We start from the raw sequence: 72,089 nt of genomic DNA on the forward strand, positions 1-72,089 counted from the left end.
CAGTTCACACACTCCATACACACTCCCTGCAAGTGTCTCCCAGTCCACACACTCCATACACACTCCCTGAAAGTGTCTCCCAGTTCACACACTTGATACACACTCCCTGCAAGTGTCTCCCAGTTCACACACTCGATACACAATCCCTGCAAGTGTCTCCCAGTTCACACACTTGATACACACTCCCTGCAAAGTTCTCCCAGTTCACACACTCTGCGTTGTCACTTTAAAGGCGATTACAGCAGGTTGTCAAAGTGCCAGCACAAACACGCAGGGGGAGCTGCATTCTCCCCTCTTTCCTTTTGTTAATAGAAAAGAGAAACAGATGTTCAAGAGATTTGGTTGTCATTGCTGCGTCAAAACATCTACAGGGTCATCTGTTTAACCCCCCTATTATGTTTGGGGTCAATTTGACCCCATTCAGTGCTTGACATCTCTTAAATACCAGTTAACCTTTTTTTCATATTGATACTGTATGATTGTTAGAATTTTCTATTTTGGCCGGATTAAATTGTAAACACGCAATTTTCAGAAGTCCTGTACCAACTTATTTTGATCCTCTATAACTGTGTAAAATGTCAGAAAATATAGAACCATTTTTATTTTTATCTCAGATTTCTTTGTGGATGATTCTGTTGGCAATTTTCCATACAGGTGCCAAATTTCCTGTACCGTAGCCTCTAAAAAATCTCACCGATTATTCATATTGATGGATAAAAGGCTAGTGATTTGGCAGACAATAAGAAGGCGACACACAAAGTGTCAAAACTTTTCTTTTGCAATAATATTGCATTTATCAATTTAACTCCAAACATAAAAGCGGTCATAAACTCTTAACATAGCAGGAGGGTTAAGTATCTATTTCACTGTGGTATAGCTAGAATGATGAATTATTGCTCTGTGCTTCTTGTTATTTTTTATTGTTTTGAATGTTCAAAGTGTCAAAGAGCAAAGAGGAGCGGTCTGATAGTTTTATAGTTTTGGGTGATCTCCCATGACCTCCAGCAGATCACAGTTTTATAGTTTTGGGTGATCTCCTGTGACCCAGGATCACAGTTTTATCGTTTTGGGTGATCTCCCGTGACCTCCAGCAGATGAGTTTTATAGTTTTGGGTGAGCTCCTGTGACCCAGGATCACAGTTTTATAGTTTTGGGTGATCTCCCGTGACCTCCAGCAGATCACAGTTTCATAGTTTTGGGTGATCTCCTGTGACCTCCAGCACAGCAGACTATGATGAGCGTGTACCTGCCCAAAGGCACTGCCACGCCCTTCAAATTCTCCATCGCTGAGAATAGTTGTTTATGTTAGTCAATGCCTCTGAGAACAGACAGATTAACACAAAACAAAAATGTCCAGCAAATCCCACAGAATTTACATGAACATGGTTAAAATGCAGCAAATGACTATCGGTGTGATGGGTGTGTCAAATAATTTTCAGGGGTTCATGTTAGTTTACAGTTAATGAGGCAAACATTGTATTGCCATTTCTGCATAGATAGGAAATGTAAAAAGCAGCTTTATGACTGCAGTCATCTCTCTCTCTCTCTCTCTCTCTCTCTCTCTCTCTCTCTCTCTCTCTCTCTCTCTCTCTCTCTCTCTCTCTCTCTCTCTCTCTCTCTCTCTCTCTCTCTCTCTCTCTCTCTCTCTCTCTCTCTCTCCCCCCTTTACTTACTCTGTGCAGATTGATAACTTGCTTGTAAACCTCTCACTGCACTTTTTAATCTGGCAGAAGAACTGAACGTATAAAAAAGGCACTTTTAGGCTAATACTTTGGAAAGGGTTTAGACAGTCTGGGCACAGGACCATGTGGAAAGTGATCCTGTACTGGTGGTCAAAGTCTGTTCTCTTCCCTGGCCTGTTCTGCAATTCCATTGGAGAAGGCTATTGCATTCCGTTGCATAATATTAAAAGCCACTAACAAGTTTTATGGATTTTCTGAGCTTTGAAGCAAATTCCATGTATTGATCCCATGACAGTTTTACAGAACGTTTAAATCGAACATAACAGGACTAATCACACACAGTGTGGTTTACTATAGAGATGGACAGATTTTTACAATCACAAATACAGTTAATTTATTTAGTTTTCACTGAAATCCATCAAATATTTTTGAAAACAATGCAAGCCGACAGTAAATACTCTACTAGTAAACATTTAATGTGTTTCAGCCAGTATATTCTATTTTAAATGGTAAATCAGTAGAAGCAGAGAGAGGTATTGTGTTGCCTTTTGTCTGTTTCAAGGAATGGTATAATTTCTGCTATGGTCTGGCCACACACACCAGGACAAGCCATTTCACTTTGACAATAATAACAATAACAATAATTCTGCCTTAAAATGTTTATTAACACTATACAAGCAATAATATTCTGCTTGTTCTCATTAATCTTTGTAATACCCTGGTTGGTTTTCATGACCAAGATAGCTTTTACTGCTTTTGGAGTTTGGGGATCTGTGGGTTTAACTTCAGCTGGAGAAATGGTTGTGGGAGGGGAGGGTTGTCCTCCTCTGCTGTTCTACCTTTATCTCCTGACATTACCTTCACCACTTTTGGACCTCTGACGTCTCCTCTATATGGGATCATAAACCCAACAGGTGTTTGCACGCAATCACTGTCCTTAACACCTTGGTTAACTCAAGGTGTTCTGACCCTTTGCTTTCAAATTGGCTGGCAATACACATAGTTTTCAAAGAAACCCACCATTACACCTTTTGTAACTGCTGTCATTTTTAACGCCACTTTTCTTCAGCTCAGAGGGTGGCCCAATCCTTGCACCTCTTATTTACCAGGGCCTTTATTTATCCTCAGCAACCCCAGGGGCCAAAATGCTGTCCATCTGAGAAGGACTAATTTGAATTCACATGCATAAAACTTGTGACTAAGACTGCAACTCCACATTGTTGGACACCGATCACTAGCGACAGACCATTTTAAGAAGTAATCTACTTTGTTTATGCACATTGTGTTTGGCCTGTACTCAGGCTCTTGAAATGGAATTTGCATCACAGTAGTTTAGCGTTTAGACGTGCTTCCGTTGGGACTATTGTGTTATATAATAAATAAACAATTTGTGTAGTTCAGCTGTAATATTCTGAACATTGCTGAGCAATGAATATGAATATTAAAGTTATCTCAAAATGCAGCTGTCAGATTTGCCAGAAAGATTCAAATGTTTTTAAATATAATGTGAGGAGTCTGCACTAGGGACATAAATAAACTACATTAAGTCTGCCGATAAAGAATACCTGAAAAATTACATTTGTTTTAAGATATTGAAATAACAGACAAATAAATGTCCAATTACGTGGCTAAAGTAAAGCTAATTTCTAGGAAATTATTTTCCAAGAATCCTACCTTCTGCCACGGACATCAGTAACAGAGTCCTGTTCTCAGAACCTGTAATTAATTAACTTAGCAGACAGTGCACATTTAACGAACCATGGCAGATTAAGTGCCATGTGAAATGGTTATATGAAATACAGATCATAGCAAACCGTTGTGATGCATAACTGTGTGGCTGACCCAAGTCATCAACCCTAATAACCGGAGAACTTGAAAATCTCTCCGTATGAAAGATATTTAATTTTCCAGCAAACTTTGCAGTGTTAATCTTTCTGATTACTGTCATTTGACTTTGTAGAGAAATTATGCTTATTGTTTGTGTGTCCTACATTATTTGTCTTCAGAATGTTGGTAAAATTTGCACAGTGAGGGATGACAGTTGTGTATGATAAAGCCGAACATGAGCGCAGAGTGATGCATGCTAGTTAAGACTTGCATAAAATGATAAAAATGTTTTTTCCCCACATCATTTTTTAAACTGCTGTGTGGGTTTTACTTGCTCCAAAAACAACTTTCAGAACTACAGTGAATCACAGCACTGCCTTTTTAACCAAATTTAGTTTTATTCTGAAATGAACTGCCGTCATATTTGGAGCACTGTATCGGTACGCAGTCAAACCGAGCTTCCAGGAAAGTAGTTTGCAACAAATTGAGATATTGATGGTACTCTGTAATAATGCAAGTGGAAAATGCTACTAATGTATATCACAATGGTTACCATCATTATTGTTGTTGTTATCTCCCATACGAGACAACACAACCCAAGGGCGCAACATCCTCAACTTGCCATTACTCTTTGACATGATATTACAAAATCTGCAACAACTCACCAGACTCTGTGAATCTAAAACGTCAGTTCCTCAGTCCAAGAAATGGCTGAAGTCTCTTTCCTTCTAAGTTCGTTGCAAGTTCCATAATGTAAACCCGCTGAGAATTGTATGACAGCGACCAACGCAGAAACGCTGTGCAGAATTACAGGTACCTCTTGGTGATCGCGAACATTTCAGGGTCGAACTGCATGTGAAGGTAAAGCTCCTGTAACTGAGGCGAGACGTTGTTTAAGTCTGGCAGACCCAGCGCGAGTCTGAGCTTAGAGGCGGAGAATCGGGCTCCCGGTGCCGCAACAGATCAAATTTCTTGCAGCCGTGGCAGTCTCTATACCTCACTGCTGTTCCGCACTCACGCACGCAGGATATTTCACACCAGGCAGACATCCACCCAGTCCCCTTCTCTTGCCAAGCATGACACACTCTTAAACTTTATAGGCGCATCTGCATTTTACAACGTTTTATCTCCCGCGGAGGAGGAAATCTTGTGAAGTTTCATCTTTTGTGGTTAACGAAATCGCATTGCCCACGCAAGTCCACAAGCGCTGAAACTTTTGCGTTAGCCGATGTGATTATTTTGCCAACTTCTCCGTGAATAAACATTCTCCTTCCCAACTGTGATTATTTTCCAGCTAAACTAACAACATAACTTTATATGCTGTCATATAACATTTTTTTCAGAGCTTTTCTTCACAACGCTCACTAAGCTTACCTTGTAAGATGAACAGCAATGCGCTGAAAGTTCCAAAGATGTTGTTTTACTTTATCAAGAGGCTACTGTATTTGCGCTGTCCGGCCCAGTGTTTGAGCTTTTCATGCTGGCACTATATCGCTAACAGCTATCATCACTCTGTTATACATTTGTAAATCCTAACCTCTTGGCAGAGAAGAAAGAATAGCTCCAGCCCGCTTTGTACACATTGCGTGCGAACGGTTCAGACACGATGGCTCTCCGCACCCTTCGACGTCTCGTTTGATATTCCCCAAACGCGCGCGTACACACACAAGAGCAATGCGCACTCTAGCGGCCAGTCTGCTGTCAGGACCGACGGGAAATGACCCAACTCAGGCCTAAAACTTTTATCGCTTGAATAATCACGAATGATCCTGTTGTTATAAATATTATAATAAAAGCTTTTAACTGAAATATTAACTGTGAAAAGTTATTAATTTCATACAATCAGACTGATAGTTAAACAAGTACGCCGTTATACATACAGTGGGCTCCAGAACTGTCGGCACACTTATTAAAAATGGAGAAAAAGGTTATTCATAATAAACAACCAGGAATAATGAGGTATATTTTCTGTTCAAACATACGAAAACGATATACTTTTATTTCAATACATTTACTCTCATGTTTCAAAGTTTTTTATTTAGTAATTCATTTTCTTGTTATAAAAATTATTGGCACCTCTAAAAACGACTTTAAATTAGGGATGTGACAAATCATCAGATTTTGTAACCCATTTTTTAAACGGGTAACCGGCTAACCGATATTTCTTATGACCGCTAGAGGTCGTATCTTTTGTTGTTGTTGTTGTTGTTTAACTGAATTACTGAGAAATGTAATGCATTTTCAAACTTTATTTTGGACCATCTCAATAGTTAAATGTCAACGTTAGTAAATAAGCCTAATTGGCAAATTAAATATTTACATTTATATTGACATTGTGCAGTGTAACCTCACAGTTCCAGAAACCTGTAGTTTTATGTCCAGGTATGCTGGTCGATTGTGTGTCATTTTTTTAAATGCATTCCTTTTTTCATCCCTCTTCCCTATGGCTTCTGCCTGATAGACTAGATTGGCATGTAATCTGTAAATATAGTGCTGTTAACAACTTTGTTACAGACAGGGTTGTGCACTCAAAATTTAATTGTCAGGCAATATGTAGCTGCTATAATGTAACACTGGGTCTATTTTATTAAAACAAAGAAAGAAGCGGCCCCCCAGCTTCACAAATGAAATGGAGATATTATTAGAAGACGTGGCACTGAAAAAAGAAACATCGGTTTTCCAGTTTTAGGACTACGGTGTCCAAAAAAACAAAGAAAGAACTATGGTTAAACATCGCTCCAGCCCACAGAGAGTGGGAAATATTGGTTTATAAATATAATTTAAAAGGCAATTAGGCTACATGTTCAATGAAGTGCAACATGCATCCATCATAATGTACAATTTTATTATTTGCATGAAAACACTCCCATTAATGTGGTATTTTAGAAACATTATTAGCCAACTACAACTGTAGAGTTATTAGTGTACACATTGCTTAACAGATTGAGATGTAACTAAGAGCAACAGCTGATTTCAGAGGCTTGCGGTCGAAACAGTGGTGGCCACTAGCGGAGTGACCTGACCATGTCGATAAGGTATAGCTCAGAGTGGTCCAGGCCAACCCTACGAAAGCACAAGGTACAGAAGGTATACTTAGCTAAGAACGTTTTGAGAAACATGCTGAAACGTTAAGGTAGAGCTTAAGGTACAACTTACGAATGACGTCACGTTAAGAAGGCTTCGGGAAATGCAGCCCCGGTTTATTCCATTCAATCATTAATAAAGTGTAAATAATAATAAACTTAATGCATTATTAACTGTATTGACTGTATTATTTTTTAGTTTACAGTATTTTTGTGAAGATTAATCAGGAGTGGCAGTAATTCTGGGGCCCACTGTATATCAACATATAATTCACATTTCTGACAAAAGCATTTTGTCAATTAATAGGCCTATGTGAAACAACAGAAATGGTCCAGTTGTTTAAAGTTATGAGGAAAACTTGTTATGCCCGCCGGTTCCTGGATCCTTTTGTTTATGTGTTTCCCTGGTTCCCCTTCGTGTGGTGTACTGTATTCAATGTATTTCTGTGTTGTTGGCCGGATGTGGTTTGTGTTCCGTTTCCGTTCCTGGCTTTCCACCGCATGCAGTCATTTCACTCGTCTCTCATGTTCTGATCACAGTTTCACACGCTTACGTAACACCTTGTTATTCCATTAGCATTTTGTTCACACATGTAGATCACTCAGTCAGTACTGCCACATGTAGATCACTCAGTCAGTACTGCCACATGTAGATCACTCAGTCAGTACTGCCACATGTAGATCACTCAGTCAGTACTGCCACATGTAGATCACTCAGTCAGTACTGGCACATGTAGATCATTCAGTCAGTACTGGCACATGTAGATCATTCAGTCAGTACTGGCACATGTAGATCATTCAGTCAGTACTGCCACATGTAGATCACTCAGTCAGTACTGCCACATGTAGATCACTCAGTCAGTACTGGCACATGTAGATCATTCAGTCAGTACTGGCACATGTAGATCACTCAGTCAGTACTGGCACATGTAGATCATTCAGTCAGTACTGCCACATGTAGATCACTCAGTCAGTACTGCCACATGTAGATCACTCAGTCCCACTTCGTCAATCATTTGTTAGATGTCCTGCACCTGCCCTTGTCACTCGTTTTGTTGCCAGACTGTTGAAGTTCTTTCTTCCTGTCTGAGCCCTTGGTTATTTATCTGTTCCGTCAGGTCATGTCGGTCTGTCCTATTTGTTGTTTTTGCACCCAGCCCTGACCCCTGCCTGTCCCGTGGCTTCACTGCCAGTCTACCCTCCCCTGCCTGCCCTGAGGGTAACTTTGCCTCAGGGGTTCTGTGCTGCTGAACCGCCCACTGTCTGAACTGCACTGCTCTGCCGGTCTGCGGGTCTCGATCACCTGCTCCGTTTTCATGTATACCCTTAATAAACACCTCCGGAGAGGAGTGCTTCATTTACCCTTTGGCACTTTTCTTCACTGAAGCCAGTAGATCAGGGGTACTGTCTACTGGTTCTTGTGTGTTCCTGCACTTGACTCCTAAATTTAAGTTCTTGAAAGAGTCAACACACTTCATTTCAAGGTCTAAATTGGCTGCTGATTGAAAGGAAATCACACAAAAAAATCACCATAGGTACTTAATTTACTGTATCTGTAGATATTAAGCTCCAATCTCATTAAGCTGAATACAAAAATGTATTAATCATTTGAGGACAATATCTTGTTTGAAAGATATCTTGAAGGAAATTAAAGTTTAGCCATTGAAGTGAGAGGAATTAATTTAATATCTCATTTAATATCTACTTGACTCCCCTTCTCTCAGTCTAGTCTCTGCGGTCTACACAGACACACCTATGCACACATGTACTGTTCCACCCAAGCCTGAGGCATGCACACTGTGTTCTACTCAGCCCACTGACACACCTACGCTCATGCAGAGACTCACTCTCGCACGCACACACGCCCACCCTCAAACACACCCAAACACAATTCAAATGCTGTGAAAGTTCTATCAGCCTGATCTTGTAGAGACATCGTACTCGAATCGCACTTAAATCGCACATACTCCAGACTCAAACTCGTCCAAAACTGACTTAAGACTGACTCAAACTCGTCAATAATGACTTGTGAACAATTAGAGTGTGCCAAATGCCATTGTCAACAATGTCACTACCAATCATTATTTTTCAATGATTTATATGAAAAATAATCCCTGGTTAAGAACCCAATGTTGTTTTACGCGGCACACCGTGTGCTTTTCAGTTGCAACCATAGCAACACCCTACACTGTATTTCTTGCAGCATAGCTAGCGTTACAGTTCTGCATGTTGTGACCTTTGGGTTTAAAGATTTCAGGCTCATTGAGCCAAATAAAATGACTGAAACTTACAAAATTTGCAGCATTAAAATAAAAGATGCGGGAGCAACCACGTCAATTTTCATCACACATTTTAAAACTCATCCAGAAAGGTCAGTCAGTTTACTAGTACAGGAGCTGATGCCACCGCTCTTCACTTGCCTAATGCGGAAAGCTGTGCAAGCTAACTAGAGAAGCACGAGTGTAATGTACAATAACGTAAGAACAAAGTTTTTCAGGTCTCTTCCAGTCTCTTCCATTTTAATTGTCAACATCGATCACAGAAGCAGCTGCGTTTGCATGAGCAAAGGGTTACACTATTTAAAAAACCTTTGAGTATAAACTTAGCTGGATACATTGCATCCGGCGACGGTTCATCTTTCAGCAGGACAACGACCCTAAGCACACAGCCAAGATATCAAAGGAGTGGCTTCAGGACATCTCTGGAGAGATCTGAAAATGGCTGTGCAACGACGCTCTCCATCCAACCTGATGGAGCTTGAGAGGTGCTGCAAAGAGGAATGGGCAAAACTGCCCAAAGATAGGTGTGCCAAGCTTGTGGTATCATATTCAAAAAGACCTGAGGCTGTAATTGCTGCCAAAGGTGCATCAACAAAGTATTGAGCAAAGGCTGTGAATACTTATGTACATGTAATTTCTTAGTTTTTTATTTTTAATAAATTTGCTAAAATTTCAAAAAAACTTCTTTCATGTTGTCATTATGGGAGGCTGTGTGTAGAATTTTGAGGAAAAAAATGAATTTATTCCATTTGGAATAAGGCTGTAACATAACAAAATGTGGGAAAAGTGAAGTGCTGTGAATACTTTCCGGATGCACTGTATGCAAGCAAGACAGCGAGTCATTTTAGTAGGTGAAGTTATGTAATAGTGGCGTGGAAATTGATTGTTATTCCATTGTCATACAAATAAGAACTGTATGTACTTTAGGTTGTTTGTGATAGACGTGTGGCATTAAAAGCTGTAGAACCCGAACCCAGACCTGAGGTTTTGGCAAAGCCTTTCCCCATCCATCTTCAGAATGCTGGCTCATACGTGATTGTTCATTGATGTACGAATAAATTAATGAAATAACCAGTTTTTTGGGTGTGCCCCTGATAATACTGTTTCTTCGGTTGTCATGCACATGAGGTCATATACAAAATGTCATCTACACTTCTGGTTTCTATATCTTCAACTAGCATAGGAATTGTGATGAATTTCTAAAGCCATACTTTTGCTTATGCTGCACCATTCTGGAGACTTGAGCGGACTCTAGCTCAGAGACTTGAGACTTGACTTGCATTTGATGACTTGTGAACATGTCTGGTCATCCAGGACTTCCTGTTTTACTGGGGTATAAATATGACTTCCTGTTTCACTGGGGTATAAATATGACTTCCTGTTTCACTGGGGTATGAATATGATTTCCTGTTTCACTGGGGTATAAATATGAAGTGATAAAAGTGGCAGTTGCTGACCTGCTTACATGCATACTTACCTGCTTACATGCATGCAACTATACAGGAAAGCACGCTTCAGCTTTAACGTTTCAATCTTGCACACAAAACGCACTAAGACTACCAGAACACAATGCATTCTACCATAACAGTGACTAAAGGTATCACCCAACAAGATCACTTTGTCACTCATAACAGAGAGATGCATCGTTTTTCTTTCAAGTATCTTTTTTTGCATAAACCCGATAAAACCTTGAAAGAGTCAGCGCACCTTGTTTCCAAGGTCTATATTGGCTGCTGATTGAAAGGAAATCACACAAAAAACCCCTATGTACTTAATTTACAGTATCTGTAGATATTAAACTCAAATCTCATTAAGCTGAATACAAAAATGTATTAACAATCATTTGGTTATGTTGAAGGAAATTAAAGTTTAGTTTCGGAATTAATTTATTATCTGCAGTGTAATTGTACAAAACCAGGACTTGACTCCCCTTCTCTTAGTCTAGTCTCTGCGGTCTGCACCCAAACAATCTTATCAGCCTGATCTTGTAGAGATATCTGACATTTAGTTGAGGTAGAACTGTTCAAAGAAAGAAATCTTCAAGGAATACATTTTTTTTCTCAACCGTTGTGTCTATTATTGGCATCTATGGAAATTCTAAAACTAAATTTAATAATCACATATTTCCATTTATATTTAACTTCTTTTTTTCCACCAATACTCCCGCTGCCCTCTCATCCTCCTTCTCCTTCTCACACACCCTCCGGCCATCCGGCCGTGGAGGTGGCACTGGCTTGACGATCTCCCCCTCCTGGAAATTCACTGTGTTTCCCCTCATTGACCTATCCCTATGTAACATGGTTAGCTCAGCTAGTTCGCGAGTAAGCATGGATCGTGCAGTGAAAGCGAAGGCTGGTAGCAGGTTACCGTGACAACACTCCCCGATGACGTAACCCTCAAATTCAAAAGAACGTTGTTGCCCTTGGCTAGCGGCAAGTTCGTCTTTAGCTGACTGGTAACGCGTTCGTTCTACAAAAACTTGGTACAAGTGAGAGGCTGGGGTTCAAATCCCACCTCGGACTCAGGCAATTTCTCATCTGTTACACCTATCCACCTTTGAGTGCCACTCTGTCTCAATCACTCACCCTGTTAAACTTTATATTGTCGTTGTTGATCATCCTCCAGGTACCCTGGGAAGTTTCCTTGATGAGCTTGACTTAGCTCGTTCCCTGAGGATGGCACCCCGCTGATCGTCCTGGGAGATTTCAACATCCACCTGGAAGCCTCCCAGTCTGCTTCCTTCCTACCACTACTCCATTCTCCCGGCAGCACTCTCCTCTCTACATGTCTGATCACCCCTTCACATCCCCCTTGTCACCCTCCTTGCTTGCCCCTAGGGTCACCGCTTCTCTCCCTCCTCTTGAATCCTCCTCCGATCCATCCACTGACTCTGCATCCTCTGCCCTGCTTCCCTCTCTCTCCCCAGCACTTGACTCTCTCTGTCCTCTTGTCTCCAGGCCTGTTTGATCCTCCCCTCCCAGTCCATGGGTTTCTGACCTTCTGCGTTCCTCCAGGGCCAGCCTACGTGCAGCTGAGAGAAAGTGGGGGAAATCCAAGGACCCATCGGACTTCTGTTCAGACCAGTCTCTCCTGGCGGCGTTCTCTTCCGCTATCACCACCGTCAACTGTTGTCCTTTTTTCCCTCCCTCCTCAGCACACCTCCCCCACCTTCTCAGTCCTCCCTTGCTGCTGATGACCTTTCAGTGTTCTTCGACGAACATCCGCAGCACCTTCGCGACCACTCTGTGCCTGCCCCCTGTTGCTCCACTTTCTCTCCCCTCACAGACACTGATGTGTCTCAACTTCTGCTCTCCCACCACCCTACTACTTGTTCCCACGACCCTATCCCCTCAAACCTCCTTCAGGCAATCACACATGTCGTCCTCCCTCCTTTGTCACCTCCCTTGTGAACTCCTCCCTGTCTTCTGGATGGTTCCACTCATTCTTCAAGAGGGCCCACATCACTTCACTCCTGAAGAAACCCACTCTGGACCCCTCCAGTATAGAGAACTACCAGTATCTCTCCTTCTTTTTCTATCCAAATCAGTTGGAAGAGCTGCCTCTAACCAAAATGGGGGCGACATGGCTCAGGCAGTAAGAGCAGTCGTCTGGCAGTCGGAGGGTTGCCGGTTTGATCCCCCGCCCGGGCTGTGTCGAAGTGTCCCTGAGCAAGACCTAACCCCCAAATGTTCCTGACGAGCTGGTCAGTGCCTTGCATGGCAGCCAATCGCTGTCAGTGTGTGAGTGTATGTATGAATGGGTGAATGAGAAGCATCAATTGTACAGCGCTTTGGATAAAGGCGCTATATAAATGCCAACAATTTAACTCTTCCTCCTCTCACAGAATAACCTGCTGGACCCCCACTAGTCTGGCTTCAGACCTGGCCACTCGACAGACATCGCACTTCTCTCCATCAGTGAATCCCTTCAGGCTACACAAGCAGCCTCCCTCTCCTCCTGTCTCCTGTCCTGATCCTTCTTTATCTCTCTGCAGCCTTTGACATGGTCAACCACTCTATCTTTTATCTTTTATCTCTGCTCATGGCATGCCATACCACTATTTTCTCTCCTCCCCCCCATCTGACACACATGTCTCTACCCATATATCTGTCTGCCTGAGAGACACCCAGAGCTGGATGGACAACCACCATCTAAAGCTCAACCCAGGTAAGACGGAGATAATCTTCATCCTTGCTCTAACCTTTCCCTTCTCTGATTTTCCCAGTCATTAGGGGATACCACAGTGACCTCATCCCCCTGTGCAAGAAACCTTGGAGGGGTGATGGACAACAATCTGTCCTTCTCTGAGAACATTGCTGCAGTGACCCGGGCATGCAGGTTCTTCCTGTACAACATCTGGAGAATCCGTCCCTTCCTCACCACCTACTCCACTCAGCTGCTTGTTCAACCAATGGTCCTGCCCCGCCTGGACTACTGCAATTATCTGCTGGCTGGCCTTCCAGCATCCACCATCAGACCGCTACAACTGATCCAGAACACCCCAGCTCATCTGGTGTGTAACGTCCCCAGACATTCCCATGTCACCCCCCTGCTCAGTGACCTCCGCTGGCTGCCTGTTATGGCTCACATCAAATTAAAAATGTTGGTGCTTGCATACCCGGCAGTTAAGGGATCAGCCCCTGCATCCATCCATCCATCCATCCATTATCCTAACCCGCTTATCCTGAACAGGGTCGCAGGGGGGCTGGAGCCTATCTCAGCATACATTGGGTGAAAGGCAGAAATACACCCTGGACAGGTTGCCAGTCCATCGCAGGGCACACACACCATTCACTCACACACTCATACCCACGGGCAATTTAGACTCTCCAATCAGCCTAACCTGCATGTCTTTGGACTGTGGGAGGAAACCCGAGTACCCCTTGTTGAAGTTTGATCAAAATACATCCAAACATTAATCAGACCCTATACACCGGCCAGACCACTCCATTCCACTATTTGGGTATGACTGGCACCTCCCTCATCGCACCTACAGTTCTCAGTCACTGCTGTCTGTTCTGGCCCCACGGTGGTAGAATGACCTTCCTGTGGCTGTCAGAACAGCAGAGTCTTTGACCACTTTCAAGCGCAGACTGAAAACTCACCTCCCTACCTCACTGCTATGATTAGCCATGTGTACGCCTTCCCTTGTAAAAGCACTTATGTATAATTATTGTAGCATTTGGGGTATTCTATCTGCGAAACTTGCTATGCTAGCTGAAAGGTTGATGTACTCACAGTGAGTTGTCTTAGTGGATCTGTTTTATCTCTGAAGTGCGGTTTTCCCTCGTCTGTTTTGTTTATTTCCTCAGATCCACTTTACTACTTGTGTCATTTTCTCCAATGGTGGAGTTTTGTCACGTGCGTGCCCTTTTTCTCTTGTTTTTTCCTTTCTCTGAGTGTTCTCTGTGTGTTCGCTGTGTGTTCTCTGTGTGTTCACTGAGTGTTCTCTGTTCTCTGTGTTCTCTGTGTGTTCTCTGTGTGTTCACTGAGTGTTCTCTGTTCTCTGTGTTCTCTGTGTGTTCGCTGTGTGTTCACTGTGTGTTCGCTGTGTGTTCTCTGTGTGTTCTCTGTGTGTTCTCTGTGTGTTCACTGTGTGTTCTCTGAGTGTTCTCTGTTCTCTGTGTTCTCTGTGTGTTCGCTGTGTGTTCTCTGTGTGTTCGCTGTGTGTTCGCTGTGTCTTCTCTGTGTGTTCTCTGTGTGTTCTCTGTGTGTTCGCTGTGTGTTCTCTGTGTGTTCGCTGTGTGTTCTCTGTGTGTTCTCTGTGTGTTCACTGTGTGTTCGCTGTGTGTTCTCTGTGTGTTCTCTGTGTGTTCGCTGTGTGTTCGCTGTGTGTTCTCTGTGTGTTCGCTGTGTGTTCGCTGTGTCTTCTCTGTGTGTTCTCTGTGTGTTCGCTGTGTGTTCTCTGTGTGATCGCTGTGTGTTCTCTGTGTGTTCGCTGTGTGTTCGCTGTGTGTTCGCTGTGTGTTTGCTGTGTGTTCGCTGTGTCTTCTCTGTGTGTTCTCTGTGTGTTCGCTGTGTCTTCTCTGTGTGTTCTCTGTGTGTTCACTGTGTGTTCTCTGTGTGTTCGCTGTGTGTTCTCTGTGTGTTCTCTGTGTGTCCTCATGTTGTGTCTCCGCCCTTCATTTCAGCTTCCTTTCTGTCATTCATTCATTTAATCATCTCACCTGTTCCCCAGCTCCTACACCTGTTGGTCTTTTAGTTTTATTTGTGAGTGTATTTAAGCCTATGTGTGTCAGTTCTCTGTGCTAGGTCTTATTCTGTACCTGATTCTGTACCACATGTATTCCTGTCCCCTGTTCTAGCCTCTGCTTGCCCGTTCCCTGACCAGTGTGGTTTCTGTTTTTTGTATTACCTGTTTTCATCCCCTGCATTAGACTCCAGGTTTCTGGACTGCATTTTTTTGTACTGTTGCGCTGTACCCGGACTGCCTACCCGTCATTGGACTCTGCCGTCATTGGACTATTATAGCATGCAATTTGTCTGCACTTGGTTCTTCTGTCCTGCAAATCCTGACACGTTTCCTTTTATTCATGTTTTGTGAAAATAACAGAACATACTGACAAGAACAGAGAACAGGTCATGGAATGGTACCTACTGCTCACCATTTGCCTACAAACTAGAGAATAACTAGCACTGTCTAAACTGCTTTTCAGACGTCAAAACACCCGCAATAAGGTCGCAATATCTAAGTGGTCTAATTTACTAAACGGTGGCAATGAGACAAAATCGCTATTAGGATTAGGATTAGGATGTCATTTGCGGGGATTGGGTCACTGCGACTTTCCTGTTGCTGATGCTTACGTAAATTTATACGTCAATGTATACCTGCAGTAAAGGCGCTATATTATTATCAGCGTGGATATTATTTAAATTAGATAAATTAAGTATTCCGTCAGATTTACTAAAGCAGGCATTAATTGCGACTCCCGTTGAGTGAGAATTTTTACAATTCCTGAGAGCAGTTAGTTTTTTGGCGCATATAGCTCGCGCATGATGCCGGGAAAGGGTGCTGGTTGTAGGCTAAGCATATCCACGGCTGTATGGGATGGGGATGAACGAATGCATTAACACTTCAGGATTTCATTTTGTTTCACATCTGTTTTTACTATATCTTCTAATATAGGCCTACGTCGTCTAATATATATATATATATATATATATATATATATATATATATATATATATATATATATATATATATATATATATATAAGACGACGTAGGCCTATATTAGAAGATTAATTATATACGCTAATGAACTCGTAGTATGCATACATTTAAATTCAGAACTGCGTTTCTAAACTAACTTCTAGTTGACTTGAAAGGACGCAAGGCATCTATTCAAGTCAACTAGAAGTTCGTTTAGAAACGCAGTTCTGAATTTAAATGTATTTTAAATTAACTGTGAATACAGTTTTACATTCTCCCATTACAAGTTAATTCGTGCCTACACCTTCCGCACCCCGACGACTTTCTCATTTTGCAGGGATTTTTCCACCAGTTCTACCAGTGTTAATATTGTCCTTAGCTGGACCACCAAATGCATCTTTTCCCCCGTAACGTTTTTTCACACTGCCTTACATCTTTTATTTACATTTATAAACAACACTGTTTTAGTATAGGCCTACCTATAAGAATGAATTTTGTGTGCGAAGTCACTCCAAAGTTTTCACTCCCCGTCGCCGTCGTATTCCTACTGCAAAATGACGCGAAATAGGGCGTTTGATTTATTCTACTGCGTAAAGAAACACCTCCTATTGTGTGTACGGAATTTTGCAAAAATTTAGAAAATTTTCATTCTAATATGTCGACAATGCAGTACTTTCACCCCTGCCTTACGTGCGTGTCATCCTTTATTTTAAAAGAAAGAAATATGCATAGTAACATGAAAAGAACCGCCAGCGGGAAGTAACATGGGAGTCGCCTGCGTCTTTTAAAGTTCATTGGGTGGACCAGTTCGAAATAGATTTGCTCATCATGAATTATCCTCATGTCTGGTTTGTAAAGAATCTATTTCCCTGAATGTGTTATTGTGTAATTACTTTTGCTCCCCTAAAATGGGGGACTATGTATAAACAGACTGAATCTGTACAAGTGCCCACCACCTCCTCACTTAAAAATATGAAGGCCTAGCAAAAGATTCCTTAAGACTAGTTAAATAATGTTCGTTTTTACATTTCACATCGTAGAAAGGTCCATTGGAAATTACTCAGCCTCTACTGTTTGACCTTTCCCTCTGTCCCTCAGATGTTAGTTACACGAGGAGATTCATTTCAACAGGAAAACTGTCATTCAGTCTTTTATCCCCTCCTTCATGTGGACATTTTGGCCATTTCAAATGTTTCCACTAGGTGGTGATAGAAGAAAACCAAAGAAAAACACTTTTCTGAACACTCAAAATTTCAAGCTACACCGTTAGTTATTAACCCATACAATCAGGTTATTATTATTATTATTATTATTATTATTATTATTATTATTATTATTATTATTATTATGCCACCAAGTTGTAGTTGTGACCATAATTGTTAGAATGTTTTAAAATTGAAATCCATTGCACTACCACCACTATGTTTGATGATGTTCTTAATGTTAAGTATTTTCTGAATATCTGAGTTTTCAGTATCAGGCATAATGGGACCCCTGTTGTCCAATAATGTATACTTTTGACTCATCTGTCCAAAGAACATTATTCTTAGCCTCTCTTTTTATTGTGGAGTTATGAACACTGACCGGAGCCAGCAGAAGATCTGTTCAGCAGGCCAGCCACACCACTGTTATATTTTTGAGTGTCCTCCATTGGAAGATAATGGCTTGCACTTTAAGTAAGTAAGAAAATGTTATTGATAAAGCACATTTAAAACGACAATAGTTGCACCAATGTGCGGTACAAAATATATTGGGCGGCCTATAGCGTAGTGGTTAAAGTAAATGACTGGGACCCACAGGGTCGGTGGTTCTAATCCTGGTGTAGCCACAATATGATCCACACAGCCGTTGAGCCCTTGAGCAAGGCCCTTAACCCTGCATTGCTCCAGGGGAGGATTGTCTCCTGCTTAGTCTAATCAACTGTACATCGCTCTGGATAAGAGTGTCTGCCAAATGCCAATAATGTAATGTAATATGCAAGTGAAATATACACATATATGCAAACAGGAACCACTAAGGACAAACATAAACTGCTGTAGATTTTAAAATGTTAGGTCAAAGAGGTAAGTTTTGGGACTAGATTTAAAAAGGGAGATGGATGGCACAGACCTGCAGGCATTTGTAAATCGCTTTGGATTAAAAGCGTCTGCCAAATGACTAAAATGTAATGTAAATGTAAATGTAAATTTGATCGGAGGACCCGAGAGACCCAGGAGACCCAGGAGACCCAGGAGACCCAGGAGTCAAATGAGGGTAGAGTAGGTCGGTAATATATGAGGGAGCCAGCCTATTAAGTGGTTTAAATATAAAAAGCAAAACCTTAAAATTGATTCTAAGATGGACTAGAAGCCAATGGATGCTCAGATATAGGTGATGTGATCCTTCTTGCCAGTGCAAAGTTTCACAGCTGTATTCTGGACTCGCAAACTGCACTGTGAACTGCAAATGTGTGAGAGACTCTTTGATGGAATAGAGGGAATCGCAGTAGTCTAAATGAGAGCTAATAAATGCATGCATTACTTTTCCTAGATATTCCAATCTCTCTATTCCTATTCCTATTTCAGCTTGGCTGTCGTTCTCAGCTGAAAGAAGCTCCCTTTGAAAACAGTTTACCTGCCTGTGTTGCGGTCAACCTCAGGGGTGTCTGGTGAGCTTACAATTTGTGGAGCACAAAACTTTCCTTTACTCTAATCATTGATCTCAACTTGTTTTCATTCATTTTTCTTGGTTAACAAGCATGAAGATGTGAAGAAGCTGCGTGTCAATATTCAGTTGATTAGTGAGATTGTTGCACACTTAATCAAGAGATGTGAACGAAAACAGGTTGAGATCAATGAATAGTTTAAAGACAAGTTTTGTGCCCCACCAGCTTTCAGCTCACCAGACACCGCTGGCATCACAGGTCATTTCTTACCTTCTGTCCTGTGAAGAGCTCTGTCACCCGATTGCAACATTTCAGGAATGCCATTTTTGTTCAGCTATGGCAAAAACTGGCAGAGAACTATTATTTCTAAAGAGACAGTTTAAAGATGGGACAGAAGCTGTTAACTGTTTTGGTGTCGTGGTTTGGGTTTTTAAAGGTACAATAGGTAATTTCGGACCACAGCACTGTTTATACTTCCCACTGTCTAAGAATGTAACGCTTAATATAAATCGTTATTATACAGTTCAGTGTTCTCGTGCACGTTTTGGAAAGCTGACAGTGACAAACGCAACAGAGCAGTCTTTTCGTAGTGTTCTAGTAAGAAAATGTTACGCCGAACAAGAGACTTTATGAGATTTTGACTTTGGTGTGCTACACAACACTATTTATAGTTTTCACTTTAGATAACCAACTATATTGTGAGCAAGCAAGTTATTTGGCTGTGTAACTAGCTGGCTATATAACAAGATATGATAGTCTACCACAAACGATGCAACTGCAACTTACAGTTTGAGAGAAATAAAGGTTTATGGATGATTGAACATGTAAAGAGACAAAAGTAACATGTAACTGCCCAAATTGCACTCCAGACAAGTGATCACTGAAACTCATTCTGCTGTTGCCTAGCCTATCTAGTTATAAAACAATACCAGTTCGCTATATCAAGAAAATTAGCGATTACTAGTTAGCTTCCTGAATGTACAAATATCCACCTGAAGCACAACGCTTGTGCAATCGCTACAAATGTTCGTATTGCCTATATTTTATTGTAAGTGGGTATTTGTAAATTCTTCAAGCTAACTACAGCTAATTTGCATGTTGCTACCGATAACAACCTGGTATTGTTTTATAACTAGATATGTAGTCTTCGCTTGGATAATAAGCAAAGAGTTTCAGTGATTGCTTGTCTGGAGTGCAGTTTGGGCAGCGACAGGTACAATCAGAATAGGCCCGCAGAATGCCATTGGCTGTGGCAGTTGGAACCATTTTTCAACCAATGAGCTTTAATTGCGGTACAACTGTAAAATGTTTTGATACATTTGACGGCCCGACAAATGTACACTTTGAAACCCGAATTTAAGGACTATAAATGCATGTAGAGGGTGAGTCAACATGTCAGTGAGCATTTTTTAATGATAGGAAGGAATGATTTACAACAGTCTTGTAACAATGTTTTAACACAGAAATCTTACCTATTGTACCTTTAAGAGAGGACTGATCTACTGCGTGTTTAAAGCAGGCAGAGACAGTGCCGGTGACTAAGCAGGCCTTGATAATGCAGAGAATGCTGTTACTGATAACATCAAATAACTCCATAAAGAAAGGGGGTGGGATAGTATCACGCAGGGAGGCAGTGGGCTTCATGTGAGATACCAGCAGGAGAGGGAGACTGGCTCAAACATTAAAGATAGCAGGAGGAGAGGGAGACTGGCTCAAACATTAAAGATACCAGGAGGAGAGGGAGACTGGCTCAAACATTAAAACAGTGCTGCGCACCACACAGGGAGAGGTGTCAGAAACAGAGGGAGTGTGTTCTCGATCTTGTCAATAAAAAATCTTTGCATGTTTCAGCAAATCCATCAGCAGCATGGCAACCAGAGAGTTAAGTATAGAGCTGATGGTTCTAAAGAGAATCAAGAGTCTATGGTAGTTATTTGAAGTTATGTCTGAAAAATATTTTCAGACTGAGGTTTTTTGGAGTCCAAGAGCCTTAGAAATGGCTTTGTAACACTTTCCAGACTGATAAATTTCAACAACTTAAAAAGAAAAATCTTCTGGAATCCTTTGATTGTGGCTTAGTGGCATGTAGATACTTTGTGGTGACCACTTCTCTCTGATGGCAAAGTACAATATGAGAGAGATTTAGATTCAACAAGGCTGGCTCAAGCCTGGCTTGATCAGCCAAATCTAATAATAAATTACATTTGGTTAATTGTTAGATTAAGTAACTAAATGGTTAACTGCTTTTCATGTGGGTGATAACTTGTTTAATTAAATACATTGTTTTTTGTGTTTGTGTGTGTTTTTTTTTTTTTACACTGTCTCACTTTGTCCAGTATTGCATTTTGCCTAAACAGCTGAAACCATTACATGTGATAAATACGCTTTTAGTGAATTTAGACACTATTTAGTAAACAATGCCAATTTAACCTAGGCTAACATTGGCAGGGATATTGCTCGCGGTTGGACGCTATGTGCTTACGTTTATGGAATCTATGGCAGAAAACGTTATCTGTCCCCTTTCAACGATGACAAGTGTTAAGCGGTTTTAATAAGGGTACAAGCAAAGCAAGCAACGGGAAAACTGCAACGGCTCGCCTGTTGCTCGTGTCTTCTTCGTTACTACGGACCGTGGCGGCAACGACGTCAGTTACGCGGCAGAGCTCCGCTGAGCAGTCCCGCCAAGGCGTAAAGAGGTTCTCCGTCATACGAAACATCAGTTTGCAAAGAAGTGTCAATCCCAACATATTCCCCGCGGGGGCTTCCTGGTCGTCAGGATTTAAGGTCCCAGTAGGTCCGCTTCTTACAAGAAATGATTACGCGTTTGCCCTAAAATGAACCTAACGGGTGGCATAAATACCTCAAAACTAGGTAGAGAATCATCACTAGTTGGGTAGGCTGCTGTTCAAAATGAGAATAAGTCAATAAAGTAAACATGCTGAAAGACCGTGACTATGAGAAAAGGAGCATTTAACTTTTAAGTTTTCTTTGGACAGTTATTATTGACAGCTTAATAGAAACCTTATCACATCCTTTTAATCACTTACTCTCTGCATTTATAACTCATTAATGTCTGTAGCTTATTTCTCGTTTTTATTTTGTAGCTACTTGCGTGAAAAAAACGTTAAATGCAGCTTTTCGCGTAAATAAAGGAAATAATATTTTATAGTATTCATGTTATATTTTATTTCTAATTCTATTCAACGGATTTAAATTCATTATGTAGCCTGTTTGTATTTGTCGCGTGGCACAATCGAATAGAGCGCGCAATCAAAACAAGGCAAATAGCTGACGCACGCTAACGTGGTGCGCACCGGGGATGTTCGCTGGGAGGCCCTGTCGTTAAGTTTAATTATTCCCTGTACACCTCGCTGCAAATTCAATTGAACAGTCGAGGCTGTCGCCCTGATGTGAACACATTACCCTAATTACAGCCATGTGGTATCGTACCAAACTGTCTCCATGGCAAAGCTGGTCGGCCCACTCCGGTCAAATTCCATATTGTTTACTGTACATGAGCCCGGAGTTAACAGCATATTGCCCAGAAAGACATACCGTATTACGTTGTGGCCAATGACCTTGCTGCAACATTTAGAATAAATCTTAATCTTTTCATACTCTGCTATGGAAGACCAGAAAAAAAAATGTGTCTACTAAAGACAAATGCTTTAATGATTTATTCACCGATTGGTTGTGAAAGAAAGGGTGTAGCTCTGTGCCTAGATTTATTTTTTATTTCTCTTTTTTAAAATATTTATTTTGCGAATAGAAGCTCAATTCTGAATCTAATATTAAAGAAATGCCTCATACCTCTGGTTTAATATTTCATACCAAGGATTCAAGGGGGCATAGCTATATCACGAACTCAAGCAAGGTGTAAATAAGTTTTACTTGACTGATCGCGATATAAAATGCAGTGGAACAATTTATTTTCCAATTAGCCCACGCGTCCACGAGACTACGAGATCATACGCCACGGTCGCACTGTTAGTCAGGTCTTTTGAAAGAGCATTACTGGTCAAGGTCGGCTGGTAGGCTGCAATTTTTTCAATATTGGAAAATGTCCGAGGAAACTTTGGGAATATGTGGGGATTCTGTAGTGATTTATCCGTGTGTCTTTGCCGTCAGTTTATTCTCATTATCATCAATTCCAGTTTCAAATTTTCACACGAATTCTGCATTATTCATATATGTTAAAATAATGTATCCAGCTTGTAAATAACTTGTCACTGGTTGGCTACGACTGTAGACTATACATTAACTTTTCCTTGTTTTAGCTAATTCGCAAAATCCACTCTTTAAAGATACGTGACAACTTTCACATACATAATGCATATGGACCCCAATGGACGTATGTAGCTATTCTGTTAGGTTCGAATTAACATTGCACATTTTACTGTGTAGGAGTTTTACCAGTTGAATCACTATATTGAATAAAGACGTTCAACAATTGACTTAATCCGCGAGAAAAACAGCCGATGTCATGTTCTTGCTCATACAGGACAATCTTATTCATAAATCTTGGGAATTAAATCGACCTCCCCAAAATGTTTGAGCATATTTCTGTATTTGCCAAATTCTCTATTTACAAGTTATGTTCCACACCTTTGCAATGCTTTCTTGTTTATATAATGAAGCAGACGTTTTCAAATAAACAGTGGAATTTTAAACACTCATTCGATTAAGTTATAGGCCAGAGTGTTTAAAATTCCATTGTTTATTTTAAAATGTATACTTGTATCATCTTCAGTCAAGGGAAATGTATCAGTCAAGCTTTAAAGTTTATTTTAAGAAAAATAAACATATTTACATTGTAATCTCACAAAATAATGTTATAGGATTGACTGGAGTAGACACAAACGGTCGCACGATGAACTCTACCTCAACAAAACTCTGGGACGCCTAAGTAGCTCTCCAGAGTGCTGAAGTTGTCTCTCACCGCGGGCGCTGAGGACGCAGCGCGACATCAACCGTCCGTACCGCCTCCCTTTGGAAAAAAACACTGCACAGCTAATGAGCTACTGCCTCTCGAAATCTCGCAAACCAATTAGTTTTAATTTCAATTCACACTGAAGTTTAGAGCCGTGATTTTTTATCTCGTTGATTCGTTGTTTAACTTCAATATTGCCTTGGCGGAATTGTTGAAAATGTGTCGATTAAAGTAAGGAGTGGACAAACCAAGAAAACAAACAAAAAAGGGAAGTTTGAATATGATTACAAACTTGAGCCTGGCAATGTCCGCCACTGCCAGTGATGGACTGATTAAAACGGACGGTGAGCGAAACCAATTGATGTTAACATTTCCTCAGTCGTTGCTTAATTGTTAAGAGCCTATTGTGTGTAAAATAGCCTACTTAATCTATTATAAAGGTATTCAGGCAATTCTATATGTTGGCGCTTATAGAAAATATGTAAATTGACAAACGTAAATTGTAAATTTATGTGGCGAGTAACTGGTTGAAATCTCTTTGTGCACGTTTGCGTTTCATATTTAACGTTTTAACACTGCGAAGCTAATGAAAAGATGTAAGCTACATAGCCTACATAATGTGACTGCTCTCGCAAAATGTGTGCTTTAGGCCTACACTTTATTGTCTCACTTACAATTATTTAAATGTACATCTGCCTCTGACGCTCAGGGAAAATGCCGCACATTGCTCTGCATTTCAGAGCCTTTCAGCTTGACTTTCGGTGTTGCCCTGTTCTCGGGAATAAACGCCAGTCAGCAAGACTACGGTCTCGTAGTTGTATACTGTGGATCGTTCTGGGCACTTTGATGTTTTCTTGTGGCGTGCAGTGTCAGGTCTTTAAAGTAGGAGTCCTAGGGCCCTGGAACTGTGACCGAGTCTTCTCAAAAGCCCTCCCCGGAGTGGCAGCAAAGCTGGCAATGCGTCGGGTCAAAAATGACCCCAGTTTAGACTTAGGCGATCAACTCGACTTTGCAGTCCTTCAAGAAACATGCAAAACGTCGAAAGCCTTGGCCAGGTTTGTACAGTTGGAGAACACATCGCAAGCCTTCGTCGGTCCTGCCAACCCTGGGTACTGCGACGCCGCCTCGCTTTTGGCCCGGAACTGGGACACGGCCATGTTCTCTTGGGCTTGCCTTAATTATGGACTGGATAGGTTCCAGGGCTACCCTACTATTGCCGGGCCTTTGTCTTCACCGGCGTGGGTGCTTTTTACTGTACTCAAGTACTTCGGCTGGGCCAAAATAGGCATCGTGTCTTCTAGGAAGGATATATGGATGGACACGGCGACAGAATTGGCCAACTCCCTCCGGAGTTTGGGACTTCCGGTGCGCATAGTGTCACCTATAGGGGATAACACCAATGAGACGGAAACTACTCTCAGGGAAATTCTAGAAGATGGAAACATAAAAGGTAACAATGGTTGACCCTCCATCTTTAAAAGTCATGATTTCAGATCAGATTGCAATAACTTGCATTTGCTATTTCTGGGGATGAACTTGCTGGGTCTCCTGCTTGTAGTGCATGCCACACACCGCACAATGAGAATATACAGAAAAGAATTATACAGAAACATAATTGCAAACTGTAAGAATAGAAATAAAAAGTCAACAATTTAGTTTTCAGTTGAACATTAATTAAGTGAATATGCTTTTTAAATGGAACTCACTGAACAGCAGAACAGAGGGATACTGAGTAATGTATTCTCTCATGGGATAATTCACTATTCATGCAGACGGTTCATTACCACTGGATTCCCATTAAGTGGAATGCTGAAAATGCCCAAAAACTGCGCTGCACATGAAATGGTAGAATGCAAACTGAGTTCCCATTAACGCAATATCTGGAATTACCTTAATAACATTACCTATAACATTAATTATTTTCCTCCAAAAATAATTCATGAGTGTATGTTTATATTTAACATTCAGACATTACATTTAGGCTATATTCAATATTTACATGTAACATTTATTTGTGTATGTTGTTATTTTTATATGTAATGTGTAATGATGTATATATATACATTATATGTTACATTACATTAATGGCATTTCAGCAGACGCTCTTATCCAGAGCAATGTACAATTGATTAGACTAAGCAGGAGACGATCCTTCCCAGGAGCAAAGCAGGGTTAAGGGCCTTGCTCAAGGGCCCAAAGGCTGTGTAGATCCCACACCAGGGATCGAACCACTGACCTTGCGGGTCCCAAGTTTGCTAATGCACAACATTGCTCTTGGTGATTACAAAAATGTATTTCATGAATTTCTCAAATATCAAAAAATATATTTATGAAAATTGTAGTTCACTTACATAAATTTTTACACACATCACCTCATGTGCCGGTAGTCCTCACACACTACACATGAGGATGTGTGTTCACTGCCATTATGTCTATGTGTTCTAGTCATAATCATGTGCATGCACTCCGTGCTGATTGGTGGAGAGCAGCAGGTGGCCTTCCTGGTGAAAGCCAATGAGATGGGCCTGACAGCCGGGAGGTATGTCTTCCTGCCCTACGACACTCTGCTCTACAGCCTTCCGTACGCCAACAGCACCTACCTGGCATTACAGAACAACAGTGCCCTACTGCAGGCGTACGATGCTGTGCTCACTGTTACCATTGCGTCCGAGCTCACGTCCTTCACCGATGCCTTCGACACAGCCCAGCGGCTCAGAGAAATTCCTGCGTCTTATGACCCTCAGCAGGTGAGTGCTCCCCTCTTCAGCGTTACTCCTGAAATCAGAGCAACTGAGGATGTTTTTTGTTTTCATTTGTGGATGGATTTCGCTTAAATTACATTGCCTTCATTGTGTGATTTGTTGTGAAAACAATCATTCTGCATTTAGAATCACTGATAAAGTTGCCTTTTGATCTATAATAAGTTTTAGCAGAAGTCCTTTCTTGAATTTTTTTCTTACTTTAGTCATCTAAAAAAAAGCATGTTTACCTTTATACACAATTAAATTGTCAGTGTTATATCAACTCATACAGCGTACATATGGTCCTACTCTATAATTATAAGAATAATTTATAATAATATACTTTGTTATTTAGCAATTTATCCAAAGCGACTTACAGTTGATTAGCCTAAGTAGGGGACAATCCCTGTGGGGTTGAAGGCCTTGCTCAAGGGCCCAACAGCTGTGTGGATTGTGGCTACACTGGGGCTTGAACCACCAACCCAGTGGTGGTCCCAGTCATGTACCTTAGCCGCTAGACTACAGGCTGCCTCCAATTGGGCCCATATGGGCTCAATCAGAGTTGAATTAACACTGCACATTTTACTGCATGTATAGTGTGGCAGCAGACATCTTACACAAGCAGTTATTCACCATAAAATACACAGTGCAACACGAAAGGGCTGGACTGGCTGCAGATTGAAAGGAAACTTCAATGAAAGGAAAGAATTCAATTCAATTTTATTTGTATAGCACTTTTTACAACACAAATTGTCACAAACCAGCTTTACAAAGAGCCCAGGCCTGAGCAAGCCTACAGAGCAAGCCTACAACCCTGCCTCAGGCCTGAGACCCTCTCAGAGCAAGCCTAAGCCTCAGGCCTGCAGGTGTGAGATCCCAGCCGTAAGGCTATGCTCAAGCCCTCAGGCCTGCAGGTGTGAGATCCCAGCCATAAGGCTATGCTTAAGGCCTCAGGCCTGCAGGTGTGAGATCCCAGCCATAAGGCTATGCTCAAGCCCTCAGGCCTGCAGGTGTGAGATCCCAGCCGTAAGGCTATGCTCAAGCCCTCAGGCCTGCAGGTATGAGATCCCAGCCGTAAGGCTATGCTCAAGGCCTCAGGCCTGCAGGTATGAGATCCCAGCCGTAAGGCTATGCTCAAGGCCTCAGGCCTGGAGGTGTAAACTGTGCCAGTCCATTTAAATGACATGGTCCGTTTCAGGTTTCCCCCATGTTTGGAACGGTGTACAACAGTATTTACCTGGTTGCCACGGCAATGGACAGTGCCAGGAGGGCAGGGCAGAGGCTGGCGGGAAGTAACCTGGTGGTTTTTATGAAGAACCTGACCTTCGCCGGGTTTAACCAGAACGTGCGGACGGACGAGCGAGGGAAGGTTCTGGTTGGTTACGTGGTCCTGGACACAGACGGGCAGAACGGGGGTCTGTACCCCACCCACCGCGTGGACCTGGGGACCGGGACAGTGCTCATCGCTGGGGGGCCCGTTCACTTCCCCCAGGGGTCCCCCCCACCCCAGGACGCCCCTTGCTGGTTCAGCTCGGAGGTGCTCTGTGTGGGAGGTGAGGAGCCACATTGCTCTCTAAAACCCAACACACGTGCGGGACATGAGATTTCAACCTACACCAGACCTTTGAATTATAACGTTCTAACTGACATTTTTCACAAAAATAAGTTAGTGTCATAAATACAGTCCAGCTTTCATTTCCTGGTATTTATACCTAGATGTGTTAAACTACTTAGAACATAGCACCTTTGGTATCAGACCACCCAATTTTTAGGTGAGAAAAAGTATTGGAACAGATAGTATTTAAGTAAATGAAAGTAAATAACACTTAATATCTGGTAGCATATCCCCTGTGTGCAAGAACTGCATGAAGCCTGTTGACCCATTGACATCACCAAACTGTTGCATTCTTCTTTTGTGATGCTTTTCCAGGCTTTTACTGCAGCCTCTTTTGGTTGTTGTTTGTTCCAGGGGTTTTTACCTTTTAATCTCCTCTTCAGAGGGTGAAATGAATGCTCAATTGGGTTTGGTGATTGACTTGGCCAGTCTAAAACCTTCTCCCTAATGAAGTTGTTGTGTTGGCAGTGTGCTTAGGTCATTGTCTTGCTCCATGATGAAGTTTCTCCCAATTCGTTTCTATGCATTTCTCCGTAAGTTGGCAGACAGAATGTTTTTGTAGACTTCTGAATTCATCCTGCTGCTACCATCATGAGTTACATCATCAATAAAGCAGCCCACTCCAGAAGCAGCCATGCAAGCCATGATACTTCCTCCACGTGCTTCAGAGATGAGCTTGTATGTTTTGGATCATGAGCAGATCCCTTCTTTCTCCACACTTTGGTGCAGGTTAATCTTGGTCTCATCAGTCCATAAACCTTTGTTCCAGAACTTTTGTGGCTCATCTCTGTACTTCTTTGCAAATTGTAATCCTGCCTTCCAATTCTTACTGCTGATGAGTGGTTTGCATCTTGGGTATAGCCTCCATATTGCCTCCATATTGCTTCTAAGTCTATTTCAAACGGTTGATTGATATACCTTCACCCCTGCCCTGTGGAGATTGTTTGTGATGTCACTGACTGATGTTTTGGGGGTTTTCTTCACAGCTCTCACACTGTTTTTGTCATCAACTGCTGTTGTTTTCCTTGGTCGACCTGTTTGATGTCTGTTGCTCAGTACACCAGCGGTTTCTTTCTTTTTCAGGACATTCCAAGTTGTTGTACAAGCTATCTCAAATGTTTGTGCAAGTTTTTTCTAAGCTTCAAAATAGCTTGCTTTTCTCCCAAACACAGCTCTCTGGTCTTCATATTGGTTTATCTTTTCTAACACAAATGCAGTCTTCACAGGCAAAACTCATGGGTAAAATCAAGAGTAGACATTCATAACTATTTATTGTTTAACCAATCAATCCAACAGGACACGTCTGGGCAACAAGACATACCTGTCAGTCACATGTATTTTTGCTCACCTAAAAATTGGTGATATGGTCTAAGGCAGTGTTTCCCAACTCCAGTCCTCGGGACCCACTTGCCAGAAGGTTTTTATTGTAACCAGTAGCTCACACACCTGATTTAACTAATCAAGGGCATTTTTGGGTCCCGAGGACTGAAGTTGGGAAACACTGGTCTAAGGTGTTTATGAAATCTAGATAAAAATACCAGGAAATAAAAACTGAAATATCGGATTTGTCATCTCATGTACATCTTTTGACCTCCAACTCAATTATCTTCAGCATATAGCAAAAACAAGGGAATTGACCCCGCTGTTTCAATACGTTATGAGGGGAATGTACACACAGCAATACCAAAGGCTGCCATGAGAGGTAACAACCAGCTCGTCAAATTGTGGGTTCTGCTCTTGCTCAGCACACCCAGGGCAGGGGATCAAACCAACAACTCTTTGATTGCCAGACAACCGCTCTTAACCTCCTGAGATAATGTCACCCCCTAGTGATGTATTCCTTGCCAACTGAAAGCCTATTAGTACAAACCTGATCCTCTAAACTTTCCTGTCACACAGGTGTGGATCCTACCTCTATCATCGTGGCCTTCGTGGTTGTTGCTGCTCTGGTCATACTTGGTATTGGTTTGGCTTTCATAATAAGGTAATATCTCTTGCAATGTTTTCCATTCTGAACAAAGAGGAATTCTGAACGGTTCAAATTAAAATGCAATTAATTCATCAATTACTGAAAATTTTTAAAATGTAAAACATACATTTTAAGACAGCAGCTTTTTAGGGCAGAGAGCTAACACTCAGCTGTTGTGTGTTTGTTGACCTTTTATATTATTCCTGATCAACAGGAGGCGGCTCCAGAAGATTCGGCTTTTTAAAGGGCCCAATCGAATCCTTCTGACCCTCGAAGACCTGGCCTTCATCAACCCACAGGGCAGCAGGAGGGCAAGTCTACCCGCTCTCTCGCTCACTCACTCACTCACTCACTCACACACTCACTCACTCACAAAATCACACAGTCACTCATTCACTCACTCATTCAGTCAATCACTCACTCACTCATACACTCACTCACTCACCCACACACTCACTCACTCACTTACAAAATCAGTCAATCACTCATTCATCCACTCATTCAGTCAATCACTCACTCACTCATACACTCACTCACTCACCCACACACTCACTCACTCACTTACAAAATCAGTCAATCACTCATTCATCCACTCATTCAGTCAATCACTCACTCACTCACTCATACTTAGTCACTCACTCGCTCACACACTCACTCACACACTCACTCACACATGCACGATTAGCAGGCTAAAGATTCTCTACAAGAGAGAGCTATTAGCACTCAAGGAGCTGAAATTTGGGGGTGCTTCAAGAGTGGTTGTTTTTTTGTTGAAATGAAATCTCTCCTTCTGAAAATGTGACTTACCATTTGAAAATGACATTTGTATGTTTCTTTAAAGTTTGTTTTTATGTTTAGCAAATCACTGTAGAGGATCTTAGTGAATCAAAAAGTGCGGTGGAAGAAAAGTCCCGGGATCGAGCCCAATCTGTAAACAGCGCTGCCACAGCAACGCATGAGACCTCCAGTGTGGCTGTGTATGAGGTACAGTGTGTGTGTGTATGCGTGTGTGTGTGTGTGTACGAGGTACAGTGTGTGTGTGTGTGAGTGTGTGTGTACGAGGTACAGTGTGTGTGTGTGTGTGTGTGTGTGTGTGTGAGTGTGTGTGTGTGTGTACGAGGTACAGTGTGTGTGTGTATGAGTGTGTGTGTACGAGGTACAGTGTGTGTGTGTGTGTGTGTGTGTGTATGAGGTACAGTGTGTGTGTGTTGTGAGATCCCAGGTAAAAAAACAGGCAGCAAAAGGTTTTAGGTGCAAAAACTGAGGTTAATTTATTTTCACAAAAACAGTGAAGGGCAAGGGGCGATTAGAAAGAACAAAAAAACAGCCAATCCAAAGTTTCCGGCTGGTGGGTTCCCGGTCTCTAAGCTTCCCTTGGCTTAGGGGCCGTGGCACGACTCCAGGCCAGAGGCAAACTGAATGAAAAATCACAAAGTTAGCTCAGTCACAGAATTCACCATAACGCACCTTCCCAGCTCTGGAGAATTCCTGTGTTTTAAAGCCCTTGGCCTCATCACTCAACGCAGCCCATCTGTGCTTGAGGGGGTGTGGCCAGGAGCAGTTACCATCACCAGGTGTGCCTTGTTGGGTCCTGATGAGTTTCAATTATTCAATTATTGTCCTCTAGATTGGTACTCCGTTTCCCTTCAGGGTCCTAAAGCCCTCCAGCATCTCAGTAGGGAAATACCTTCCCTCAATCACCTGACCCAGAGGTATTCTCCAGCGGCAGGCCCTTGATGAGAGCCAGTTTGGACCAGTGATACCCTGAGGGCACCTCGGGGGGCCACAGTGTGTGTGTGTGTGTGTGTGTGTGTGTATGAGCTACCATGTGTGCGTGTGTGTGTGTATGCGGTACAGTGAGTGTGTGCGTACGAGGTACTGTGTGTGTGTGTGTATGAGGTAAAGTGTGTGTGTGTGTGTGTGTGTGTGTGTGTGTGTTTGTGTGTATGAGGTACAGTGTGTGTGTGTGTGTGTGTGTGTACGAGGTTCAGTGTGTGTGAGTGTGTGTGTACGAGGTACAGTGTGTGTGTGTGTGTGTATGAGGTACAGTGAGTGTGTGTGTGTGTGTGTGTACGAGATACAGTGTGTGTGAGTGTGTATGAGGTGCAGTGTGTGTGTGTGTGTGTGTGTATGTGTGTACGAGGTACAGTGTGTGTGTGTCTGTGGGTATGTGTGTGTGTACGAGGTACAGTGTGTGTTTGTGTTTGTGTGTATGAGGTACAGTGTGTGTGTGTGTGTATGAGGTACAGTGTGTGTGTGTGTGTGTATGAGGTCCAGTGTGTGTGCGTGTGTGTATGAGGTACAGTGTGTGTGTGTGTTGTGTGTGTGTACGAGGTACAGTGTGTGTGTGTGTACGAGGTACAGTGTGTGTGTGTGTACGAGGTACAGTGCGTGTGTGTGTGTGTACGAGGTACAGTGAGTGTGTGTGTGTATGAGGTACACTGTGAGTGTGTGTGTGTGTACGAGGTACAGTGTGTGTGTGTGTGTGTGTGTACGAGGTACAGTGTGAGTGTGTGTGTGTGTACGAGGTACAGTGTGTGTGTGTGTGTGTGTGTGCGAGGTACAGTGTGTAGACAGTGTGAATCAGTGTGTGTGAGGTAGAGTGTGAGTCAGTGTGTCTGTGTGTGAGGTATGGGTTGCGGACAGCAGGAATCCTGTCTCAGTATTGCACACAGATCTTAAATCGGCCAGCTTGTACTCCTCTTGTCTGATATGGGAATGACAATCTCACCAACAGGGCGACTGGGTCTGGCTGAAAAAGTTTAAAGAGGGCCAGTTCAAGGAGATAAAGTCCAGCTCCACAAAGATTTTCACCAAGGTGAGTTTACAGCGACCCACAAGAGATTTAGACCGGTTTGTAGTGCTATATAATGTTCACTTCTGCTCACTTTTCTGTAACAACACATAAGCTCTCAAAAACCAACATGCCAAATAGAGATTAATTCCTATGTATACATTTTGTATGTAAAGACATAAACATACCTAAGCTCCTCAGGCTTGTTTTTCCACCTCATGAGCTTTTAATATTTGGTATGCTGTCAGCTGCTGACGTCATCTAGTGTGCATGTTGCTCTCTCTCTCCAGATGAAGGACCTCCGTAACGAAAACGTGAACCCGTTCCAGGGCTTTTTCGCAGACTCGGGCATGTTTGCTGTGGTAACGGAGCACTGCTCCCGCGGAAGTCTGCGTGACCTGTTGCTGAATAACGACGTCAAGCTGGACTGGATGTTCAAGTCCTCCCTCCTCCTGGACCTCATCAAGGTCGGCCTTCGATTGGGCCGGGTGGCGGGAGGGGGGAGGGGGTCACACACTGCGCCAGCGTCACTGTGATGCTTTTAAAATGTTGATTTAGGCCACACTGGTTGTGTCTGCCTGTCCTGGGGGTGGGAGTGATGTCCTCTCTCTGCCCTCAGGGCATGAAGTACCTGCACAATCGCGGTTTCGCCCACGGGCGGCTGACCTCCCGCAACTGCGTGGTGGACGGGCGCTTCGTGTTGAAGATAACCGACTACGGCATCGGCGAGCTGCTGGATTCGCAGAAAGCCCCTCGTGTTGTGCCCCCCCCTGAAGGTGAGGCTATGTCGCAGGGTTAGCTCAGCTAGTTCGCTAGTAAACACGGTGAAGTGCAGTGAAAGCGAAGGCTGGTAGCAGGTTACCGCTCCCTGATCACGTAACCCTCAAATTGAAAAAGAACGGCGTTGCCCTTGGCTACATGCCACAAGTTCCCTTTAAAATGATAATCACTTGGACTGCTGCTGGTAGATTGAGATCCCACCTTTATGGAACTTGCAGAGGAGATGGGCCTATAACTGGAAACAGACATTCCACAATTGTTAAAAACAAAGTTTAAGTATTGACCCATTGAATGCCTCGAGTGCTTGTGTGAGGTCACTTCCTATTCCGTAGAGCTGTTCTGGACCGCCCCTGAGCTTCTCAGAGACCTGGAGACCTCTGAGAGGGGGACGGTCAAAGGAGACGTGTACAGCTTTGCAATCATACTGCAGGAAGTGGTCGTCCGCGGGCTGCCCTACTGCATGCTGGGACTAAATGCTGCAGGTATGGCTCCAGTTCTGTGTCGGTGAATGCCACATTTTTAAAAAATCTATAGAAACGTTTTTTTTCCTCTTGCGAGCTCTAATTCAACAGTATATAGTGTAAACCAGTTCTAGCAGGCTAGCTCTTACTCAACTCTGCAACCAGTTTAAACCTGTTCTACCAGGCTAGCTCTTACTGAACTCTCCAACCAGTGTTAGCCAGTTCTACCAGGTTAGCTCTGATTATCCAGTTTAATTCAGTTTTACCAGGCTAGCTCAGATTATCCAGTGTAATCCAGTCCTCCAGGCTAGCTCTGATTATCCAGTGTAATCCAGTCCTCCAGGCTAGCTCTGATTATCCAGTGTAATCCAGTTCCACCAACCTCTCTGACTGGGCCTGGTCTGTGTCAGAGATCATCCGCAAGGTGAAGAAGCCACCGCCCATGTGCCGGCCCACGGTGTCGCCTGACCAGGCCCCTCTGGAGTGCATCCAGCTGATGAAGCAGTGCTGGAGCGAACAGCCCGACCGCAGGCCCGCCTTCAACGAGATCTTCAACCAGGTGAGAGCAGCCAATCACAGGCCCGCATTTAACGAGATCTTCAACCAGGTGAGAGCAGCCAATCACAGGCCGGCCTTCAACGAGATCTTCAACCAGGTGAGAGCAGCCAATCACTGACCCGCATTCAATGAGATCTCACCGCATTCAATGAGATCTTCAACCAGGTGAGAGCAGCCAATCACAGGCCCACGTTTACGAGATAGTCAACCAGGTGAGAACAGCCAATCACAGGCCCACGTTCAAGAGATCTTCAACCAGGTGAGGCAGCGGATCACAGACAGAGTGGGGAAAGGGGCCTGTTCTCTCACAGAGTGGTGCTTTGTGGGTAAGGAACTGTATTTGGCCACTGTGAAGTGCATTGTGTATGCTTAGTGTGGCATAATAGCATAACATACTTATGAAATTCTAATGGTAACAGGCCCTTTGAGTAAGGCAGGGCTGCCCAACCATATTCCTGGAGAACTACTGTCCTGTAGGTTTTCACTCCATGCCTAACGAAGCACATCGCATTCAACAGCTAGAGCAGGGCTGACCAACCCTGTTCTTGGAGATCTACCATCGTGTAGGTTTTCTCTCCAATCCTAACAAAGCAAAACTCTTTGCACAGTTAGAGCAGAGCTGTCCAACCATATTCCTGGAGATCTACCATCCTGTTGGTTTTCACGCCAATCCTAATAAAGCACAACTTATTCAAGTGCTAGAGCAGGGCTGTCAAACTATGCCAAATTAAACTTATCATGTTGGACAACTTATCAGGACACATAATGATTAATGAACCCATCACCACGATTGTGCACCAGTTCAAGATTATCAACAAAGGCAAGAAGACGAACATCATCGACTCCATGCTGCGCATGCTGGAGCAGTACTCCAGTAACCTGGAGGAGCTGATCCGGGAGCGGACCGAGGAGCTGGAGGTGGAGAAGCAGAGGACAGAGAAGCTCCTGTCCGAGATGCTGCCACCGTACGTTTTTCTCCCAGCAAACAGAACAAGTTTATCTCCAGTAACTTTGTAATGCTGCAGGTTTTATCATTTACATTGACTCATTTGTTAATTACACCCACCTTTATCAAGAAAAGAAACTGTGTAAAATAAAATGTACAGGTACTGATGTATATTCTACAATATATGCAACTTACCATACTAATATTATTGTTCAAAAAAGCATATTTTGTTTTATTAGTAATTATAAGGTCCAAAGTGAGAACACAGAGGGGAGGGGGGAGGAAGGAGGGATGATCATAGACATGTCGGCGTTACTAATGAACTGCTAAATGTTAATCCTGATTGTCGTGTATTTTTTCTTGTAAAAGTTCTGTGGCCCAGGCTCTGAAAACGGGTGCCACGGTGGAACCTGAGTACTTCGACCAGGTGACCATCTACTTCAGCGACATCGTGGGCTTCACCACCATCTCCTCCCTCAGTGACCCCATCGAGGTGGTCGACCTGCTCAACGACCTCTACACGCTGTTCGACGCTGTGCTGTCCAACCACGACGTGTACAAGGTAGGGTGATAGAAATGCAGTGAAACAGCAGCATTATGGGATGGACACAGGTTGTGGCACAAATAAGATCCATCACGAGGTTCAAGTCCCTTTTTTTAGGAGTGAGCAACATAAGTGATGTAAAAAGTAGGGTTTTAATGTGATAAATATTAGTAAAAAGAATTTAAGTTACAAAGTTCTATACCTGAGACTTGTGTAAATACCCAGCTGTAGTACTGTACAAAGGTCTTAGGCAAGTGTAAATGATCCTGTAAACCAAAGATGCTTTCACAAATAATTAAAAGTTTCTCATATCAATATTTACTGTGAAGAGCAGTAAACAGTTAAAAAACGAAATCAAATCAATATTTGTTTTGACCACACTTTGTCTATAGGTTAGGGATCCTGTTTGGTAATATGAAATTTAGGCTTTGGTGTTTGGTGTGTGGAGGTGAGGGTTTGGTATGTGGGGGTTAGGGTTTGGTGTGTGGGGGTCAGGGTTTGGTGTGCGGGGGTCAGGGTTTGGTGTGTGAGGGTTAGGGTTTGATATATGGGGGTTAGGGTTTGGTGTGTGAGAGTTAGGTTTGGTGTGTGGAGGTTAGGGTTTGGTGTGTGGGTGTTAGAGTTTGGTGTGTGGAGGTTAGGGTTTGGTGTGTGAGGGTGAGGGTTTGGTATGTGGGGGTTAGGGTTTGGTGTGTGGAGGTTAGGGTTTGGTGTGTGGGGGTTAGGGTTTGGTGTGTGGGGGTCAGGGTTTGGTGTGCGGGGGTCAGGGTTTGGTGTGTGAGGGTTAGGGTTTGATATATGGGGGTTAGGGTTTGGTGTGTGAGGGTTAGGTTTGGTGTGTGGAGGTTAGGGTTTGGTGTGTAGGTGTTAGGGTTTGGTGTGTGGAGGTTAGGGTTTGGTGTGTGAGGGTGAGGGTTTGGTATGTGGGGGTTAGGGTTTGGTGTGTGAGGGTGAGGGTTTGGTATGTGGGGGTTAGGGTTTGGTGTGTGGAGGTTAGGGTTTGGTGTGTGGGGGTTAGGGTTTGGTGTGTGATGGTTAGGATTTGGTGTGTGAGGGTTAGGGTTTGGTGTGTGGGGGTGAGGGTTTGGTGTGTGGGGGTGAGGGTTTGGTGTGTGGAGGTTAGGGTTTGGTGTGTGGGGGTGAGGGTTTAGTATGTGGGGGTTAGGGTTTTGTGTGTGGAGGTTAGGATTTGGTGTGTGAGGGTTAGGGTTTGGTGTGTGGGGGTGAGGGTTTGGTGTGTGGGGGTGAGGGTTTGGTGTGTGGGGGTTAGGGTTTGGTGTGTGGAGGTTAGGGTTTGGTGTGTGGGGGTTAGGGTTTGGTGTGTGGAGGTTAGGATTTGGTGTGTGGGGGTTAGGGTTTGGTGTGTGGAGGTTAGGGTTTGGTGTGTGGGGGGTCAGGGTTTGGTGTGTGGGGGTGAGGGTTTGGTGTGTGGGGGGTCAGGGTTTGGTGTGTGGAGGTTAGGGTTTGGTGTGTGGAGGTTAGGGTTTGGTGTGTGGAGGTTAGGGTTTGGTGTGTGGAGGTTAGGGTTTGGTGTGTGGGGGTTAGGGTTTGGTGTGTGGAGGTTAGGATTTGGTGTGTGGGGGTTAGGGTTTGGTGTGTGGAGGTTAGGGTTTGGTGTGTGGGGGGTCAGGGTTTGGTGTGTGGGGGTGAGGGTTTGGTGTGTGGGGGGTCAGGGTTTGGTGTGTGGGGGGTCAGGGTTTGGTGTGTGGGGGTGAGGGTTTGGTGTGTGGGGGGTCAGGGTTTGGTGTGTGGAGGTTAGGGTTTGGTGTGTGGAGGTTAGGGTTCCTGTTTCGCTCCCTTCCCAGGTCGAGACCATCGGCGACGCGTACATGGTGGCGTCGGGCCTGCCGAAGCGGAACGGGAACATGCACGCGGCAGAGGTCTGCAACATGTCCCTGAACATCCTCAGCGCCGTGGGCTCCTTCAAAATGCGACACATGCCCGAGGTGGCGGTGCGCATCCGCATCGGCGTCCACTCAGGTCAGGGCTCGGGCCACCGCAGGGTCACCTGACCCAACCGCATCCAATCTGCTGAGGGCAGGGCTTCCTGTGAGCAGCAGTCATGTGACCCATCTGCATCTAGGCTGGTTTATGTGAGGACTGTACTGCATGACAAAATGTGTGTTTGTGTATGTATGTGCATGTGTGTGTGTGTGTGTGTGTGTGCATGTGTGTGTATATGTGTGTATGTGTGTGTGTATAGGTTCCTGTGTTGCAGGGGTGGTAGGGCTGACCATGCCTCGGTACTGCCTGTTTGGAGACACAGTGAACACTGCCTCCCGTATGGAGTCAACTGGGCTGCGTAAGTCTCAGATTCTCATACACACACATAAAAACATACAAATACACGCACACACACACCCTGATTCACATACATTCTCCTTCCTGCCATAGCGTACAGGATCCATGTGAATCTTAGCACCGTGGAGATCCTCCGCTCCATGGATGATGGCTACAGCATTGAGGTTCGCGGGATGACAGAGCTCAAGGTGACCAGCCTCTGCTCACACACACACACCCTGCTCCTGTCACACACACACTCACGGTTTGCTATCTGTTAAGGTTAATCGATTCTAGATCTGGTGTTATGTAATGATTCAGACAGAATTTGTAGGATAGAGGTAATGGAACCACTTGGGACAAGTGACTATTCCACAATAAGTTTTGATGTATTTTGGCAAATTAAGCTACTTTGTTGAGAGTTTTACCCGGGAGGTGGTCACTAATAGGCAGGAAGGCATACCCAATACTCAGAATGTCTGAGCCAATATTGACATATGGGATAAAAAATAGAAATGGATAAATTACATAAACTAAAGACAAATAAGGCAGTAGGAGCCAACTGCATATTCCCAAGGTTACTCAAAGAGTTATGTGAGTACTTTGCGTAGTGGTTAAAGTATAGGACTGGGACCCACAAGGTCGGTGGTTTGATCCCTGGTGTAGCCATAATAAGATCTGCACAGCCATTGGGCCCTTGAGCAAGGCCCTTAACCCTGCATTGCTCCACGGGAGGATTGTCTCCTGCTTAGTCTCACCAACTGTACGTCGCTCTGGATAAGAGTGTCTGCCAAATGCCATTAATGTAATGTAATCTGAGCAGGGTATTGTGGGAAGTGGAGTCCCACAGGGTTGAGTGCTAGGGCCACTGCTCTTCCTCATATATAATGACTTTGACAGAGGCATTGAAAGTACTTTAGTTAAATTTGCAGATGAAACAAAACTAGGAGGTTTAGCTAACAGTTTGGAATCTACTAAATTAATCCAGGAAGAAGTGGGTGGAAACCTGGCAAATTAAATTCAATACAACAAAATGTAAAGTTCTACATATGGGAAATAAAAACATATGGCAGGATTGCTTTATGGGTGGTACAAAATTGGAAAATGCTCAAGTTGAAAAAGATGGGCAATAGTTGACCAAAGTGGGGTAATAGTTGACCAAAGCCATTCAGGTTTTAGTCAATGTGCGATAGCAGTAAAAAAGGCTAACAGGATGCTAGTATACATAGCCAAGAGTATTGAGTGTAAATCCAAGGAAGTTATACCTACCTTATGAAATACTATTGTTAGACCACACTTTGAGTACTGTGTGCTGTGTGCATTTAGTACTGGGGACTGCACTATAAGTAAGATATAGAGCCGCCAGAAAAGGTTAAGTGAAGGGCAACCAGATTGATTCCTTGTATAAAACATAAGAGTTACAGGGACTTAAGATGGTTTCTACACAGGGTAAAGATGTTTCTACACAGGGTAAAGATGTGTCTATGCAGGGTAAAGATGTTTCTACAGGGTAAAGATGTTTCTACACAGGGTAAAGATGTTTCTACAAAGGGTAAAGATGTTTCTATGCAGGGTAAAGATGTTTCTACACAGGGTAAAGATGTTTCTATGCAGGGTAAAGGCATCGAGGAGACCTACTGGCTGGTGGGTAAGGAAGACTTCACAAAGCCACTCCCCGAACCGCCCGACCTGAAACCAGGGTATGACTCCACTCGGCGTAGATAACCATACAGCAGCACACAATGCTTTCTTATACCTTATGTTATATGATTTTCGTCTTCTTTAAATCTGTGTTTTTTGTTAATATGAGTACACAATTGTTGTTAAAATAGAATGTATGCCCATGTAGCATTTCTGCAGATTATAGTCTGTGTATTACAGTAGAGTTGATAAACAGATGAAAACAAAACTTTGAGCCATAATTGCAAATCATATTGTCAACCACGCTGAGTCAAACACTTGCAATTCTTCAGCTATATAGAGTAAATGTTACAAACTATAGTGTACACTTTTCTGAAAAAATTGTATTGTTCTAAATATTGGTGAAAACAGGTCTCCTGAAAAGCCTGTGGTATTTCAGTTGCAGTATTTTCCCTAGTTCTGATCTCAAACTGTTTCCAAATGTAACCAATAATGAGAGAAAGTTATTTTGCCAACTGACCATCAAACATTATTAGTTATTTTTGTCCCAAGGTTCCAAAGTGATGTTTCCACAGAGACGGCTGGTCTCTGTGGGGACAGGGAGTGAATATGCAATGAGACCTGTGTGTTGTGTGTGCTGCAGGGAGGACAACCATGGCCTGACACCACACGAAATTGCTGAATACAAGAGAAGAAGAGCGGAGAAAAAAGTAAGGCATTCTGCATGCTGAGACCATTGGGCTACACATAAAGACATTTAGGATCACAAAAAATTGACCGATGAGGTCAAGAAAGGAAAGGTTTTCTTTGGTTGTTAAATCACCTTGGGTTTCTACACTTCATTCAATGGGCAATAAGCTGTTTTGTCCTCAACATGTGCAGTAGAGGCTGTTTACAGTTACTGGCCCCTCTCCTGGGTGAGTTGATGGTGAGTTGAAAATTGGTGGGTCAGAAAACCTCCTCTTAAACTGAGCATGCACAGGATCAGTAAACATCCTCCCCCCATGCTGTGCCCCTGTCCGAATCATGCTGCTAACTTCTATGTTCTCAGTATATTTACTGAATATACTGCCTACTTATACGAGTACACGATGTGCTCCCGAACAAACAAAGCAAAAGTATGACCAAACCCCTTAACCAGCCAAACACTGCTACCTAGCCAAACTAAAAATACTGATACACAAAAAAGTAAATCACAGAAAGACAACAATTAAGGTTCACAGGGAGGTAGGGAGGGAAAAATCTGGGGAAGACCCCTTAACTGCTTGGAAGGCTAGCACCAATGTTTTGAATTTAATGCGAGCCATGACAGGCAGCCAGTGGAGGGAAGTAAGCAGGGGGGTGACATGTGAGTATTTTGGAAGGTTGATGACCTGACGAGCTGCTGCATTTGGGATAAGTTGGAGGGGTCTGATGGCAGACGCTGGGAGGCCAGCCAAGAGGGAATTGCAGTAGCCCAGGCAGGACAGAACCATCGCTTGGACCAGGAGCTGGATCGAGTAGGGGGTGAGAAAGGGGCGGATTCTCTGTATATTGTATAGATCAAAGAGGAAGATGGGGGTTTACTACAAAGGCAGATGTCTTACAACACATCCCTCCATCCATTATCTGAACCCGCTTATCCTGAACAGGGTCGCAGGCAGGCTGGAACCTATCCCAGCATACATTGGGCGAAAGGCAGGAATAAACCCTGGACAGGTCACCAGTCCATCACAGGGCACACACCATTCACTCACACACTCATACCCACAGGCAATTTAGACTCTCCAATCAGCCTAACCTACATGTCTTTGGACTGTGGGAGGAAACCAGAGTACCCAGAGGAAACCCACACAAACACGGGGAGACCATGCAAACTCCACACAGAGAGGCCCCGGCCAACCCGGATTTCGAACCCAGGACTTGTGAGGCGGCAGTGCTACCCACTGCACCATCCGTGCCACACATACCGTTGGAACATAGTATGGAGGATATATCAGACAGTCTGCAGTATGTTCAGCAGACACTACATATTTTGTGGACACAGTAGTTTCAGGCACGTCTTGAAATATATATATATATATAATTCTGGGATTTTAAGTACACTACATTTAGAGAAACACTTCACCTACTTAACAACTTTCTCGAGCCTTGTAATGTTTCTCCGGGTTCCATTGAACTGTTCAATGCTTCAAGCAGACTCAACTCCGGATGTCATGCTGCATTTCATTTACCATCGGAGGTTAGAATTTCCCTGTCGAAATTTCCAACTTCCGTCCTCCAAGCTTTCCAGGTGTACAACGCCAATGTAAACAAAAAACACGACTGAAAAATGGTGACCCTTGTCACTACTGTGGATTGTGCAAGCACTAAATACCAATATCAACTTGCCTTCTACATTAAGTAGATATGTCTAAGTGTTTGTAAGAATTTAAGGAATACATTATTTCATGTATGCATTGATTTCATACAAAAAGTATAAAAGATACTTTTGGAGTTGGTAACAGAATTAGAAGAAAGGTGAGGTGAACAGAAGACCTACTTCTTAAATGGTTACGCAACCATCTGCTGTCGTCATCAGGCTCATTGTTTATTCTATTTATAATTACAGACTGATAAACATTACAGCAATTTAACCTGTTGGCCTAAACTTAAAATGCATGGAATGCCCCTTCCCAGCTGAGCCCAAAATAACTTTGGCTCAACCACAAATGTATGCAAACCTTGGTGACGCCCTTGTCATCCAGTGTACTCCATTTACGTATGCAGTTGGCAAGTAAGCCGTTTCAAAGACTATGATTGCGTGTCCTCATGTGCTGTCTCATGTTGCATTGTGGGATTTCTGCCTTTAAAACCTTTTGCTGTCCTGCTCAGCTTCGCTACACTTACAAGATGTTCAACCTGGTCCTTGTGCTTGGTCACTCACACCCTGTTATTCATAATTGGGAAGCTTCTTTGGCAGTGAGACAGAGATGAATATCTGGTTTATCTATCGGATCTGTGGCTAGCCTACAGATGTCTCCTTTCATGCGGTCACTTTCCTCAGAGGTCAAAGGTCACAGGGGGCACTGTGGCTGTATTCTGTATTCTGTCTCCTGAATTCTCTTTTCTGACACAACAGAAATGCTAACTGAAGAAATGAAAATGGATATGTCTGAGGGCCAGCAGCAAGGTGTGAACGGGCCTGCACTCTGCGAGGAAGGAAGAGGAAGGAATGGAGGAGGAAGAGCAGGAGAGATGCAGAGAGAGCGGGCTACGCCTCTCTTTGTGTGGAAGAAGGACCACGGACAGGAGCTGAGAGCCAGCCTGAGAGAGGTGGTTTATGTGGACAGGTTTAATTGGATTGTACACCATGAGTCCAATGTTGATTCCCCAGCCAGCACAGCAGTAAAGAGAAATGCTGCTCCTTCATTTCATGTCTGAGTACAGCAGTCATTCAGGGAGAGAGCGCTCATTTAGACCCGTCCTGTTCTGCTGTTCAGCTGTCTGCCCACCAGGGGGCAGGGTAGTGCATCTTAGAATGGCTGCTCCTCGGTCTCTATTCACATTGCTCCACATTTTCTTTAAGCTCATGTTGCTGTGTTATGGAAGACTGAAATTTAGATATATAATATGCAGATCATTATAAGTGTATGTGGGTGTGTGTGTTTTCTAAAAAAAAAATGCAAAGAGATCAGCCGGTTCTGCTCAGTTCTATTTCCAAAAATGCTGGTATATGCAATATATACCCAAGAGAGGGCTCCTGAAAGTAGTGAGAAAGTGACAATGAGAAAGACACACACACACACACACCCACACACATCCACACACACACACCCACACACATCCACACACACACACCCACACACATCCAAATAAAACCTTTGCTGGTTTAATTGTCCATATTACATATAATTGCTTCTAGATTTCAGTACATTTAAGATTTTGCAGAGGGTTAAATTAACTCATAGACTGAACACATTGTCACAGGACAAATGTTAAAGATTACATAATTATACATTTATGCAGACAGTAAGGTAGAACTTAGATAGGCCAATCACATCATTGTATAGACCTCACACAGGTTCATCAAATGTAACTTTAAGGATAACTTCCAGGATAAGCGAGTTGAAATATATGTTGCGCTGAGTATAGTTTTGTAATGACAAGGTAAAATACTTTAATTAAACGAAAAAGACAATTTAGTCTTTTTGCCAGATATGTAGATTTTCCTAACTTTTACAGTTGAAATGTTCATAATGCATTATTGAATTAAATAAAGTTGCATTTATAACTTTGACCTTTTTTAAAGCACACCATGCTGATACATGCCCCATTATTCATGCTTGTGTACTTCACTCTGTAAGTTAGATCCTGTTTTTCACCAGTTGATGGCGCCAAAGTCACATGGCATCTGAGAAAATGAGTGCACCTGCCGGTTTAATCGGAGCAGGGAAAATGAAGAACATTACATTACATTTTTACATTACAGAACAGCCATCCATCCATCCATTATCTGAACCCGCTTATCCTGAACAGGGTCGCAGGGGGGCTGGAGCCTATCCCAGCATACATTGGGCGAAAGGCAGGAATACACCCTGGACAGGTCGCCAGTCCATCGCAGGGCACACACCATACACTCACACACTCACACACTCATACCTACGGGCAATTTAGACTCTCCAATCAGCCTAACCTGCATGTCTTTGGACTGTGGGAGGAAACCGGAGTACCCGGAGGAAACCCACGCAAACACGGGGAGAACATGCAAACTCCGCACAGAGAGGAGTTTGGGGATTCGAACGGCCGACGGGGATTCGAACCCAGGACCTCCTTGCTGTGAGGCGGTAGTGCTACCCACTGCACCATCTGTGCTGCCCAGAACAGCCAAACACTTTTAATTAAAAATATATACACATATTAGATACATGTCTTTGCTATGACTACAGACCATCGGTACAGTTCTAGGACATTCCTGCCAATTACAGTCCTGCAGTGTCTGCAGCGCTACTCAACTCCACATCCTGCAAAGTCTGCAGAGCTACTCAACCCCACGTCCTGCAGTGTCTGCAGCGCTACTCAACCCCACGTCCTGCAGAGTCTGCAGCGCTACTCAACCCCACGTCCTGCAGAGTCTGCAGAGCTACTCAACCCCACGTCCTGCAGTGTCTGCAGCGCTACTCAACCCCACGTCCTGCAGTGTCTGCAGTGCTACTCAACCCCACGTCCTGCAGTGTCTTCAGCACTACTCAACCTCACGTCCTGCAGTGTCTGCAGTGCTACTGAACTCCATGTCCTGCAGTGTCTGCAGTGCTACTCAACTCCACGTCCTGCAGTGTCTGCAGAGCTACTCAACCCCACGTCCTGCAGTGTCTGCAGCGCTACTCAACTCCACGTCCTGCAGTGTCTGCAGAGCTACTCAACCCCACTTCCTGCAGTGTCTGCAGCGCTACTCAACTCCACATCCTACAGTGTCTGCAGCGCAGCTCAACTCCACGTCCTGCAGTGTCTGCAGTGCTACTCAACCCCACGTCCTGCAGTGTATGCAGCGCTACTCAACCCCACGTCCTGCGGGCTGCAGTGTCTGCAGCGCAGCTCAACCCCACGTCCTGCAGTGTCTGCAGTGCTACTCAACCCCACGTCCTGCGGGCTGCAGTGTCTGCAGCGCAGCTCAACCCCACGTCCTGCAGTGTACGATACGATACGATATGATACGATACACTTTATTAAAGCCCCTTAGGGAAATTTGTCTTGGACTCATGGCTACATGCAGCTTATCAATGGCTCTACAAAGAAGATAACAGACAACACATTACAAAAAGACTGTCTGCAGCGCTACTCAACCCCACGTCCGGCGGGCTGCAGGGTCTGCAGGCATTTGCTCTGACCGGGCGTGACGCCTGATTCCACTAATGAGCGTATTATCTGAACAGAGCAGTAAAATAATGAGAGCCATAATCTGGTGAATGCCTGAATGGATCAGAGCGAGTGCTAAAAAGGACCAAATAAGTGCACATGGAATATACAACATTACATGAAAAGTTATTTTGGCTGATGCATTTATAATAGGCTGAGGGCCATGTTGAAACACAGCGTTATGCTAGTTCTACTCCTGCATGGCTCACAGTCTCTGCCTGCTAGTGACATGGGCCAAAATGATACTGCCCTAGAACCCACAAGACAGTGATTTAAATGATGTATATTTGGAGTATGTAGCGTTAACACATCATCATTTAATCAAAAAACCCTTCGGTGAAAAAACATCACTTTCATGGGGCTAAAACACAGATTTGTTAACAGCTCTTGATGGAGTTTTCAAATCTTCCTGCCGTTCACACATGAGAAGTGGGTTGCTATAATACATATAATAATACACAAGTGAAAACAAACCCATCATTCTCGCGCAAATGCAACTATGCAAAATCCCCATGTTTTGACACGCCCCATGTTAGTTTGTGCCCCGGTCTCCCCTACATATTTGGTGGAGCCACATTTTCCTGGAAAAACTGCTTTAAGTCTTTTAGAGTAAGTATCTGCCAGCTTTGCCCACTGTTTGAAAGTGATTTTTGCCCATTCTTCCAGGCAGATTTTGCTCCAGGTTGTAGACTGCAGTGTACTAATAGTGCCTGAGATCCTCAGTGGGATTGAGCACTGCGCTTCGACAGGCCCACACACCAGAGGACACTCACCTTTCTGTTCTTCAGCCACTCAGATGCTGCTTGGGCCTTGTGTTTGGGATCACTGTCCTGCTGAATATCTCTGTTGTGTACCTGGATTATATTCCATTCTAACCATCTTTTACATAATTTTGACACTAATTTCAGAACCTTGAGGGATGATGCACATTTTTCTAAAAACTTTTTTTCAATTGCTTGAATACAAAACACATAAACCAAAAATAATTTGTTTGCTGAACCAAACCACTTGATCACAATGATACAGTTTAACACCACAGAATTATGAGCATTTCAAAATGAAACATTACATATGATATGACTTTTCACTCATTACAATTCATCTATCAATGAATCCAACAACGCAAAATGGTAAGTAACTGTAACATTACTCCTAATGCATTGTTGTATAGAAACTGATTACTGTAGGAAAATTGAGATGGTTGGTCTTGAGCCCATTCGTCAGTTTCATGCAGAGCTCTAGATGTTGTTGACTGGTAAACTTTTACTCCACTTACATACAGCCACTGAACTCTGCAGATCCTTCAAAGTGATTGCTAGTCTCTCTATGGCTTCCTTCACAAGTCTCTTTCCTGTTTGAATGAATTAGTTCTGAGGGCGGCCTTTTCTAGACCATGCCTGGATCTGATGCAGCTTCCATTTCCTGATTATTGATCCAGCACACCGAGATATCCAAACACTTGGATTAAAGTTTTTTTTTCCACAATTCATTTTCCATAATCCGTGCAAATTCCAATTATCCTTAAACAGAGGAACAGTTACAGCAGTGATTCCCAGGTAGAGGCCAATGGTAAACCAACTGTGTACTCATTCATCCGAGCACAGGGAATACATATGCAAACAGAATATTTCAGTTTTTTATTTAGTTTTTAATATTTTGTAACGTGAAAAAAAAGATGAAAAAAAAGGATTGGTGAGTTTCATTGTAATCAAATTAAATATTTAACATATAATGCATTATCACAACCATTTGTAATTCAAATACAAAGGATAAACTGCAGAGGATTTGTTCATCTTTACATAGGGACATTTTTGGTTGTTATAAATGGATATTGTTAACAATAACAAAGTAGCATTCTAAGTGTTCATTTAGTTCATGTTGACGTCAAAACTGCACTTTAATGAGTTTCAACGCATCAGTTTTTATTTGCTTATCGTTTTTAAATGTTATGATTGACAGAACACCAGTTACTGCGGATGGAACGTACAAGCTTCTAGTAATTCTGTAACTAACGTTAAGCTTATTTACAAAACGTGTTTGTTTACTCACACGTAGCTCTCCTAAAATAGCGAACATTGCTAGGCAACAGAATGCAAAAATAACGCACGTCACAGTAAAATAACACGCGTAAATTTGGAATTCCTGGCGATATATGACATAAATGTACAGTGAATATTTACCGCCAGTTAATCTTTGAAAACAATTACAATTATTACTTAACAAGACAGACACTGCAATCAGTTACCAAAATGAGCTTTTCGTTGTTGTGTTTTCGTCCGGTAAGTACTTAATTTGAATGTTATTGAATTGACCATGATATGTATATCATGTACTTTAGCATCAATTGGCTCCTCTCTAGTTCTTTTGCACAAAACAGACTCGGGATGAATAGGCCTAATATAAAATAGAGTACCTACTATTTAAAAACAATTAAATATAAACAAATCAGATAACTAAATGAATACATAAGCCAAGAGTATACTGTATGGAAACATCAAATGTCATATAGCAATTGTAAGCCGTGTTTCACAACCACCAAATATATTTCTTAAAATAGAATTGTTTTATAATAATTATTTAGGATATAATTTAACATGATTTAATTAAAATTGAGTAATATTGAAGTTGTATGTATTTTTTTAAATAATCCAATATAAGTTAAGTATAAACTGTCTGTAAAATAATATTCCTCAGCTTCCCATGGATTGGACAGGTCAAGGATTTGCCATGCACTACACAGAGGAAGCTGTGACCATGGATTAGCCAGATCAAGGTCTTGCCATGCACTACACAGAGGAAGCTGTGACCATGGATTGGACTGAGCAAGGTCTCACCAGCTACACAGAGCAGAGATTGGCCTGTAACATCAGCTACACAGAGCAGAGATTGGCCAGTAACATTGGCTACACAAAGCAGAGATTGGCCAGTAACATTGGCTACACAAAGCAGAGATTGGCCTGTAATATCAGCTACACAGTGGAGGAAGCTCTTCCCATTGACTCCATAGAGAGGTCTGCTCTGTCCATTGACTGCACAGAACAACAAAGGTAGTGCTTTCACTTCATTTCATTCAATTTCATGTTTGCGCTCATGTTTGCTGCGTTGTGCTGATGAGGGAATGAATCCATTGTGATTAATGACAGCGGCCCTACTACAATAGACTCAAAATGCAGATGACACGATACATGAACTAACAATCAAACTTAACACACCTGACCAAGAAACATTTGAGCAGCCAATCGTCCAATTCCCTTTGTTTCCATAAGTTTTCTGTTCAGTTTGTTACATTTTGGTAAATTTGGATTAACTTCCTCATTCTCTTTTTTGGCATTTTGCCTTTAAATCTACAGAGCATTTATTGAGTATGATGTATAATTTTTTTTTTTTACAATCAATATTGTCCCTGCCTGCACAGCGACAGCAAGCACAGGGTACTGAAGAGAGGCAACATCACACATCCAGAGGGAGCCAAGATGACGACTCAACCTTCTCCTTACCACCGGCCATGGGAAACAATGCTCCAGCAGTCTGCATTTGTGCCAGTTAGCCACTATGAGTCACAGCAGCTTTCTCAGCATATACAGCAGATGTATCCTGGACCACCTGTATACAAGCAGGCGTCACTGCTACCTCATCGTATTCTCACCGTGAAGCACCTCAGAATACCTATGGCTTAACGACAAGTGCAGCGTCTCAACAGTGTCCTTCACATCCCTCTCAGCTTACTCATCCTCTGGACTCAGGTCAAGCGACTGGTCAACAGCCTCCTCCACCTTGTCCCTCGCCAAAGAACATGGAGGATTCAGACAGAGACCAGCTGCTGTATGAGTTTCTGGGGAAAATGCTGAGTGAGCTGCCGATCATGAAAGATCAATTCTCATCTGGGACTCCTATTAGACCTCAGCCAGCTACGGTCCAGCGAGGAGACCATGTGCCCTACTATGCTGCCTCTGCGGTGAACCTCCTTGATGCATCCTGTCCTTACCCTCAACAGCTTCCTGTTCAGCAGCCACATGACTCCTATGCAAGTGGATCGGCTCATACTTTACCTCAACAGCCAACTGTGGTGCCATCCAGACCTATGTGTGCCTCCACAGCGACCTTATCCCCCTCTCCAAAGGCCTCACTATGGCACTCTTGTGTATCCTCCTGCCTACCCAGTGACTCAAGAGCAGACATACAGGGGTCCTAAGCCAACAATACCGGACTTTGTCACAAAGGATCCCAGTGAGTTTACCCGCTTGAAGATTGCTCTCGACAACCTATTGCCTCCTGACGCTACCAAGCTATTTAAATACCAAATCCTCATGGATCATCTAAAGCTTGAAGAGGCTCGGCTGGTGGCAGATTCCTTCTTGAACTCGCCATTTCCCTACTCCAACACAATAGCTGCTCTGAATGAGAGGTACAGTCAGCCCCATAAGCTGGCTCTCAAGAAGATAGCCCATGTGATGGATTCACCAGATATACGGCGAGGAGACACAGAAGACTTTGAGAAGTTCGCTTTGCAGATCAGGTCTCTAGTTGGAATGTTAAACACTCTGGGTCCCGAAGGTCAAGCTGAGTTGCAATGCGGGTCACATGTGGAGCAACTTCTGAGTAAGTTACCTATTGAGATGAGGTCAGAGGTCCATCGCCAGATGGGCTGCTGTCCTGGGACTGTGTTCACTCTTGTTGACCTCTCAAATTGGCTCCATTATCGTCCACTGCTACACGGACGATACCCAACTCTTCGTCTCGTTCCCGCCGTCTGATACGCAGGTTTCAGCCCTTATCTCTGCTTGCCTGAGGGACATCCAGAGCTGGATGGACGACCACCATCTAAAGCTCAACCCAGGCAAGACTGAAATGATATTCATCCCTGCTACAACCTCTCCCCATCTGGATCTCTCCATTTCCCTCGGGGATACCACACTTACGCCATCACTCTGTGCAAGGAACCTCCGCGTGGTGACGGACAGCAGACTGTCCCTCTCCGAGAACATTGCGGCGGTGACCCGGTCATGCAGGTTCTTCCTATATAACATACAGAGAATCCGGCCCTTTCTCACCCCCTACTCGACCCAGCTCCTGGTCCAAGCGATGGTTCTGTCCCGCCTGGACTACTGCAATTCCCTCTTGGCTGGCCTCCCAGCATCTGCCATCAGACCCCTCCAACTTATCCAGAATGCAGCAGCTCGTCTGGTCTTCAACCTTCCCAAATACTCACACGTCACCCCCCTGCTTACTTCCCTCCACTGGCTGCCTGTCATGGCTCGCATCAAATTCAAAACATTGGTGCTAGCCTTCCAAGCAGTTAAAGGGTCTTCCCCAGCTTATCTACAAAAAATCATCAGACCCACACCCCTGCCAGACCTCTTCGTTCAGCCTCCACAGGCCGCTTGGCACCTCCCCCTCTCCGAACCTCCACATCACGCTCACGACTACTGTCTGTTCTGGCTCCACGGTGGTGGAACAAACTCCCCGTTGAGGTCAGAACTGTAGAATCTCTCCCCACCTTCAAGCGCAAACTGAAGACACACCTCTTCAAGCAGCACCTCTCCCCATCTCTCCCTACCTCCCTGTGAACCTTAATTGTTGTCTCTGTGACTTGCTTTGTGTATCGGTATTTTTAGTTGGCTAGGTAAGCAGTGTTTGGATAGTTAGCTTTGGTCACTTTTGCTCTGTTTGTTTGTTTCTTTGTTCTCAAAAAAAAAAAAAGAATAAAAAAAAAAGAATAAAGGGCCCTCGTCCTTATCTTTGCTGTACAGGTAGCAGTTGAAATTGTACTTCCCTCTAGGGTCTTTCAGCGAACTTATCCCTGGTTATGGGTATGCACTTTGTTGTACGTCGCTCTGGATAAGAGCATCTGCCAAATGCCAATAATGTAATGTAAAAATGTACAATTATGAGGCTTGGTGTCAAAGCTCTGATTCCCAGACCAGTAGTAAGCAGCAACAGAGACCAGGGCAAAGACAAGATCACAAGCGAGAGGCCAAACCACCCACTCGTTCGACCACCATACTGCATGGGACAAATGAGGCATCAGAGAATCAGAAGCCTGAATCAGTCACCTCTAAGCCAACTCAGTCACCTAAGAAGCAGGTCACATCAAAGGCTTTCTGTTCCTATTGCAATACAGATTACCATTACCTGAGCCAGTGTACCACTTTCAAAGCATTCAGTAAAGAACAGATGTCTGCTTGGCTTCAGACCAACCATCGCTGTTGGCGCTGTGCACGTACCCACCGGGCTGCTCAATGTACGCTGAAGAAGCCATGTAGCATTTGCAAAGGCAGACACCTTCAGATTTTACATGAGGTCAACTCCCAGAGAACTGAGGCGAGAGAAGATTCATGCCTGTTGAGTTCTGCCTCCGAAACTTTATATCTGGACAAGCCTACAGACTGCAAACGAGTACTTCTCAAGATGCTCGACACGTATGCAGTCCTGGATGATGGATCTGAGCGTATCATCCTGCTCTCCGCCGCAGCTCTCAAACTTGGCATACAAGGCACAGATGAGAGTCTAGTGCTGAGAACAATCCGTCAAGATGTCCAAACGACCAGTGGTTCCTCAGTCTCCTTCCAGATATCCCCTGCAGGCCAGCCTCAAAGGATCTTCCAGATCAAAGCAGCCTTCACTGCCAAACGTCTTGGACTGGCTGACCATTCATACCCAGCGACCATCTTGAGCAAGTACAAGCACCTCAAGGATCCTCCTCTGCAGTCCTTCGAGTGTGTACGTCCCCTTTTCCTGATTGGTGCTGATCACTCCCACCTGATAACACCGATCTCACCAGTTCGTCTTGGACCACAAGGCGGGCCTGCAGCCATCAAGACAAAGCTTGGATGGGTGCTACAAGGACCTGTTCGTCTCCTACAGAATCAGTTGCAGCCACAACAGTGCCTTCTCCTATCTCTCAGTCCCGCAGAGCTGGAACTGAAAAGAGATGTAGAGAGATTGTGGCAGCTTGATATCCTACCTTATCGCTGTGAGAAGCAAGTAACCAGATCAACGGAGGACCCAGTCTGTTGGAGGCCAAGACGACCAGGGTACAGGTGAATGGTGTCCTCTGCTATGCCATGCCACTACTACGCAAGAAGGACTTTCCCTGCTTCCAGGCTCCCAAAGAAGCCGTCATGCCTAACCTCAGGAGCATGGAGAGACGTCTTGTTAAAGACCCTGGCAAGGCGGCCATCTTCGATGCTGAGATTGAGAAGCTGGTGGCCAAACTTACCTCTGAGACCACCCCAACTGAAGAGAGTTGGTATATACCACACTATATGGTCAACCACAATGGTAAAGATAGAATAGTCTTTAACTGCTCCTTCCAGTATAAGGGACTCAATCTCAATGAGTGTTTGATGCCTGGCCCAGCCTTAAGCCCCTCTCTCCTGGGTGTACTCCTCCGCTTCCGGGAGCACAGTGTGGCCATCAGTGGAGACATACGTGGTATGTTTCACCAGGTACTGCCCTTGCCTGAAGAAAAACCACTGCTGCGCTTCCTCTGGAGAGGCATGAGGAGAGAGGACCCACCTGACATTTATGAGTGGCAAGTACTCCCCTTTGGGACTACTTGCAGCCCTTGTTGTGCATCCTTTGCTTTACAGGTGTCCTTGCATAGCACGCCTGAAGAAGACGTGAGATTCTCTGTGGAAAAATGTTTTTATGTGGACAACTGTCTACAGAGCTTCACATCAGCTCAGGAAGCACGCCATCTGCTTGACAAGTTGTGGGACCTCTTGGCATCTGGAGGTTTTGAAATACAGCAATGGGCCAGCAACGAATCAGACGTTGTCAGTCACCTTCCACCAGATGCCCGATCTGCCAAGTTAGAGCTGTGGCTCTCCCAAGACAAAGCAGAGGCAAAGGAATCCACCTTGGGCCTGAGCTGGTCCTGTGATACTGACACCTTAGGCTTCAAACATAGACCTGTATCCTACCCTGCACCTACAATGAGGAACATCTACTGCGTGCTGGCATCCCAATATGATCCCCTTGGAGTCATCCTACCATACTCCACCCTGGCGAAGGTGATCGTCCAACAGCTTTGGGATAAACACCGCAATTGGGATGACCCAATGCTTTGTGAACACCTCTTGCAGGCGTGGAAAGAATGGGAGTCTGAACTTCAATACTTACCTCAGGTCATGTTGCCTAGATGCTACTTACCACCAGCAATGGATCATTCTCAGGTGACCCATGAGATCCATGTCTTCTCTGATGCCTCAGAGAAGGCATATAGGTCTGTAGGGTACCTTAGGTCCATAGATCCTGGTGGAAATGTTCAAGTAGCCTTTCTCCTTGCCAGATCCCATGTGGCTCCAAGGAAGCAACATTCAATTCCCCGATTGGAGCTCTGTGCAGCTGTAACTGGGGCACATCTTGGCAAACTCCTCTCGACTGAGCTCACTCTACCAATGCAGGAAGTCACCTACTGGACAGATTCAACCACTGTCCTCCATTGGCTTCATTCCGAGTCCTGTCACTTCAAGGTATTTGTGGGTACCAGAGTGGCAGAGATTCAAGAGTCAACCAACCTGCAGTCTTGGAGGTATGTGGACTCTGCTAGAAACCCTGCAGATGATCTCACAAGAGGAAAGAGCCTCAAGGACCTACTTGGACCCAATCGATGGCTCCACGGCCCAGTTTCTCCTGCAACCTAGTAGTGAGTGGCCATCAAACCCTTCACAACCAGCAGTCGATGACACAGTTAAGGAAGACTGCCTTCTGTGGGCTGACTACCTTACCATCTGCAACAGATGGATGCAAGTATAACAGCTGGCAGGATCTTTTAGAGGTCGTCACTGAGGAGCTCATGGGGAGATCTTGCTGATGCAGTATAACTACCTTGTGTCTTGTTGCTGTGCTCAGTCTTGCCATGGTGTATGACTTCTGACATTAAACTGTCTTCAGCAACCTCACCTTGGAAGCAGAGGCTGTTCCTCACCCAGTTTTAACCCTCCTCATCCAGTTTCTGTTTCAGTTAATGATTGTGTTTCAACCTACATATTAAATTGATGATCATTAGCTCCTGTTTGGTATAATTGGTCACACACGTGACTTGTGTACCGAGAAGAATTGATGCAAAAGAAGATTTTTCTTCTGTTCACTCATTTTGTTAGCTGATAAAAATAAATTATTAACATTTCTATTTTTGAAAGCATTCTTACTTTACAGCATTTTTTCACACCTGCCTAAAACTTTTGCACAGTACTGTACATTGTATAATTTGTTGAGAAAAAAATGATGTAACAACAGTCAAAGGAAACGAAAATCATCGACCCATTGAGGGCTGGATTCAAAATCACACCGAAAATCCAACTAAAAAACTGAAATCACAGGCTGATCTAACTTGTGTGAATTTTATCATGCCAACTCATAATCTGTGTAGTGTGTATGGCCCCCTGTTACGTTCTCAGGCGTCCAGGGGTAGGAGGGAGTACGCAACAAAATTATAATGAAATAAAAATGACCGGGAGGATGTATTTGAGCGCTATTGGAGTAAAAATGATCAAACAAACCAGGTTTGAGGTGCAATAGGTGTATATACAAAAATGTACAGTGGCGGTGCTATTTACAGTTTTCAAACAAAAACTCACAAGACAAAGACACATCGGGTACGAGGCCAAGGGACCTGGGTGTTGCCAAATCAATTAAATGAACAAAACCAAAGAGAGCTAAAAACAAAATACATACTAACTGTTCTCTGAACAAAATAATATCTCTACTCTATAATCAAAAGTACATAGGTGGCAATCACCCCTTTCCTAAGGTGTCTAAACAATGGTTCACCCTACGTGCAGCAACAGTGTATAGAGGCCTCTGTCTTACCTGCCCCAGGGCCTACACACGGACAACCACATTCACAGGAGTAGGAGAACGGAGGAACACGCATGCACACAACAGGGTTATGAAGTGAATGAATAGGCAAGTCAAGCATCGCCCCCTATAGGGCAGCCAACACAGTTTATGTAAGCAGAGGGATGTGATTGGTGGAGGCGGGACCAGGGCAATGATGATGGACAGCAGGGACAGCGAATGGAAATGGTTGATGGCTTCATCTGTAGAGTTTAAGGGGGGGGGAAACAGACAGACATACATACGTGGAACGTAACACCCCCGTGTGCCTGTATGCACTCCTGATAATGTCTGGGCATGCTCCTGATGCTCCTGATGCTCCTAATGCTCCTGATGAGTCGGCGGATGGTGTCCTGGGGGATCTCCTCCCAGACCTGGATCAGGGCATCAGTGAGCTCCTGGACAGTCTGTGGCGGTACTTGGCGGAGTCGGATGCACCGATACATAATGTCCCATAGGTGCTCAATTGGATTTAGGTCAGGGGAACGTGAGGCCCAGTCAATGGCATCAATGCCTTTCTCATCCAGGTACTGCCTACACACTCTGGCCACATGAGGCCAGGCATTGTCCTGCACCAGGAGGAACCCATCGCCCACTGCAGCAATGTAAGGTCTAACAATCATTCTGAGGATTTCATCCCGGTACCTAACAGCAGCCAGGGTACCGTTGGCTATGACATGGAGGTCTGTGCAACTCTCCAAGGATATGCCTCCCCAGACCATCACTGACCTACCGTCAAACCAGTCATGCTGGATGATTTTACAGGCAGCATAACGTTCACCACGGCATCTCCAGACTCTTTCACGCCTGTCCCATGTGCTCAGTGTGAACCTGCTGTCATCTGTGAAGAGAACAGGGTGCCAATGGCAGACCGGCCAATTCCGGATGGTGCTGGGCTGTGAGCATAGGTCCCACTAGAGGCCGTTGGGCCCTCATGCCAACCTCATGGACTCTGTTTGTGACAGTTTGGTCAGAAACATGCACACCAGTTGTTATGTTCCTGAGTTCTGTCTGTGTTCTGGTGTTTACATTCATTAGTCTTTGCACTCGTCTTCCCCTGTGATGTCTGAGTCTGAATGTTTACGAGCCCGAGACACTCCCCTGTCTGTGTGCTCCACTATTCAGGTGTTTACGGTAGTTCCGGGGTTCAACCTTCCTTCCAATCTTGCATTCCTTACTTCCGGCTTCTTTCGCTAGTTAATGTTGTAAAGCACTATTCTTACTAACAACTACTAATTTAGATATTGTACAGTACTAATCATATTAATACACTTACTGTCTGTCGAACTAACAAACTAACAGTAACTTAATTTGGGTAGTTTAGATTTAATCACATAACTAACTTACTAACGCCTCCCTATTCTATCACTAATTACTTGCTTAGTTTCAGCGAAGTGTTCACACCTGTCTCTCGTATCTCTACATCTCCTGATTCTGTGCAATTGTCTACTCCCTAGTCCGGAGCCGTTTGTAATTACATGTGTGTCTTTGTAAATCCGGTCTGCGTTTTCGTTCCCCCCACGTTATTGTATTACCCTTTCACGTGTCTTGTAAAACCCCACGCTAACCCAACGACGGAATTTAGCGAGGGCTGAAGGTATCAGCGTGCTCGTCCTTCTGGTGTTGCTGAAAGAATACTAATAGGGTTAAAAATTAGTGGCCCCTATGCAGACAGTCTAGATCAGCCAATAAACAAACCACGATACAAAGGTAGTAGTACCACTCTGCCTTCCGCTCTTTACTGGTCCGGGCTGACCCAGAATCTCCACAATAGGGCCAATAGATTCACCTTCGTTTATCTGACTCCATTTTAGAATAATAATTTAGATTAGTTATCCACATTAGGTAGATTTCTTATTTATAATTTTGACTTGATCGCTATAGGAATCCTGTACTGAGATTTACTCTCCGTACAGTCCTCTGCTGGTACCACCGCATGTCACATCACGCGTAATGTGCACTTCTCACAAACTGACTAGCTATCTGTAGTCATCAGAGGTCGCAGGAATAGCTACTCTTGGGTATATCTGTTTACAGCCTAGGGACCCAAGCAGACCAACCTAGCTACGGCTGTGCTCGACATGAATGAACTACCATGCGGAGGCGAGGGATTTACCATCATAGGTCTACGGGTGCTATACGCCGTGATACATTAAGCATAAATATTCATCCTCCCTAGACCAGTTCGAGGGGGTAAACCAAGCATTCCCAGTATAACTTTGAGTGTCAGTAAGCGAAACCACACAGATCAAGTTTTAACATTTTATTTTACCAGGCAGGTTACATACACGTAATTGCATACTAGTTCCAAATCAAAAAACATTACAACGGAAACCAAATTACGGAGTCTTAAAAGTCATACCTGGTAATAAAAGCTACATACGGGAGTCTGGCTACAGACACCCTGTACGTAGAAATGACATGCACTGTGTGCACGGGAGGCTGATTGCATTCTCCCAGATTGCTTAGTTTACTGTCCTTAAATCCAAAATCTGGCCTTTGATGTTAACCCTAAAAATGGGTCACCCATCTGTCATTTGGAGCCACGCCTCCCCAGGAAACGCAGGGGGGTTGAGGCACATGGCTTTCACTGGGGCAGAGCTCCAAACAATTTTTCTTCTGGTTCCTGGTTGGTTATGATGTCCAGGGTTTGCTGTTGCAGAAATAAAACCATTGCACCAGTCGCACTGAAACAATCAGAATAATACCAAACATGAATATTATTTAAACTGACTTTGTCATGAAACATCCAGTGCAGTACACATTATTTAGTGACTGAGTAAAGAGGGAGAGAGCAATAAAGCCCCCTTTCAGGAGAAGGTCAGGGCCTACCAGGCCGTGCCCTCTGAAACCTTCCCGTTCCCGTAAAGGATGTTGCCCCGTCGTAACGAGTTTTACGGCTGGAGGCCTGAGTCTTCCCCCACAGGCTCCTGCCCGTATGGGTGCGGAGATAGTGGGAGTTAATGGTGCATGCTCCGGAGTTAAATTACTTTACAGCCACATATTCCACAATACCAGAGGAAGCCAGCAAGCTGACCAGCCCTGAGTGATAATGCCAGATTTCCAGCCTTACAGTCTCACCTGATGTTTACAGTGGTGTGAAAAAGTGTTTGCCCCCTTCCTGATTTCTTATTTTTTTGCATGTTTGTCACACTTAAATGTTTCAGATCATCAAACAAATTTAAATATTAGTCAAAGACAACACAAGTAAACACAAAATGCAGTTTTTAAATGAAGGTTTTTATTATTATGGGAGAAAAAAAATCCAAACCTACATGGCCCTGTGTGAAAAAGTGATTGCCCCCCCTGTTAAAACATAACTTAACTGTGGTTTATCAAACCTGAGTTCAATTTCTCTAGCCACACCCAGGCCTGATTACTGCCACACCTGTTCTCAATCAAGAAATCACTTAAATGGGACCTGCCTGACAAAGTGAAGTAGACCAAATGACCCTCAAAAGCTAGACATCATGCCGAGATCTAAAGAAATTTAGGAACAAATGAGAAAGAAAGTAATTGAGACCTATCAGTCTGGAAAAGGTTATAAAGCCATTTCTAAAGCTTTGGGACTCCAGCGAACCACAGTGAGAGCCAAAACATGGAACAGTGGTGAACCTTCCCAGGAGTGGCCGGCCGACCAAAATTACCCCAAGAGCGCAGCGACGACTCATCCAAGAGGTCACAAAAGACCCAACAACAACATCCAAAGAACTGCAGGCCTCACTTGCCTCAGTTAAGGTCAGTGTTCCTGACTCCACCATAAGAAAGAGACTGGGCAAAAATGGCCTGCATGGCAGAGTTCCAAGACGAAAACCACTGCTGAGCAAAAAGAACATTAAGGCTCGTCTCAATTTTGCCAGAAAACATCTTGATGTTCCCCAAGACTTTTGGGAAAATACTCTGTGGTCTGACGAGACAAAAGTTGAACTTTTTGGAAGGTGTGTGTCCCATTACATCTGGCGTAAAAGTAACACCGCATTTCAGAAAAAGAACATCATACCAACAGTAAAATATGGTGGTGGTAGTGTGACGGTCTGGGGCTGTTTTGCTGCTTCAGGACCTGGAAGACTTGCTGTGATAAATGGAACCATGAATTCTGCTGTCTACCAAAAAATCCTGAAGGAGAATGTCCGGCCATCTGTTCGTGACCTCAAGCTGAAACGAACTTGGGTTCTGCAGCAGGACAATGATCCAAAAACACACCAGCAAGTCCACCTGAATGGCTGAAGAAAAACAAAATGAAGACTTTGGAGTGCCTAGTCAAAGTCCTGACCTGAATCCTATTGAGATGCTGTGGCATGACCTTAAAAAGGCGGTTCATGCTCGAAAACCCTCCAATGTGGCTTAATTACAACAATTCTGCAAAGATGAGTGGGCCAAAATTCCTCCACAGCGCTGTAAGAGACTCATTGCAAGTTATCGCAAACGCTTGATTGCAGTTGTTGCTGCTAAGGGTGGCCCAACCAGTTATTAGGTTTAGGGGGCAATCACTTTTTCACACAGGGCCATGTAGGTTTGGATTTTTTTTCTCCTTTAATAATAAAAACCTTCATTTAAAAACTGCATTTTGTGTTTACTTGTGTTGTCTTTGACTAATATTTAAATTTGTTTGATCTGAAACATTTAAGTGTGACAAACATGCAAAAAAATAATAAATCAGGAAGGGGGCAAACACTTTCACACCACTGTATTTGTTAGACCGCCCTCATTCCCATGCCCCCCCTAGTTTGTCATACCCCTGTGTATTTATACCTGTCCTTTTCAGTTGCACCTTGCTAGTTCATCTTGTCCTGTTTTTGAGTCCCGAGCCCTTGAATTCCTTCACCCCAGTTCTAGCTCCCTTCCGGAGTCCTTTTCTGTTTTTCTTGTTTATGACTCCTGCCTGCTTTTTGGACGCTTCTTTTTGGATCAGTTTTTGTACTTTTGCCTGTGTGGACTGATACCCTCGCCTGTTTTTGATTATGCTCTGTCTGCCCCTTCATCTGCCATTAAACCTGCTTCTGGTTCCTCTGTCCCCCCCGCCGTGACACCAGTAGCCTGCTGGAGGTCATTTTGTAGGGCTCTGGCAGTGCTCCTCCAGTTCCTTCTCGCAGAAAGGAGCAGATACCGGACCTGCTGCTGAGTTGATGCCCTTCTACGCCCCTGTCCAGCTCTCCTTGTGTAACGGCCGATCTCATGGTATCTCCTCCATGCTCTTGAGACTGTGCTGGGAGACACAGCAAAGCTTCTTGTGACTGCATGTATGGATGTGCCATCCTGGAGGAGCTGGACTACCTGTGCAACCTGATTGGGCTGCAGGTACACAAAACTAGAGACGAATCAGTCAGGAAGGATAAGGAGAGAGCAATTGCAAAACCATTACCTTTTTGGGGGTTGTCTTGCTTTTGCATCTCCATTGCACCTGTTGTCACTTTAATTTGCACCAAAGCAGGTGAATTTGATTCACAATCACTTGTGCTTCCTAAAGGGACAGATTGATATCCCTGAAGTTTAACTCACTTGGTGTTACACTGTAATGATTAAGTGTTCCCTTAATTTTTTTGAGCAGTTCTGCATATCCTCTACAGCACTTTATAATCCACTATACAGTATATAGTGTTCTCAGCCTGCTACCTTATTCTATAAGCCAATTATTTTGCCTATTTAATGGCAACTCCATAATATCTCTGTTTTAGGAAAAGCAGTTTCCTTTTTCTTTTCTTATTTCATCCATTTTACATTGTTTCTTCTTTAGTTGTTGGTTAATTCTTGGGTCAAGGGAAGAATGATGCTCCATTTCAAATATTTTCAGGTCCTGCTGTCATTTACAAAGTTTCTCTTGCCTGGCCTTCTTTAATAAAGATAATATATACATATATACTGGGCTATGATCAGTAAGATCCATTATTGCTATATCAGAACAAATGCTTTTAATGAAGACAGAGTTCCGTAGACTCCCTTTTTGAAACTGCAATGTTATACAAGGATGAGAAACAATTTCCCAGATGATTTAGAAGCCTAATTGAATGGAAAGTATCCAAAGATCAACTGTTCACTTTTTGACATGGATGCTGCAACAAGTAGCATTCCCCACCTCTACAAATAGTGAGGATTTGTATTTTTTCCAGTGCTTAACTCAGGGGTGTCCAATCTTATCCAGAAAGGGCCGGTGTGTGTGCAGGTTGTTGTTTTAGCACAGGACTAAGACAGCTGATTCTACTCATCACGGTCTTGATTAGTAAAGACCACGATTAGTTCATTAGTATAATCAGGTGTGTTACTGCTGGGTTAAAACAAAAACCTGTACCCACGCCGGCCCTTTTAGGATAAGATTGGACACCTCTGGCTTAACCGAATCATTTAAAATATCCCACATTAACTTAAAAAACTTATGAATAATAATAATAATAATATAATTATCCAAATTCTGAGGAATTTGCGTGTTAACATATTAAAATGAGTAGGTCTTATAAGTAATTAGTATATTATAAGTAGGCCGCTCTTCGTTGGTTGTTAACAGACCGCTTCTTTCCCATCTCCCTGTCTTTCCTGTATTCTCTCCTCTTTTTCTCTAAATATCCAGATCCACTCAATTAATTACTCAACTATTACAAAGAGAGTAGTAATTTGGTCTGGGCAAGATCGGGCCTGGTGGAAGCCTGCTTGTTGGTCTCTCAGCTTGGCTCTGCTGCTGTTTTAAGTCTTTCCCGGATGACCCTGTAGAGGACTTTTCCAGGTTTAGTTTCTGCAATACCGTAAGTCTCCATTCTTCTTCTTACAATGTCCTGCAGGATTATTTCCTCCAACCATAATTTGTTGAATATGCCAAGCAATGTGAGTGGAAGTGTTCAGTTCTGGGCCAGGCACTTTGCTGCTGTTCAGGAGATGGATAGCTCTCTGGATCTCCTCCTTGCTTTGGCTGTTGCAGCTGTTTCCGCTGGTAAGATTTACTCCATGAAGATTTCAGCTCTTTTCAGTTGGTCATCTTGTGTGGGGAGTGTCCTTCCATTTTTATCTTTAATCGGTTTCTCTTGTTGTTAATGTTTCATTTTTCTCTCTGATGCTGCTGCTGCCTCTGCTCTGATGGCAAGGTTGTCCACAAATCTCCACTTCTGTGCTTGAATGCTACTCCCAACTGTTCTATGTGTCTCTGCATACTTTCTGTGCTGTAGATTTCTATTCCTGGGTTAAGTTGTTGTTTAAGGTGCCTTTTAAATCTTTTTTTTGCCTGAAAAAGATCAAACTTTCCTGAAAGATGCAGGAGAGATCCATTTGTTTTACTGTTTATTCTTCCTCCCTGGTTTTGGTCTTCACCTAGGTCAGGGGTCGGCAACCCTGGTCCTGGAGAGCTGCAGGGTGTGCCGGCTTTCGTCTCCACCTTAAAATAAGCAACCGATTCAGACCCCAGAAACCAGGTGAGGTGAGTTAACTGTGTAATCAACGGCTTTCATTGATCAATTAATGCCAAGTAACAACGAAAGCCAGCACACCCTGCGGCTCTCCAGGACCAGGGTTGCCGACCCCTGACCTAGGTCATGGATGATCTGGAATCTTTTTTGGGGGCCTTAAATTTGTTTTTGCTTAGCCAGGACTAGGTGGTGGTCAGAGGATGCTATTGCTCCTATTATGACCCATACAGTGCATCCTGGGATGTTCTCCTAAACTTCAACCCTATACAGATGTGGGGTTATCATATATTTTTTGTCCACTGGTCTGGGGAGATCCAGATGACCTTTTGAATGCTTTGTTGCTTTTGCAGTATATTTGGGATCTTTGTCTTGCAGTAGAATGAATGGTAAATGGTAAATGGCTGGCATTTATATGGCATGTTTCCCAAAGCGCTGTAAAATTGATACTTCTCATTCACCCATTCATACACACACTCACACCAACGGCGATTGGCTGCCATGCAAGGCTCCAGCCAGCTCATCAGGAGCATTTAGGGGTTAGGTGTCTTGCTCAGGGACACTTCAACACACCCAGGGCAGGATTCACCTGGGCCAATTAGTTTTGAGGCATTCGCTTGAACTTGAGCAGATAGTATGTGTCTATAAACTTTGAGAATTCATTTTGCTAGTACTATTAGCAGGCAATTGAAATAGGTGTGCTCAGAGCGACGCTCCATCCCAGTTTGTTATGTTATGTTTCACCCCATCCCAGTCTGCTCTCTCCCTCGAAGACACCCCCTGCGACGTGGGCCTCCACGGCGTCGGAGCCCCTCCAACCTCAGCAACCCGCCGCTGACCCCGTGAGGACTTTGCGGTCACAGGGGGACTATGGAACTGCCAGTCTGCCACTCGGAAGGCTGACTTCATCCCCGCATATGCCTCCCTCCAGTCCCTACAATTCCTTGCCCTAACTGAGACCTGGATCACACCTGACAACACCACCACTCCCGCTGCCCTCTCATCCTCCTTCTCCTTCTCTCACACTCCCCGGCCTTCCGGCCGTGGCGGTGGTACTGCTCTTTTAATTTCCCCCTCATGGAAATTCTCTGTTCTCCCCCTCTCTGACCTGTCCATATCCACTTTTGAATTCCATTCTGTTGTAGTATCCTACCCTACTAACGTTTTTATTGCAGTTATCTATCGTCCTCCAGGGCTCCTGGGAATCTTCCTTGATGAGCTAGACACCCTTCTCGGCTCCTTCCCTGAGGATGGCACCCGACTGATTCTCCTTGGAGACATCCACCTTGAAGCCTCCCAGGCTGCTGCCTTCCTACCACTACTCCACTCCTTCGGCCTCTCCCTGCGACACTCTCCTCCAACCCACAAGGCAGGCAATGTCCTAGACCATGTCTTTGTGAGGAACTGCTGATGCTCCAATTTCACGGTTACCCCTCTGCATACATCTGATCACCACTTCATCTCATTCTCCCTCCCTCTTCCTCCCCATCCTCCTCCCCCTCCTCCCACCCACACTTCCTCAGCCCGCCTTAACCTCCACTCCCTCTCACCCTCTTCCTTTGCCACCACTGTCACCACCTCACTCTCCCCTCTCAAATCCTTCTCCAAACTCCCCAATGACTCTGCATCTGCCACCCTCCTATCATCTCTCTCCTCCGCCTTTGACTCTCTCAGTCCCCCTGTCTCAAAGCCACCTCGCACATCCCCTCCCAGTCCTTGGATATCTGATGCCCTTCGTACCTCCAGGGCCAGCCTCCGCGCAGCGGAGAGGAAGTGGGGAAAATCCAGAGACCCTTCAGACCTCACAACTTACCAGTCTCTCCTGGCGGCATTCTCTTCCGCTGTCACTGCCGCCAAAGTAAAATACTATCAAACACAAATTCAGAACTCCACATCTAACCCCCGGAAACTGTTCTCTATTTTCTCCTCTCTCCTCAGCACACCGCCTCCTCCACCTCAGTCCTCCTTCACTGCTGAAGACTTTGCTGATTTTTTTCGATGAGAAGGTCACAGATATCCGCAGATCCTTTACAACCACCACCCCGCTCTCTGTGCCCTTCCCCCCCTCTAGGCCTACCCCTTCCTTTTCCACTTTCTCCCCCCTTACAGACTCTGATGTTTCTCAACTCCTGATCTCCCACCGCCCTACAACCTGTGCCCTTGACCCTATCCCCTCTTCTCTTCTCTAGACTATCACACCTGACATTCTCCCATTTGTCACCTCCCTTGTCAACTCTTCCCTGTCTTCTGGCTGTTTTCCAGCATCCTCCAAGAGGGCCCACATCACCCCACTGCTAAAAAAGCCTACTCTGGATCCCTCCATCATCCAGAACTACTGCCCAGTATCTCTTCTTCCTTTTCTATCTAAAACCATAGAATGAGACGCTTCTAGTCAACTTTCTTCTTTTTTTTCTAACAACAACCTGCTAGACCCCCATCAGTCTGGCTTCAGATCTGGCCACGCTCCTCTCCGTCAATGAATCACACCATGCCGCACGAGCAGCCTCCCTCTCCTCTGTCCTCATTCTTCTAGATCTCTCTACTGCCTTTGACACTGTGGATCACTCCATCCTCCTGTCCGCCCTGTCAGCAACGGGCATCTGTGGCACAGCCCTGGACTGGATTGAGTCCTACCGCTTTGGTCCAGGTTGCCTGGGCTGGTACGGTATCGACACCTCGGACCCTTGCCACAGGAGTTCCCCAGAGCTCAGTCCTAGACCCACTTCTTTTTTCTCTTTATACTCGTTCCCTTGGCCCTGTTATCACTGCACATGGTCTATCCTACCACTGCTATGCGGACGATGCCCAACTCTTCATCTCGTTCCCACCATCTGATACACAGGTTTCAGCCCGTATCTCTGCTTGCCTGAATGACATCCAGAGCTGGATGGACAACCACCATCTAAAGCTCAACCCAGGTAAGACTGAAATGATATTCATCCCTGCTATTACATCTCCCCATCTGGATCTCTCCATTTCCCTCGGGGATACCACACTTACGCCATCACTCTGTGCAAGGAACCTCCGCGTGGTGACGGACAGCAGACTGTCCCTCTCCGAGAACATTGCGGCGGTGACCCGGTCATGCAGGTTCTTCCTATATAACATACAGAGAATCCGGCCCTTTCTCACCCCCTACTCGACCCAGCTCCTGGTCCAAGCGATGGTTCTGTCCCGCCTGGACTACTGCAATTCCCTCTTGGCTGGCCTCCCAGCGTCCGCCATCAGACCCCTCCAACTTATCCAGAATGCAGCAGCTCGTCTGGTCTTCGACCTTCCGAAACACTCACGTCACCCCCCTGCTTACTTCCCTCCACTGGCTGCCTGTCATGGCTCGCATTAAATTCAAAACATTGGTGCTAGCCTTCCAAGCAGTTAAGGGGTCAGCCCCAGCTTACATACAAAACGTGTGTGTGTGTGTGTGTGTGTGTGTGTGTGTGTGTGAAGCTATCACCATACCCTTTTATCTTATATTTTACTGAAGTAATTCAATATTTAATTTATTTACTTTATTTATTTAGATTATTGCATTCGTCTCTCACTGTGCGCCTTTGTAATGCAGTACTTTCTATTTCTTTTATTTTCCATCACTTTTATCACCTTTTACTTTCATTTATTTTCATTTACCAGTTTTTACATGTATTGCCTTTTTTTATTTTATTAGTTTTTTTGTTAATACTATTATTAATACTATTGTTTTTATTACTGGTCTTTTTGTACTTTGTATTGCAATTATGCATGAATTGTGATTTGTGTCTGTGTATTGTCAGTTCAAAACAATAAATCTACTACATGAAGCTTGTTTTAATTTTTCCACAGATAAACATGATTTCAGCCCACTGTGTCTTTATTACAGAATATCTATAAAATCTAATCTTCATCACAAAATATGAATGACACTTCATTGTCATCTAGCAGAGCTAAATGGCAACCATTAATCATATGTAGATTATATTTTGTCTTGCTGGAAAATCCACCTACAGCCAAGTCTCAGCTTTTTGGCAGAGGCAAACACATTTTCAACCAAAGTTACCTGATACTCGGTGAAATCCATTAAACCATTGATCTTAACCAGTGCCCCTAGACCTCAGCCCAAAAAACAACACTGACCCACCACCATACGTCACAGTGGGTATGACGTGCCTCTTTATTGCGTCTCTGTTTTAATGCCAAACATGCCGATGCTGACCAAAACATTAAATATTGATCTCATCTGACCACAGCACCTTTGTTCAATCATACCTTAAATGACCAAATGAGACCAAATGGTGCAGTGTCCCACTCAAACTGTGGCTCACAGCAAAGACCCAATTTTGAATCCTGGCTGAGGGCTTTCTGTTAGGCGTTTGAATGTTCTCCCTGTGTCTGAGTGGGTTTCTATATGTAAACAAATTATATACAAGACACAGAGTTAGCTAGCTAGCTAACTTTACTTGACACTGGTGCTGAGGCAATCTATCAATATATCTATACAAATGATATACAAGACACAGAGCTAGCTAGCTAGCTAGCTAAAATTACTTGAAACTAGTGCTGAAGCAATCTATCAATATATCTACACAAATTATATACAAGCCACAGAGCTAGCTAGTTAAAGTTACTTGACACTAGTGCTGAAGCAATCTATCAATTTATCTACACAAATTATGTACAAGACATGGAGCTAGCTAGCTAGCTAAAGTTACTTGACACTGGTGCTGAAGCAATCTATCAATATATCTATACAAATGATACCATTTACCATATGCAAGATACAGAGCTAGCTAGCTAGCTAGCTAACATTACTTGACACTGGGGCTGAGGCAATCTATCGATATATATCTATCCATCGACTGATCATTCTTAATCATGTGATAATTTCCTTGACAATGGCATGTTGGAGTGACCATAGAAACCCATTCATTTTCCTGTGTGTAAAACACAGGGGTTAAACTAGGCTTAGATGACATGGCAACGTTAAAAAATACCATGATGTTGCCCAGTCAATATCAGTTTTCATACAGTTGACCTGTAACAGAAGAAAAGTAAGCTCTAAGGGGGGAACTTCACTGCTGCTGCAACCCTCCGTGTGCCCTCTGGGCTGCACCAGCTGTACTTCAGTTCAAACGCAGCCTAGTTGGCCATAACTTGAAATCCTACTAACACTCTTGATTTATGCATTACTAACATAAAAGTGGTGACACAAGCTAAATAAGCTAACAATGTGACTAGCTAAGCTAAGAGTCCTATAGCCTACACCTACACTCAGCAGGCGTGATCATCTAGTCACCAATTAACGGCAAAACCTATTTTCTGCACAAAGCATCATTTTTTGTTAACACCATGGCATTTTGCAACTCGGTAATGAAGTAGAGGTAACATTTATGGATATGATATTTCAATAGTGATCTAGCGAGCAAACTAGCTGAGATGCCAAGTGGAAGTTTTCATTGTTGATTATCCACCCGTCTTCGTCATGACTTTACGTCCAAAAGAGTTTTGACATAACCAGTTAGCTAGCATAGAAGTAATTATGGTGCCACAACATTTATTAGCTGATTTTGTTGCAAAGTACCTCGTAGCTTGCTAGTTTGGACTTTACTCATGGTAAAACTGGTCCTTGGGATTTTTCAGCTCACTGGTTAGTTATATCACTGAGTTTTACATTATAGAACCGATTAAAAGTAAGCTTACTAGTGACCGAGTGATCCGAACAAACTTGTATGTATTTTCAGTTTTTCTGTTGACAACCTTGAATTTTCTGATCCTCGGTGGGTAATAATCTTTGGCAAACGAAAAAACAACATGTCTATCTGTGGATCAGCTCGATAAACGATAATGAACCTGTGTTATCGCTGTATTTTTATCCTTTGTTGTTTACCTGAGATTTAAATATCTATATTTTGGGCAGAAAAATACTTACAGTTCTATGACAAGGTTATGCTTCACAAGTCACTGTCACATGGTTTGTGACTTAAGAACAATCTTTACACATTATATACAAGACACAGAACTAGCTAGATAGCTAACGCTACTTGACACTCGTGCTGAGGCAATCTATTGATATATCTATCTTTACAAATGATATACAGGACATGGAGCTAGCTAGCTAGCTAACGTTACCTGACACTGGTGCTGAGACAACTTATCGATATATCTATCTTTACAAATTATATACAAGACACGGAGCTAGCTAGCTAGCTAACGGTACTTGACACTCGTGCTGAGGCAATATATCGATATATCTATCTTTACAAATTATACACACACACACATGCACGATATTGTTGTCAAAAGATATAGCTAGTAGCAAGTACCCTATTCCCTCTGTTGTATTGACACTATATCTGCCCAATCAACAACAGATGCTCTGATTCAATAAGTAATTCCTTCTCCAGTTGACAAATTTCTGTAGTGTTTTCTGGTTTTTGTTGATGTGTTTCTAATTTTTTATAAAGTTGTAATGTTTCATTGGTTTTATTTGTACATATTATATTTAATTGCTTCTAGATTTCAATAAATAGTAAGATAAAAATTAATTAGGGTAAAATTAACACATTGTCACAGGATAATTGTGGAAGATTACATAATGATAAATAAAACATTTTAAAATCGTCCTGCCACTCACATATAAGAAACGGGTTGCTATAATACTAATAATACACAAGTGAATACAAACCCATCATTCTTGCGCAGATCCAAGTGTTTCAACATGCCCGATGTTAGTTTGTGTCCCCCAACATATTTGGTGGAAATTCACTTTTCTGTTCTTCACTCACTCAGATGTTGATGTCTTGTGTTTGGGATTGTTTGCAATTGTCCTGCTGAATATCTCTGTTGCAGTATTTACCTGGATTATATTCTATTAATTCTTCCTTCCATTCTAACCCTCTTTTACAATCATTTTGACACTAATTTCAGAACTTAAAGGTCATTTTTCAAAGCTGTAGACACAAAACTGAAAAAGGGATGATGCACATTTTTCTCAACACGTTTTTCAATTGCTTGAATACAATACACATAAACCAAAAACAATTAGTTTGTTGAACCAAATCACTTGATCACAATGATACAACTTAACACCACAGCATTATGAGCATTTCACTCATTGCAATGCATCTAACTATCAATAAATCCAACTGCTCAAAATGTAACTGTAACATTACTCCTAATGCATAGTTTTATGGAAACTGACTATAGGAGCCAAAGTATTCTTAGATGTGTTTTGAATTAGGATTAGAATCTGCATTAGATATGTTGTTTTGACATAGATAAGCATATGAGAACGTTTTATTTAGCTCAGAGCTCATGATAGAATATTAGGGCTACTGTCACTTTAAGAAGAACGCACCTTTCTGTTCTCATGTTCGGGAGCGGCTAGGTTTGTCAGTGTAGAGTCGGCGGTGACTTGGGAGACTGAAGCTAAACAGTTTTCTTACCGTAGCTATTAGTAACATGGCATAAGAGCCAGCCTAAGTTATAGTTTTGGAAATTCCTATTTTGAATACTCCTGTATGAAGATTTCGCTGTGGAACGTGAATAAATATTTGTTTGTCATCTTTTTACACCGGAGTCCTGTGGAGGTTTTTCCTTGCTAACAAGAACGTAACGTTACTGTGCACGAGTAGTTAACTTTAGCCTTGGACCGTCGGCCCTCACATTAGTAAGAAAACTTTACAGCAAGTGGAAAAAGGACTCACTCCTGAACAGCTGGACCTCTGGAGGGAAGAAAGACAATCAAATACTGTGTCGTGAATACTGAAGAGAAGGAAGGTAGGCGCCATCTAGGCCTCTTCTATCCACTGGAAACATTGATGGTCATCATGATTAAAGAAAGTCAATGCTAGCTGACGTTATCCAGCGCTTGGACCTCGTGTTTGACATTGCCTTCACGTGATAGACCAGCACGGTCAATTTTGAGGAAGCCATCACTAGGCCTACAGTGAACTTTTTGACGGACAATATATTCCCAAAGTAAATATGAGCCAAACAGAGAAACCCCATCAGCTCAGCCTACTCAGCCTGAGCCTACAGTGCTTAGACAGGTTAAAATCACAGCAAAGGCCTTTGATGAAAAGGTGAAACATGCCATCAGCAAAAGGAAAGCTAAGCTAGGTCAGCTAACTGGTAAAATGAATCAGATGCATCAGTTAATGGATGACGGCGACGACAGTAACCTGCAAGTTATACAGACAACCATGATAGTTGAGTTCAACAAGCTATTTGGAGAGTTTTGTGAGCTTAATACCTCAGTTTAAGGCATTACTAAATGAGATATCAGAAGAGGAGATGAATACAGATCAGGATGGATGGTTTACGCCCAAAGCTGACAGATTTTACAGCTTCACCGTAGAGGCTGAGACATGGATGAAAGAGGTTCATCTTCGCTTAGCTGAGTCTAAGAAGCACAATGATGAGGTCTCGCCGGACGATAGGGCATCTGCTATGACTGCCTTAAAAAGGAAAGGGTCTAAACCACCATCCACAACACATTCCAAAACATCGTCATCTGCATCAGCAGCGCGTCTGAAAGCTGAATTAGAGAGAGCTGAGTTGCAAGCCCAAGCTTCCGCTTTAAAACAAAAACGACTACTTGATGAGCAGGAGGCCAAGCTAAGGGCAGAGAGAGAAGAGCTACAGATACAGACCGCTTTAGCCGCCTCAGATGCCAAGTTAAAAGTATTAGACGAGTACGAGGGTCTCCGAGCCTCATCCAAAGTGACCAATGGGGATGGAATTAACTCTTACTTAGAGAAAGAGCAGGAGCCCTTGGAATCACAAGCTCACAAACAGGCTATGCCTACTCCCCATGCTGCAGCTATGGTAAAAACAGAACCTGCTAGCAGTAACAACCACAGTGCACCTGCTAGTGCTAAGCAGACAGAACAAGAGTCTCTGCAACAAGAGTCCACACGAGCCATCATGGATTTCCTAGTGAAACAACAAAACCTCACTACTCTGCCCCCACAACAGATTGCTATATTCAAGGGCGACCCTATGGAGTATAGGCTATTCATCAGGGCCTTCGAACAAGGAGTGGAGGACAAGACAGATAGTAACAAAGACCGTCTGTACTTCATGG

The 72,089-nt window shown here is 43.7% G+C and overlaps 2 protein-coding genes across 3 annotated transcripts in view; one reads left to right on the plus strand and one right to left on the minus strand.

The window, feature by feature from the left end:
• The window catches only part of tsku (tsukushi small leucine rich proteoglycan homolog (Xenopus laevis)), a 20,958-nt gene extending 15,827 nt beyond the window's left edge, over positions 1 to 5,131 (minus strand). The window contains exon 1 of one of the 2 annotated variants that reach the window (XM_061217778.1): positions 4,884 to 5,131. The gene's annotated coding sequence lies outside the window, so the exon portion shown is untranslated. Of the gene's footprint in view, positions 1 to 4,174; positions 4,855 to 4,883 lie in introns of those variants that run through there. The other variant, XM_061217779.1, reaches the window with a different exon arrangement.
• A 19,180-nt stretch (positions 5,132 to 24,311) lies between these two features.
• Positions 24,312 to 53,303, plus strand: LOC133107604 (retinal guanylyl cyclase 2-like). The gene is made up of 22 exons (XM_061216589.1): positions 24,312 to 25,047; positions 26,043 to 26,344; positions 27,537 to 27,891; positions 29,853 to 29,937; positions 30,137 to 30,233; positions 30,781 to 30,906; positions 32,660 to 32,740; positions 33,007 to 33,183; positions 33,336 to 33,492; positions 33,829 to 33,978; positions 34,368 to 34,516; positions 35,317 to 35,480; positions 35,831 to 36,023; positions 37,811 to 37,985; positions 38,209 to 38,307; positions 38,400 to 38,494; positions 39,900 to 39,985; positions 40,570 to 40,636; positions 52,371 to 52,520; positions 52,582 to 52,684; positions 52,782 to 53,049; positions 53,249 to 53,303. The coding sequence occupies exons 1-22, from the start codon at positions 24,312 to 24,314 to the stop codon at positions 53,301 to 53,303; spliced, it is 3,870 nt and encodes a 1,289-aa protein (XP_061072573.1).
• Positions 53,304 to 72,089: the final 18,786 nt, after the last annotated feature.

Source organism: Conger conger, chromosome 13 (genome assembly GCF_963514075.1).
Source record: "Conger conger chromosome 13, fConCon1.1, whole genome shotgun sequence".
NCBI lineage: Eukaryota > Metazoa > Chordata > Actinopteri > Anguilliformes > Congridae > Conger > Conger conger.

Excerpts from the sequence above, each read along its gene's own strand:
- LOC133107604 (XM_061216589.1), top strand. The coding sequence starts at position 24,312 with ATGCCGCACATTGCTCTGCATTTCAGAGCCTTTCAGCTTGACTTTCGG. Across the intron at positions 30,234-30,780 it reads ACCCACAGGGCAGCAGGAGG|CAAATCACTGTAGAGGATCT; the intron begins GCAAGTCTACCC and ends TTTTATGTTTAG. Across the intron at positions 52,685-52,781 it reads AATCAGTTGCAGCCACAACA|CAAGTAACCAGATCAACGGA; the intron begins GTGCCTTCTCCT and ends CGCTGTGAGAAG.